This window comes from Gossypium arboreum, chromosome 10, assembly GCF_025698485.1.
Source record: "Gossypium arboreum isolate Shixiya-1 chromosome 10, ASM2569848v2, whole genome shotgun sequence".
NCBI classification, from domain to species: domain Eukaryota; kingdom Viridiplantae; phylum Streptophyta; class Magnoliopsida; order Malvales; family Malvaceae; genus Gossypium; species Gossypium arboreum.
The window spans coordinates 72,299,054-72,371,142 of NC_069079.1; the positions used below are offsets into that span (position 1 = coordinate 72,299,054).

Genomic DNA, 72,089 nt, shown 5'->3' on the forward strand with positions numbered 1-72,089 from the left:
TCTTTGGTGCATGTGCGGCTAGATGCAAGGTTTCTACAAATTCATGCATGTGTCGAATGCATGTATGGACATTAAAGGCTAGTCCATGAATGGATCAAATGCATGGGATGATAGAATGCATGAATGGCTTAAGTGCATGTATGGTGGCTGTCTCCTAACTTTCCAAGGCACTTATTTTGCCAAAAGTAGCTGTTCACACTTTGAATTGACCTATAAGCTACTACACATGCATGGATGGGTTCAAGAACGTCCAAAGGAAGGAATTAACTCAATAATTCAACACATTGATTGAATTAAGTGTATGCACAAAGGGAGAACAATTTACTAGGTTCATGCTGCCATTTATGAACCTACATGCTATTAAAGAGTTTAATTATGAGGATACATGTTCCATACAAGGGCATGAACGTCCCAAGGAGATGAATGCAACCTTTGGTGCACATACAAGTCACTTGAAGCCTTTCTTTATGATTAAGCATTCATGCACACACTCAGGGGGAAGAAAGTGTCCATTCAACTAGTTCATGAATCTGCCAAATTTATGAACTATTTTAATACATTAGTGTGAACATTTTTATTATTGAGTGAACACCTAGATGCCGAATTTGAATGGTCATCTATGTGCCTATAAGTATTTGTTTTCTTTCAATTGTAAGGGACTTTTTGCCAAAATTGTTAATGAACATTTGTTCTTGTGAGGTTGCTTCCTCTCATATCTCGTACAAGTTTTGAAAGACTTATCTGGCTTGTGCTAGTGGCGTCAATCGTCTTGTTTGAACTTATCACCAATCTTGGTGTGGCGTTCACCTATCCATCTATCCATCTTTTCACCTTAACAATATAGGGACCGGGGTGACACTTCTTAGTGTTGAATCATTCCTGACATTGAGTTCATTTTTCCATTCCCCATCTTTCAACTTTTCCTTCTTGTAACCAAACTGACCCATTTATCCATCACCTATCTGATACGAACCGCCTCGGGGAGAGTCGAGTCGTATGTGAGTTTGCCCGATCGTCTACGAGAAAGTATCGTTCGGTTTGTTCAAAAAAGATGTTTCTAAATAAATTATGCGGAAGCTATTCAAGGGGTTCAAATGAAGGGGTTAAAATATGAATATTAAGGTTAGGTTTAAAGTAAATGAAAGAATGGAAAGAAGGAACTCAAAAGCAAGCACGAACCAATATTAGAAAATATCGACCCAAATGCTTATAGGCTTTCAAGGCGAAAATGAAAATGATAGAACCTCGACCCACTACTTAACAAAGTAAGAACCTCGGTATATGGGTGAGCAAACAGGTTGGCGCCACTACTAGGTAGATAAGTCAACAAAGTCTCAAACAAAGTTTAGAGAAGAAAATTCTCACAAGATTAAATTCAATAAAAATTTTGGCAAAAAGTTTCTTACAGTTGAAAGAAAAACAAATATTTATAGGCACATAGATGACCATTCAAATTCGGCATCTAGGTGTTCACACAATAATAAAAGCGTTCACACTAATGTATTAAAATAGTTTATAAATTCGGCAGATTCATGAACTAGTTGAATGGACACTTTCTTCCCTAAGTGTGTACATGAATGCTTAATCATAAAGAAAGGCTTCAAGTGACTTGTATGTGCACCAAAGGTTGCATTCATCTCCTTGGGACGTTCATGCACTTGTATGGAACATGTATCCTCATAATTAAACTCTTTAATAGCATGTAGGTTCATAAATGGCAGCATGAACCTAGTAAATTCGTTCTCCCCTTTGTGCATACACTTAATTCAATCAATGTGTTGAATTATTGAGTTAATTCCTTCATTTGGACGTTCTTGAACCCATCCATGCATGTGTAGTAGCTTATAGGTCAATTCAAAGTGTGAACAGCTACTTCTTGGCAAAATAAGTGCCTTGGAAAGTTAGGAGACAGCCACCATACATGCACTTAAGCCATTCATGCATTCTATCATCCCATGCATTTGATCCATTCATGGACTAGCCTTTAATGTCCATACATGCATTCGACACATGCATGAATTTGTAGAAACCTTGCATCTAGCCGTACATGCACCAAAGATTTAATACTTCTTCATTCATGAGTGTGGAATGCCCAAAAGAGATGTTTCTTCATCCATACATTGTACCGCCCAAAGGGATGTACCTACATGAAATAAACAAGTCATTAAGATATCTCATGAACACTCATAAATTCGCATGATGTGAACACATTAATGTCATGCATTAATTCAGCTATGTGAACATAATCAATTTATGTAATGACTATGGCATATTAATAACAAATATTAATATAAGACAAGTTTAATGCTTAAATAAATATGTGCAAATTTTTATTTAATGCATTAAAGACAAAACCGAAGTTTAAACTAAAATGAGCTAAGCTTTAGCTCGTGAGCTAAAGTTGAGCCGAGGCTAAACTCCTAAGTGAAGTTGAGCTAAGGTTTAGCTCGTGAGTTGAAAGTGAGCTAGGAGTGAGCTCGGTTTAGCTCAGCAAGATGGATTGAGCTCGAATAAGTCGGATTTGAGCTGGACGGAGCTCGTGGAGTCGAAACGAGCTTGGATCAGCTTGCCAACATGTCATTGATCAGCTTGACAGACTTGCTCGTATCATTCCCCCCCTCTTTTAGGAGACTTGTCCTCAAGTCGAGCTGTTTATCCATGGGAGAACTTTGACTCGTGCATGGTTTTCCTCGATCAAATGGGATGGAAGATGTCACACAAACCTGAAAAATTCTTACCATAGCCGGTAAAAAGAAACTCAAAGGAGTCAAATTCAAATGTGTTCGATAGTTCATAAAATATTCATTCAATCAAGATATGCCAAAATCTCAATTGGACAAAGCAAGCATACATAAATTTATCAAAGAGTTTCGTTAGACCATCGTTACAAACATGAAAACTAAGTTGGATCAAGGGATAATTGGTTGAAAATGATGGTAGGCACTTAAACACATTATTCCTCATCCAAAACATTTTAATTTCTTTAATCGAATATAGTAACTCATTTGGTCCCTTGTCTTGCTCATGCAAGGTATGCCATGGCCAAAGGTATGCTAACTCTTCCTTTCGTTTTTGAACAACATGAGGGGAGTCTCCAAATTCCAACGTAATAATCACATCATCACAATGCCAAAAGGAAAAACCCATCACATCAAAGTATAAATAATTTCCAAACAACCAATCAATGGAATTTTCAAATTCAATCGAATTGAGCTAAGATATTTGAAAATTTTCAGATGACTTACCTTGACGAATATGAAGAGAAGACAATTGAGGATTGGGTTTACCTTTCTCGGTCAAAATGAATCTTCTCTCTTTGGATAGATAACGAAAGACAAACCTATTACTCCGATAAATTTGAATAGGTGGTGACGCACCATGACATGTCTTGCTCCTCGATGGGTGGAATTCACAAAAATAAGACTGGTTAGTATTATCGAAAACTATGGACTTAAATGGAAAAGGAAAGTTACCATGAAAATTTGATTCAATTCCAAAAACATAGGTTGGCCTTACCTTCTCGAAATGAAACGAAAATTTCAGATGTGGCCAAACAAGGTGATTAATAAATGAATCAAAATTGAAACCCAAATCATTGAATTTCACCTACTTATCAAAAGTTTAGCAAACATATTTTGATTGCAAATGATGCAAAGTGCTTAATGTTTCCATAAAATGAATTCATCTAGCAAATACCAGGCTTGAACACACGAACTTGTTTAGGAATTCCAACAAGCAACATATTAGAAAAAGATATAATCAACTCACTACACGAATTATATTTCTCTAGTTTAAACACACATGTTGATTTGACAAAACCGAGCATACCAAAATGCAAAGGTTCATACTTCAAGAGTATTAATCGGGAATGCAAATCACTACATGGAAATTTCACACAAAAACTCAAAGAATGTTCATGAAGAACACAATTGCACATATCATGTGAAGATCTTTTAACATGGATGCCAAACAAAGAATTTTTAACGAACATGCAACTTTTCAAACAGGCAGATTTATCACAAATCAATTGAGCAGGCATATTTAAACATGAAGATTTAACACATGAGTTCAAAAGTTTGCGTGGTCAAACACATCAGAATTTTTACGTGATGACTTTGATCAAACATGTTCAAAATTTGCTTAGAGCAAACTAATCCAATGTTGTCAACAAATTTGCCAATGTAGTAATTGTCATAAGAAAAGCTGATATGGCACCTATTAAAACAAATTGTTAACAACAAAGAAGTGAACAAAAATTATCCAAATCAAGTGACTTTGATTCGATAAACAAAGAATCCTTACCTTCCTTACCTTCGATCGCAAGTGGGTGGTAGTCATTCGCGAACTTACCTTTTTCGAACAACCTAAAACACCTCTCGTTTGGAAGGTAATGTAGATGGAATTGATCGCACAAACTTCTAGGAACCTGAAAAGTTAACTCACAAGAAGATCGAACAGGTGGGTTAGTAGAAATAATCCTCACTTGCTCACTTGTTTTCTCACTCGATTCTTTTTCTTTTGAATCACTCATTTCTTTTGTTTCAATTTCTTTTTCATCTTCTTTTTCACTCTCAAATTTCTTTTCATTCTCTTTTTCAATCTCATTTTCTTTTTCATTTTCTTTTTGCTTTTCAAAGGCTTTTTCAAGTTCTCTCAAGATTCGCTCATTTTCTCTCTTACTTGCCTCTTGCCTCTCTTTTCTTTTTATTTCATTTTCTTTTTCTTCTTTTGCTTTTTCTTTTCTTTTCTTTATTTTCTCTTTACAAGAATGTACAAAAGAACGATGAGAATACAAATCTTGTTCGAAAGATGAAGAACTATTTGCCTATGATTCACAATCAAAACTTCGTGAAGAATACTCCGAGTAAGATTTCTTTGAAGATCTAGTAGGAGTATGTCTTTCTCTTCGAACGCCATCTTGGAACGAATCAAAATCGTAATCGGCTTCTCGTCTTCTCGAATTTCTTAATGAAAAGGACTTTCGATCGAAGTCACTTCTCGAATTCGTTGATGAATATGAGTCATAGTATGAATCTCTTTGTCTCGACGTAGATGGCGAAAAGGAGTCACGATTGGAACTTTTTTTCAGGTAGTAGTCGGGGGTATATCTCCGTGGGGTTCTTGGTTCCGTTTTACGACTTTAAGAAACTCGATCACTTTGGTCTTGTTTAGTCACCATTCTTCGCATTTCTTGCACCAAGTATTGGTATTCCGATTCAGTGAACTCTTAGCGTGACATGATTTTTGTTGCTAAAAAGAAAATGTTAGATCACAAAACAAAATAAAAAAAATTAAGTACCTCACCACAAACCTCACAATTTTGCTCGGAAAGAAGAAGAAAAAAAAGGTGTCACTCCCGCTCGTGTTTACACTCGTTTGGTTTTTACCTCCACTCGAATGATCTCACTCGCTCATGCCTTTTTCTTCTGCTTTCTCCTCTTATAACCTTGTAACAAACTTAGTATGACTTGATCTCTTGTATTGTGGGTCGGTTTCAAATGATTTTACAAAGGATAACATATGAGGGGTTACGGGTTGGCTAAAAGAAAAGGAAATTGGGTAACAAAAAAAAAGTGTGGTGTAGATGAGATTAGAATAGAAGATGAATCAGGGCTTTGACATTCGAACAACAATCGAATTGCATTAAACACTTTTTTTTTCAGACTTTTTTTCTTTTCGAAATTTTTTTGAATTTTTTCGAATTTTTTTGACTTGTATAACTTTTTTGTACTATATTGACAAACTAAATACAATAAAACACTTTTGTACACGATTTTTTTTCTTAATTGCGTAGATTTTTGTTTTATAGCAACAACACTAACTAATCAAAATAAGAAAACTTGATATCTGAAATTTTTTCTATACTCTTTTTTGGATCTTACTTACTTGCGTTCACTTGGACTAGCCCGGGATTAATTTCGTCGCACGATCTTCTCATTTTAGTAGCTCTGATACCAAATGATACAAACCGCCTCGGGGAGAGTCGAGTCGTATGCGAGTTTGCTCGATCGTCTACGAGAAAGTATCGTTCGGTTTGTTCAAAAAAGATGTTTCTAAATAAATTATGCGGAAGCTATTCAAGGGGTTCAAATGAAGGGGTTAAAATATGAATATTAAGGTTCGGTTTAAAGTAAATGAAAGAATGGAAAGAAGGAACTCAAAAGCAAGCACGAACCAATATTAGAAAATATCGACCCAAATGCTTATAGGCTTTCAAGGCGAAAATGAAAATGATAGAACCTCGACCCACTACTTAACAAAGTAAGAACCTCGGTATATGGGTGAACGAAACAGGGTTGGCGCCACTACTAGGTAGATAAGTCAACAAAGTCTCAAACAAAGTTTAGAGAAGAAAATTCTCACAAGATTAAATTCAATAAAAATTTTGGCAAAAAGTTTCTTACAGTTGAAAGAAAAACAAATATTTATAGGCACATAGATGACCATTCAAATTCGGCATCTAGGTGTTCACACAATAATAAAAGCGTTCACACTAATGTATTAAAATAGTTTATAAATTCGGCAGATTCATGAACTAGTTGAATGGACACTTTCTTCCCCCTAAGTGTGTACATGAATGCTTAATCATAAAGAAAGGCTTCAAGTGACTTGTATGTGCACCAAAGGTTGCATTCATCTCCTTGGGACGTTCATGCACTTGTATGGAACATGTATCCTCATAATTAAACTCTTTAATAGCATGTAGGTTCATAAATGGCAGCATGAACCTAGTAAATTCGTTCTCCCCTTTGTGCATACACTTAATTCAATCAATGTGTTGAATTATTGAGTTAATTCCTTCCTTTGGACGTTCTTGAACCCATCCATGCATGTGTAGTAGCTTATAGGTCAATTCAAAGTGTGAACAGCTACTTCTTGGCCGAATAAGTGCCTTGGAAAGTTAGGAGATAGCCACCATACATGCACTTAAGCCATTCATGCATTCTATCATCCCATGCATTTGATCCATTCATGGACTAGCCTTTAATGTCCATACATGCATTCGACACATGCATGAATTTGTAGAAACCTTGCATCTAGCCGTACATGCACCAGCATTTAATACTTCTTCATTCATGAGTGTAGAATGCCCAAAAGAGATGTTTCTTCATCCATACATTGTACCGTCCAAAGGGATGTACCTACATGAAATAAACAAGTCATTAAGATATCTTATGGACACTCATAAATTTGGCATGATGTGAACACATTAATGTCATGCATTAATTCAGCTATGTGAACGTAATCAATTTATGTAATGACTATGGCATATTAATAACAAATATTAATATAAGACTAGTTTAATGCTTAAATAAATATGTGCAAATTTTTATTTAATGCATTAAAGACAAAATCGAGTTTAAACTAAAATGAGCTAAGCTTTAGCTCGTGAGCTAAAGTTGAGCTAAGGTTTAGCTCGTGAGTTGAAAGTGAGAGCTAGGAGTGAGCTCGGTTTAGCTCGTGAGTTGAAAGTGAGCTAGGAGTGAGCTCGGTTTAGCTCAGGCAAGATGGATTGAGCTCGAATAAGCTGGATTTGAGCTGGACGGAGCTTGTGGAGTTGGAAACGAGCTTGGATCAGCTTGCCAACATGTCATTGATAGGCTTGACAGACTTGCTCGATAAAGTTCGCGGGGCGTGCTCGTATCACCATCTTTGCTACACATAACCGAACCTATTACTAAACTTACCCTTCTTGAAACCTTTCGCTTATTCTAATCCATTATCTTACTTTTATTACTAAAATTTGAGGCACGAATGACTCTCTCGAACTACGATCGGGAAACTACATGAATTCGACTCATCTACCCGGGCCAGATCACATCAGCATGAGCTGTAGCAAACTTAATTATAAACTGAATTAAAACTTAATTTATTAGAATGAAAAAGAAATGAGCTGAATTGAGATGAATTCTAGCTCAAACGAGCTGAATCGAGCTCAAGTGAGCTGATGGGAGCTGAGTGGCGCATGGGGAGCTGAAAAGGAGCTGAGGTCGGATTGCAAAATGGTGCATGGAGTCTTCAAGGAGTTATTCTTAGCTCCTCCAACGTTATAGAGCTGGTTATCTTCCCAAATGCGCATAACAAAGGCTGATATAGCATCTTGAAGTTGCTTGGTTCGAGCTCGGGTCATGGGATCTTTTGGCAGCTCAATAGATCCTTGGTGTGCATTCGAGGATGCCCCGGGTGTGCTCACATCAGAATCTCATTAAATGTACTCAATACATTCGGCTGAACCTACAAGAAACATGAACACATTAAATCCCAATGCATATTCGGCTGAACATGTTAAGAGCAAGAACTAGACATCATAAATATCATGCTAAGCTATACTAAACACATTAATTAAAGACTAGCTAGTAGCAATAAGTTCGGCTAGCTCAAACTAAGTGAAAACATTTAATGAACTTATTTGAGCTAGGATTTTCGTTAATGAGCTGTAGCAAACTAATTAATATAAAACTAAAACTTAGTTTAATTTATTGAAATAAAGAACGAGTTGAAAGTAAGCTCGGTTGAGCTCAAACAAGTTGAAACGAGCTCAAACAAGCTGAAACGAGCTCAAATGAGCTGAATTGAGCTGGACGGAGCTCTAGGAGATGGAAATGAGCTAGGATCAGCTTGCCAACAATGCATGGGTTCTTTGGATAGTTGCTTTGAGCTGATTTTGTGAGCATTGGCCCTTGTTTCGAACCAAGGATTTGCATTAGAAGCTAAAACAGCTCCTAGGAGATGTTTATATTGCAATCAGCTTATTAGAACTTCAAATAACTTGAGGAAGTCATTGTAGGAGCTTAATGAGCTCCGAGGCGTGCTCGTATCAGTTACAAAGTGATTAATGCAGCTATTCAAGTTGGTATTAGGTTGTTACATCATTTAAAATGGAGCTTTATTCATCATTTAAAGGAGTCGTTTAAGCAATTAAAGGAGAGTATTTATACACCCTTTAAATTCTGTAGCCTTTCCTTCTTCCATAACCGATTACTACTTAATGATGCCACCGTGTGCTTAAAATATCATTAACGGTGTTGGTGACCATTTGGCTGCCAAGAGGCATGGGAACCTAAGCATTCAAGCTCAATAAATCAACTAAATTGGAGCAATAATTCTTATTGATAGTTGCTATTACTTAGGCTTAGAGGAATTGAAGAGTTTTTGACTTATTGATTGAGTTTCATTTCAACTATTAACAGCTCATTTAAGCTAATCTTTGTGACTTTTCAGCTAGGCCTTATCTAGCATTATAAATACTTGTAATCAGCTCATTGTAAGGGACTTTTGCCAAATTATATGAACAAGTGTTCTTTTGTGAGATTTCCAATTCTCATAGTTCTTTTCGGGTCTGACTTGACTTATCAAGCATAGCTTGTGGCGTCAATCTTTCCTTTGTAAACCGAACTTATCACCTTTTGTTGTGGCATTCATTATACCTATGGTTCCTACTGATGCGAGCATGCCCCACGCAACAACTAGCTCGAGAAAGGACTCCATGGTGCTACCTCAAGGTCCTATCACTCGAGCTTGAGCCAAAGTGTTTAAAGAGTCTATCGCAGCTTTTGTGGCTCAACTTTGGGATGAAACATTATTAGGACATTCCGAGAAAGCTTATCCCAGCTCATTGAATTTACCGTACAATTGCCTGCAAGTTCAGTTTAGCTCACCGAGCTCACCACCAGCTCAAGTCAGCTCACATTTAGCTCAAAACCAGCTCACTAGCTTGGAATTCAACTCACTTCCAGTTCCCCAACTCGGGTCTAGCTCACTACTAGCTCACGAGTCCAAGCCCAGCTCAGATTTAGCTCATGAGCTAAACTTCAGCTCATGAAGTCAAACTTTGACTTCATTTTTTTCTATTGACTTAAATTTAATAAGCCTATTAAAAGTTTATTAATATGCTATAAAATAAATAGTGTTCATATTAGTAGTTTAATTATATCTTAAAATGCTTAAATGATGTTAATTAAATTTAGTCACAGCTGAATTTAATTCTTTTGCTTGTGTTCACATTAACCGAAATTATCATATGTCTTGTGTAGGGATACCAATGGATACATAAGGATTGAAGAAACATGACTTTTGGAGGGTGCATGGACGGCTAAGGTGTATGGACACTCAAGATACATGAATCGGTCAAATGCATGAATGGCAAGGTGCAATGATTCCAAAGGTTCATGAATGACCAAGGGCCATGAATGTTGTGCTACCTTTTCATCTACACATGTGACTATTTGGTCAAAGGGACATAGTACATGCATGAGATGGCTGGCTGAATGTCTTCCGCCATGAACCACTACATTTCGTTCACATTATGTTCACACAATAAGTCCTTTTGGTTCACCATGTTCACACCTATGGACTCTTCAGTTTTCGACATTCAAACCTATTTTGGCCCTTGGAGTTACATCATTTAATTCATCACTTTTGGCTAAAGGTTGTCACTTAATTGCTTCATTAAACAAATTGCTTCATTAAACAAGGGAGGCCGAACCTAGCAAGTGTCCCTTGGAGCTTCATTCATTCACTTATTATTTTCTTAAGCATGAAGCATTCATAATTCATGTTCCATAGCCAAATCTAGTCATGCACATTAAGGGTTAATTTTCTAGAATTTTATTTTACTTAATTTGTAAGTATGAAAGGCCATTCAGCTACTTAGACTTTAGGCCTATAAATACTTGTTAATTTTCCATGTAAAAGAACTTTTGGACTCTTTTATGCTGCCAAAATTGTGAGGCAACTTTTTCTCCATTTCGTTCAAAGATTCGATTGGCTTTCCTAGCGATCTAGTTGCGTCAACCATTTTCTTTGTCGAACCCGAACTTATCACTATCCGTAGTGTGGCGTTCGAACATACCAAGGTTCCTATCTTGTTAGATAGTGGGTCGAGGTTTCCTTTACCAATTCCTAAACTGAACTAAAAAGGTTTAAAAACAACGGGTCGATACCATTTCGGTATTGGTTCTTGTAAGCACCTTTATTAGTTCAAACCTGTTCCTTCTTTACCAAATCAAACCTAAACCGACCAATTATTCATACCCCTTCATTCATACCATTCCATTCATACCATTTCGTTCATACAATTTCGACCATTCTTTCATTTCAACTAAACCTAACGTAACTTCTTGTCGACGATCGGGCAATCACTAATACGACTCGACTCACCCGAGGTAGATCGTATCATCTGATATCAGAGCTACTAAAACGAGAAGTTTGTGCGACGAAATCATTCCCTGGCTAGTCCAAGTGTACGAGAGTAAGTAGAAAAAAAAGAGTAAAAAAAGAAAAAAATTACGTCGTGAAATTCAAGTATTATATTGTATTTACCTTTTTAGTAGTTTATAAACAAAAAATATATATAAAAAATTTACTTCGTGAGATTCAAGTATTGTGTTGTACTTATCATTTTAGTAGTAAAAAAGTATATAAAGAAAAAAATAAAAATAAAAAAATTCAAAAAAATAAAATAAATAAATAAAAAGAGAAGTGTTTTATGCAATCCGATTGTTATTTGAACGTCAAGCCTTGAATTGATATGGTTCTTGATCCATCTTCTATTCTAATCTCTCTAATCATATACACGCCACACTTTTAACCCAATTCCCTACTCTTTCAGCCTACCCTAAATCGAATACATCAATCTCTTGTTACCCCTTTTGAACCGACCACCTAGACCAAGGACTAAGCCTTAACGAATTTGCTTACGAAATCACGAGAAAACGTTAAGAGGTAAAAGGCACGAGAGTTGTAAGGGCAATAGAGTGGAGATAAAAGCCTAATCTCAAGTGTAAACACGAGTGTGAGAGAATCATCTTTCTTTTCCTTTTCGAGAGACTGTGAGGTTTTGTGGTGAGGTTTACTTTAACAAAGTTTTAACGTCACAAGAGTCAGATCACAACATGGAAGATCGTCCGGCAAGACAACCCGTTCGCAACGTCCCGACTTAAACATGCAAGCCTTATTACGAGAAATAGAGCGACTCCTAGATCGAAGGCTCAATCCCATCGAAGACCGTTTATTCCAAGTTGAAATGAATGGCCAATGTGAAAGAACACCTGAGGGGGTTAGACCAATACGGGAGAGGCCAAATCAAAATCGGGGAAGACAAAGGGTGATGTGAGCACGCCCGGGGCATCTTCGAATGCAAACCAAGATCTAAACGAGCTGCCTAAAGGACCTATAACTCAAGCTCATGCTAAACATTTCCTAAAAGCTATTTTAGCTTCTAATGCAAAACCTTGGTTCGAAACAAGGGCCAATGCTCACAAAATCAGCTTGAAGCAACTATCCAAAGGACCCGTGCATTGTTGGCAAGCTGATCCTAGCTCATTTCCAGCTCCTCGAGCTCTGTCCAGCTCAACTCAGCTCATTTGAGCTCGTTTTAGCTCGTTTGAGCTCAACCGAGCTTACTTTCAGCTCCTTCTTTCTTCCTTTCAATAAACTAAGTCTTAATTTAGTTTATAATTAAGTTTCCTACAGCTCATGCCGAAACCCCTAGCTCAATTTCAACTCATTAAGTGTTTTGACTATTTTTGAGCTAGCCGAATTTACTTCATAAGTTGACTTATAATTATTATGTCTAAATTTAATTATTGCTTTTAAATTGTTTAGTTATTAATTTAAATTATGATTTTTTATGAATAGTAATCTAAAACGAAATCTTCGTGGAATCTATTGAGTCAACATCGTTAACATTAATATGTGAACAATAATTAGCCAGATCAAAATATGGAAGTTTTTTAGAAGTTATGCCATCAAAATCTGTATGAATAATTTTTAAATCGGGCGGCCTTGATTCGATAAACAAAGATTCCTTACCTTCCTTACCTTCGATTTCCAATGGGTGGCGGTCGTCCACGGACTTACCTTTTTCAAACAACTGAAAAAGCCTCTCGTTTTGAAGGTATCGGAGTTGGATTTGGTCGCACGGACTTTTAGGAACCTGAAAAGAAAGATCACTAAAAGATCGAGCATAAGTGTTAGTAGAAAGAATTCTCGCTTGCTCACTAACATCATTTTCACTCGATTCTATTTCTTCTGAACCACTCGTTTCTTTTATCTCAATTTCTTTTTCCACTCTTTTTTCTTGTTCACATTCTTTTTGTCTCTCAAACTCTTTTTCATTCTCTTTTTCTTTTTCACTCTCAATCTCTTTTTCTTTTTCTTTCATTTCTTTGTTTCTTTTCTCGATTTCATTCAAGATTCTCTCATTTTCTTTGTTTCTTCTCTCGATTTCATTCAAAATCCTCTCATTTTCTCTCATAATCTTTTCTTGCCTCTCTTTTCTTTTGATCTCTTTTTGCTTTTCGTCTTCTTCTTTTCTCGCTTGCTTTTTACAAGAGGTTACAAAAGATTTAGGAGAAAAATCATTTTGTTCAAAAGAAGAAAAATCATTTACATATGATTCACGAACAATCCTTCATGAAGATCTCTCCGTGGCTATTTTCTTTGGAGCTCTTGAAGAGGTGTATCTTTCATCTCGTACGTCTTCTCGGAAGGATTCAAAATCAAAATTGGCTTCTCTTCGTCTTAAATTCCTTGATGAAAAAGAATCTCGATCGTAATCTCTTCTTGAGTAGTCGTTGGATGTGTATCTCCGTGATCCTCTCGAATCCACTTTTTGACTTGATGACATTTGTGCCGGTTGGTCTCTTTTCTCCACACGATCTAATCTCTCATGCAATTTGTCAAACTTAGTTGTCACCATTCTTCGCATTTCTTGCACCAAATATTGATATTCTGATTCGACAAATTCTTCGCGAGACATGATGTTATCGCTGAAAGGAAAATTGTTAAGTAAAATAGACACAAAGTCCTCACTACAACATCCTCACGAGTTCACTCGGAAAGAAAGAATGATGGCACTTACACTCGTGTTTTCGCTCGTTTTTAGCTTTTCAACTCTCAAATGTTCTCACACACTCTAGCCTTTTACCACTCAAGCTTACTCTCGTAACCTCGTATTTTGTTTCTTTCGACTTGTCTTGGTGCCTTGGGGTCAGTTTCAAGATGGTTACAAAGGTTAGAATGTCACGGTGTACGGGTAGGCAAAAAGAAAAATAGTCTTTGGTGTAGTGTGGCGTTTTGTGGGGGTAAAAGTTGCTGGAAAGAAAGATTGAAGGTCGGAACAAAAATGTAAACAAAAGAATAGATATTGATCACACACTTTCCTTCTTTTTTTTTATTTCGTATTTTTTGTCTCTTTTTTTAATACTTCACAATATCACTATTACAAGAGAGAGAACGAAAATTACAACTTGATTTTTTTTTAATTCAAATTTTTTTTAACTACGAACCTATTTCGATCTTGTTACGAACGTCGGTGCCTCTCGATTTACAAGCTCTGATACCAAATGATGTGATTCGGCCCGGGTAGATGAGTCGAATTCACGTAGTTGCCCGATCGTAGTTCGAGAGAGTCGTTCGTGCCTCGAATTTTAGTAATAAAAGTAAAATAATGGATTAGAATAAGCGGAAGGTTTCAAGAAGGGTAAGTTTAGTAATAGGTTCGGTTATGTGTAGCTAAGATGGGTGATGGATAAATGGGTCGGTTTGGTTACAAGAAGGAAAGTTGAAAGATGGGGGTTGGAAAAACGAACTCAACGTTAGGAATGATTCAACACTAAGAAGTGTCACCCCGGTTCCTATATTGTTAAGGTGAAGTATGGATAGATGGATAGGTGAACGCCACACCAAGATTGGTGATAAGTTCAAACAAGACGATTGACGCCACTAGCACAAGCCAGATAAGTCTTTCGAAACTTGTACGAGATATGAGAGGAAGCAACCTCACAAGAACAAATGTTCATTAACAAATTTGGCAAAAGTCCTTTTACAATGAAATGTGCAAACTATTTATAGGCTAACAAGTAGTAGCCAAATGGACAAACTAATAGCTTTAAAGACTAAATAAATTCAGCTATGAATGCACTAGAAATCTAGAACAAGTCTTTAATTAGCTAGGACTAGATTCGGCTGATGGGAACTCCATTGGACAGCTTCATGTGTAAGCAAAGCATCTTGGATGAATGTGATGTCTTGGGAACTCAATAGCTTGCCTAAATTCGGCCATGGGATGAATGAATCATTCAAAAAGTGTCTCTTGGCCGAATAGACACCTAGGGAAGTCAATTGGACAGCAAACAATTCATGTATTTCACCCACATACATTCGGCCATGCATGAACTAGAAGGGAGCTTGAATCTGGCCGTACATGAACATGCAATAAATGCCTTCATTCATGCATGTGTATCGTCCAAAGTGAATGTATCTTCTTAATCCACATGCATGAATCTTCTCATTCGTTGAACTTTCCCGTTCATGCATCTCTTCATGAATGTTCCTTCCACATTCGGCTAACCTACATGAATTAACACACAATTAATTAAAAGATAACTATTCATAAAAAATCATAATTTAAATTAATAACTAAACAATTTAAAAGCAATAATTAAATTTAGACATAATAATTATAAGTCAACTTATGAAGTAAATTCGGCTAGCTCAAAAATAGTCAAAACACTTAATGAGTTGAAATTGAGCTAGGGGTTTCGGCATGAGCTGTAGGAAACTTAATTGTAAACTAAATTAAGACTTAGTTTATTGAAAGGAAGAAAGATGGAGCTGAAAGTAAGCTCGGTTGAGCTCAAACGAGCTGAAACGAGCTCAAATGAGCTGAGTTGAGCTGGACAGAGCTCGAGGAGCTGGAAATGAGCTAGGATCAGCTTGCCAACAATGCACGGGTCCTTTGGATAGTTGCTTCAAGCTGATTTTGTGAGCATTGGCCCTTGTTTCGAACCAAGGTTTTGCATTAGAAGGTAAAATAGCTTCTAGGAAATGTTTAGCATAAGCTTGAGTTATAGGTCCTTTAGGCAGCTCGTTTAGATCTTGGTTTGCACTCGAAGATGCCCCGAGCGTGCTCACATCATTCTCCCCATCTTTATAGCTACTTGTCCTCAAGTCGGGCCATTTTCTTGCGAAAAAGCTTTCGTCGTCACTAGACCCTTGGTCGTCGAATGGGGTAGAATGGCTCACAATAACCTGAAAGTCACACAAGACTCGAAAAGACAAAATATTAGTCATATGTCCTTCCTCTTTTTGGATAGGCCATTTCAAAGTTTCAACAACTGAAGAAGTTTAAGGAAACACCGAAAGAAGAACATACAATCTCGCTCCAGCTTCTTAATCCAAAGTTGGGCAAATAAACTAATGCCGGGATCAAAATTAAAATTTTCAGAATCAAAAACTAGGTTTTGATTTTGTAATCCAGCCACATGCTTAATTTCCAAAAATAAAGATAAGACTCGAAGAAGATGAGAAGGTAAAACAAAGTTACTTACAATAAGATCACAATGCTTACCTTTTCTTGGAAACAACTCGAATTGGCTTACTCCCAACTTAATGACTCGGTTTTGATCACTTATCCCAAATTGCAACAAAAATTTCATTTTTGCAGATAGGTCGCAAAAGTGAATCAAAGAGATTTTAAACTGACAAATACACAAGCATTCATGTTTCACAAATCCTAGTCGACCAAATAGTCCGAAACATGGATATTTTGCATAGAAATTCAAAGATTTCTCTTGAAGAGCATAATCAAACAGATTAAATATTTCATGCAAAAATCTTTTACCACATATATCGAGCAAAGAAGTTGTGTTCATGCGACATTTCAGAAATTCAAATCCATCACAAATCATTTGAATAGGCACGTCTAAACAGAATGATGAATTCAAAGAATTTACATAGCCATGCTTATCAAAATGTGAAAACCTTTTATCACATACATTCACAATTTGCGCAGGATGAACCAGTCCAACAGAATCAACAGAATTACCGTTATAAAACATGTCATAAAATGAAATCTTCGTGGAATCTATTGAGTCAACATCGTTAACATTATTAATATGTGAACAATAATTAGCCAGATCAAAATATGGAAGTTTTTTAGAAGTTATGCCATCAAAATCTTTATGAATAATTTTTAAATCAGGCGACCTTGATTCGATAAACAAAGATTCCTTACCTTCGATTTCCAATGGGTGACGGTCGTCCACGGACTTACCTTTTTCAAACAACTGAAAAAGCCTCTCATTTTGAAGGTATCGGAGTTGGATTTGGTAGCACGGACTTTTAGGAACCTGAAAAGAAAGATCACTAAAAGATCGAGCATAAGTGTTAGTAGAAAGAATTCTCGCTTGCTCACTAACATCATTTTCACTCGATTCTATTTCTTCTGGACCACTCGTTTCTTTTATCTCAATTTCTTTTTCCACTCTTTTTTCTTGTCCACATTCTTTTTGTCTCTCAAACTCTTTTTCGTTCTCTTTTTCTTTTTCACTCTCAATCTCTTTTTATTTTTCTTTCATTTCTTTGTTTCTTTTCTCGATTTCATTCAAGATTCTCTCATTTTCTTTGTTTCTTCTCTCGATTTCATTCAAAATCCTCTCATTTTCTCTCATAATCTTTTCTTGCCTCTCTTTTCTTTTGATCTCTTTTTGCTTTTCGTCTTCTTCTTTTCTCGCTTGCTTTTTACAAGAGGTTACAAAAGATTTAGGAGAAAAATCATTTTGTTCAAAAGAAGAAAAATCATTTACATATGATTCACGAACAATCCTTCGTGAAGATCTCTCCGTGGCTATTTTCTTTGGAGCTCTTGAAGGGGTGTATCTTTCATCTCGCACGTCTTCTCGGAAGGATTCAAAATCAAAATCGGCTTCTCTTCGTCTTGAATTCCTTGATGAAAAAGAATCTCGATCGTAATCTCTTCTTGAGTAGTCGTTGGATGTGTATCTCCGTGATGCTCTCGAATCCACTTTTTGACTTGATGACATTCGTGCCCGTTGGTCTCTTTTCTCCACATGATCTAATCTCTCGTGCAATTTGTCAAACTTAGTTGTCACCATTCTTCGCATTTCTTGCACCAAATATTGATATTCTAATTCGGCAAATTCTTCGCGAGACATGATGTTATCGCTGAAAGGAAAATTGTTAAGTAAAATAGACACAAAGTCCTCACTACAACATCCTCACGAGTTCACTCGGAAAGAAAGAATGATGGCACTCACACTCGTGTTTTCGCTCGTTTTTGGCTTTTCAACTCTTGAATGTTCTCACACACTCTAGCCTTTTACCACTCAACCTTACTCTTGTAACCTCGTATTTTGTTTCTTTAGACTCGTCTAGGTGCCTTGGGGTCGGCTTCAAATTCGGTTACAAGGGATAAGATGTATAGGTTATGGGTAGGCTAAAAGAAAATTTTTCTTTGGTGTAGTGTGGCGTCTTGGAAATGGGGTGCAAAGTTGATGAAAAGAACACTTTGTCGATCGGGTCAAAATATAAACAACAGAAGAACTTGATCACTTCACTTTTTTTTTATAATTTTCGTTTTTTTGTCTTTTTTTAATACTTCACAATATCACTATTACAAGAGAGAGAACGAAAATTACAACTTGAATTTTTTTTAATTCAAATTTTTTTCACAACGAACCTAGTTCGATCTTGTTACGAACGTCGGCACCTCTCGATTTACAAGCTCTGATACCAAATGATGTGATCCGGCTCGGGATGATGAGTCGAATTCACTTAGTTGCCCGATCGTCGTTCGGGTTTTAAAACTAGAAGTAAATGAAAAGATACGGGTAAGCGGAAGGTTTCAAAGTAGGGTGAATTTAGTAATAGGTTCGATTTAGTAGCAAAGATGGATGATGGTTAAATGGCTCGGTTTGGAATAATAAGAAAATAATTCGAAGGATGGGAATGGAAAACGAACTTAACGTCAGGAATGATTCAACACTAAGAAGTGTCACCACGGTTCCTATATTGTTAAGGTGAAAAGATGGATAGATCGATAGGTGAACGCCATACCAAGATTGGTGATAAGTTCAAACAAGACGATTGATGCCACTAGCACAAGCCAGATAAGTCTTTCGAAACTTGTACGAGATATGAGAGGAAGCAACCTCACAAGAACAAATGTTCATTAACAAATTTTGGCAAAAGTCCTTTACAAATGAAATCAACAAACTATTTATACTAGTTTCTTATGCTAACCGAATAGTCCATTCATGAACTTAACGATTAAGTAATGAACCTAATTAAAACATGAACCTTCTAAAAAAAAATGACCAATGGTGTCCTTGTCCATGTTTAGCCGAATGGGAGATGAATGGGCAGCTTCATGTATGAGCAAGCTTTGGAAGCCAATGGGATTGTCTAGGTTCGGCCATGGGATGCATGAAACTCCCAAAGGGTGTTTCTTGGCCGAATAGGTGCTTAGGAAACTCCAAGGGTCCTCCCACATGCATCGGTTGTACATGGAACTTGGAAGGGGCCTTGAACCTAGTCGTACATGCACTTGCATTGATTACCCCCCATTCATGCATGTGTGCCGTCCAAGGGAGATGCACCTTTCAATATGCATTAACCTTCCATGTACATGAATGTATGTCCTCCAAACATTGAATCGGTCCATGCATGTATCCTCCCGTTCAATGAACTTTCCCGTTCATGTACCTTGCATTAAATGCCATGAATGTATCTTCCAAATTCGGCTAACCTACAAAATTAAATAACATAATTAAATAACACAACTATTCATATAATTATAATTTAAAATAATAACTAAATAACTTAATATCACTAACTAAATTTGAACACAATAATTATAAGTCAACTTATAATAAATTCAGCTAGCTCAAATAGTCAAAAACACTTAGTGAGCTAAATTGAGCTAGGGAATTCGGCATGAGCTGTAACAAACTTAGTTATAAGCTAGATTAATACTTAATTTATTGAAATGAAAAAGGAATGAGCTGAAACAAGCTAAATTCGAGCTCAAACGAGCTAAAACGAGCTCAAGTGAGCTGATGGGAACTGAATGGCGTATGGGGGAGCTGAAGAGGAGCTGAGGCCGGTTTGCAAAATGGTGCATGGAGTCTTCAAGGAGTTATTCTTAGCTCCTCCAACGTTATAGAGCTGGTTATCATCCCAAATGCGCATCACAAAGGCTGATATAGCATCTTGAAGTTGCTTGGTTCGAGCTCGGGTCATAGGACCTTTGGGTAGCTCAATAGATCCTTGGTGTGCATTCGAGGATGCCTCGGGTGTGCTCACATCACCTTGACATTCTACCCTTGTAACTATTTTGAAGCTGACCCCAAAGCACCATGACGAGTCAAGAAACAAAATATGAGGTTACGAGAGCAAGAACGAGTAGTAAAAGGCTAGAGAGTGTGAGACCATTCGAGTGTGAAAAAGCCGAAAAGAGTGAAAACACAAGTGGAGTGTTCATCAATTGTTTCTTTTTTTGAGTGAACTAGTAAGGTTTGTGCTGAGGATTTAAATATTTTTGAAAATCAACATGTGATACGAGCATGCCCCACGAACTTCATCGAACAAGTCTGTCAAGCCGAGCATTGACATGTTGGCAAGCTGATCCCAGCTCGTTTCCAACTCCACGAGCTCCGTCCAGCTCAAATCCAGCTTATTTGAGCTCAATCCAACTTGCCTGAGCTAAACCGAGCTCACTCCTAGCTCATATTCAGCTCACGAGCTAAACCTTAGCTCAACTTCAGCTTAGGAGTTTAATCTCAGCTCAACTTTAGCTCACGAGCTAAAGCTTAGCTCATTTTAGTTTAACTCGGTTTTGTCTTTAATGCATTAAATAAAATTTGTACATATCTATTTAAGCATTAAACTTGTCTTATATTAATATTTGTTATTAATATGTCATAGATATCACATAACTTAAATGTGTTCACATTGTGCTGAATTTATGTGTGTTCACATGATGTCTTATGAATTGTTTTATTTCTTGTAGGTACAATGCTCATGGACGGCGCAATGAATGCTTGAAGAAACATCTCTTTTGGACATCCCACATGCATGAATGAACAACATTTAATTAGGTGCATGTATGACCAGATTTAAGGTGTTTACAAGTTCATGTATTTGTCAAATACATGAATGCACAAAATACATGAATGTTTGGGTTCAAATGCACATTCGGTTACATGAATGATGAAGATTCATGCATGAATGTATCTAGAAGATCCAATCCCTTTGGACGGTACACATGCATGCATGGAAGGAAATTAATGCAAGTTCATGTAGGGCTTGGTGCAATGTATGAAGAGGTGCATGTAGAATTGAGGTTCAATGGACGGCATTTAAGGGAGTACATGTACTGGAGACGTTCATGCAAGTAGGGGCTATTTAATGTTCATGTTTTGAAGGTTCATGGACCGAATTTATGGAGGAACATACATTGGGACGTTTCATGCATGATCCATGCATTTTCAAGCTAACCATTCAAGTATTCAAGGTGCATTAAAGCTTCATTCAGCCAAGGGGGATGATGGAACATTAAAGGGCTGCACATTCATTGATATTCATGATTTTTCTTCTAGAATTATCTAGGTGTTTATGGCCGAATTTCTTAGCTTCTAAGCTTGTCCATTCAGCTACTTTTATTTAGGCTATAAATATATGTTATTTCATTTGTAAGAGGTTAGACTTTTCACTTAATGAAACTCTGTTAAACTTTCATGGAATTTGTGAGATTTCTTTCTCTCATATTTTGTTGAGGACTTCGTTGGCTTATCTAGGAAGCCTAGTGGCGTCAACCCTGTTCTTTACTATCCCGAACTTATCACTATCAAATAGTCTGGCGTTCACCCATATACCGAGGTTCCTACTTTGTTAAGTAGTGGGTCGAGGTTCTATCATTTTCATCCTCCACCTTGAAAGCCTATAAGCATTTGGGTCGATATTTTCTAATATTGGTTCGTGCTTGCTTTTAAGAACCCTTTCTTCCATATCCATCATCTATTAACTTCTTTCACTTTTCCCTTCCAATTTAGCCAAACCTATACATATTATTCTTATCCATAAACCATCATAGAACCATTATACATAGCTTCCGTCCTATTTTTCCATCAGCTTCATTTCAAAAGTGAATTGAACAATACTTTCTCGTAGACGATCGGGCAACTCAGCATACGACTCGACTCTCCCCGAGGCGGTTCGTATCAGCATGGAATGAAATGAGGAGGAAAGGCAACCTGTTCGGAATGTGTCAGATTTGAACCTACAAGCCTTACTTATTAAAGTTGAGCGGTTGTTTGATCAGAAGTTGGAACCGATACAAGAACGACTCAACCAAGTGGAAGGAAGAGCCCATCGGGCAAAGACCCCTATAAGTCCACCTAAAGACCGTGGTCAAAGGCAAGTTCAAGATGACGAGATTTTCAAACCAAGTGAAGCCCAAAGTGATGCTGGCTTGAATATTAGTGACTAGCGAAGAGGCCAACGTCGTCATGGCCAACGAGAATGAGAAAGGTTCGATGATGACTTGAAAAGCATTAAGTTATCAATTCCCCCATTCCAAGGCCGTTCGGACCTCGAAGCATATTTAGAGTGGGAGAAAAAGATCGAACTCATTTTTGAATGCCATAACTATTTGGAGGCTAAGGAAGTTAAGTTGGCTGCCATAGAATTCACCGACTACGCTATGATTTGGTGGGACCAACTTACCTCAAGCCGAAGGCAAAATGGTGAGCGACCCATTAACACTTGAGCTAAAATGAAGGCTGTCATGTGACAGAGGTTTATTCCAACACACTACCATCGAGAGCTTTACCGAAAACTCCAAAACCTTACCCAAGGTAGATTACTACAAAGAAATGGAAGTTGCATGATCCGTGCGGACATGGAGGAGGATCGAGAGGCAACCATGGCTAGATTTCTGTCCGAGCTTAATCGCGAGACCGCTAACATTGTGGAGTTGCAACATTATGTGGAGATAGTTGACATGGTCAACATGGCTATCAAGGTTGAGAAGCAACTCAAGAAAAAGGTGCTGGCCAAGGTTATTCGACTACCAATATGTCAAAGTGGAACCAAGGCACATCCAAAGGTGCTTCAAAGAGCTAAACGAAGGAACCTATGGCACCCACTAAAACCACTAAGCCCATGGTTGAAAATAGCAAAGGTAAAGGCTGTTGAAGGATCCCAAAACCGATCGAGGCACATTAAATGTTTTAAGTGTCTTGGTAGAGGGTACATTGTGAGCCAATGTCTGAATCGGAGCGCAATGGTGATTCGACCCAATGGCGCTATTGAATCAGAGAAGGAAGAAGAAGAAAGAAACGAAAACGATGCTGAAAGCCCTTCTTATGCCGAGGAAGAGTTGGAGTACGCAGTTGAAGGTGAGATGCTCGTTGTTAAAAGGAACTTAGGTGCGCAAAATGCCAAAACTAATCTGCAACGAGAGAACCTTTTCCATACCCGTTGTCTCGTTTGAGAAAAGGTATGTAGTTTAGTAATTGATGGAGGAAGTTGTGCAAACGTTGCGAGCACCCTACTAGTCGAAAAGCTTGATTTGCCAACAAGTGTGCATCCGAGCCCTTACAATCCTATAATGGCTCAATGACAGAGTTGAGTTAAAAGTAACCAAGCAAGTCCTTGTTCCATTTTCAATTGGAAAATATCAAGACGAAGTTCTTTGTGATGTGGTGCCCATGCATGCGGGCCATATACTGCTTGGGAGGCCATGGCAATTCAATCAAAGGGTAAAGCACGACAGGTTCACAAATCAATATTCTTTGAAGTTTCACGGCCAAAACTTTACTTTGGCACCCTTAACACCTACACAAGTTTTGAAGGATCAACAATGATTGAAACAATCTTTGGAGCATACAAGAATGGAAAAAGAAAGTGAAAATGAAAAGAAGAAAATGAGAGAGAAAAGAAAGAGAGTTGTGATAAAAATAAGATCAAAGCGAGAGAAAAGGAAAATCAAAGAAAAATGAGTGAAGGAAAGAAAAGTGTCTTGAGTAACTGATGTTTCTTTGTTTCCACCATTTTCCAGGATGACTCAAATCCTACATCGCGATTACATTAAAACTCTGAAGAGAGAAGGTTTGTAATGAACGAAAAAGGAAAAATCGAGTTTTGTTTTCCTACTCCTAAAGTTAAACAAGGTATGGATTCTAAATCTTTAATATATCCTTGTTCAATTTGGTTGATCAAGAAAGCATTACCGATGAAGATATAAATGTTTTGCTTAATGAACAAATGAGTCTTGGTACATGTGATATTGTTGAGTTTGATGAATATTTGCTATCCAAATTGCATTGTTTAAGTAAACAAAACCATGAAATCAATCTATCTTTTCCATTGTTTGTTTATGATGGACATTTGCAATCTTTGAACTGTTGCACAAATTCCTGTTGTAGTCACCATGCTTTGCAAATACCATTTGAGATGCCCAAGCGAACTAAGGACATTATGTTCCTAGCACCATTGTTCGTTAAGTTCTTAAGTTGCAATGGAACATGTTTATTTGATAGTGAGAATGGAATATTGATGCTATCTTGTTGTAATTGTTTTAAACGCAAGTTGATTAGCTTTTATGACTGTTTGAATAAGTTCATGTTCTATAATGATTCTCATTTGGTTGCAAGTTCTGAGACTTCTTTGCAGCAAAGTATGTTGCGAAAATTAATCACATTTGTACAAGACGAACAAGTAGGCATCCCTGTTTCAAAATTAACCGGCAACTCGACTTGAGGACAAGGTACTTTGAAGACAGGGGGAACGATGTATGCACGCTCGGGGCTCCCACAAGTGCGAATCAAGACCCTATCGAGCTTTCGAAAGGCCCCATGACTCGAGCACATACCAAGCGACTTCAAGAAGCTTTAGCAGCTTTGTTGACTCGAATTTGGGATGAAATAAAGCCCCTTGACATTGGTGAAGCTGTGGAAAACCCTTTGAAGACTCATTGCACTCTTTTACAAACCGACTTCAGCTCCTCTCTAGCTCCCCAAGCTCAACTCAGCTCCAATTAGCTCACTTCAGCTTGTTCCAGCTCATTTGAGCTCGATTTAGCTTCTTTCCAGCTCATTTCTTTTTCCATTTCAATAAACTAAGTTTTAACTTTATTTTAATTCAATTTGCTACAGCTCATGCCGAATTCTCTAGCTCAAATCAGTTCACTAAATGTTTTTGTTTTTTGAGATAGCCGAAATTAATAAGCTAGTTAATTTTAATTTATTTTGTCCAAATTAGTTAAGTTGTTATTTAAGTTTTTAGTTGCTGTTTAATTATGTTTAAATGTTATAATTAATTGTGTTCAATTCTTTTGTTGGTTCAGCATAATATGGGAATGCATTTAAGGCTAGGTGCATGTACGGGCTAGTTCAATGCATTAAAAGATTCATGCACAGTACAGTTCAATTCTTGGAGGGAATTATGTTCAAGTACATGGAAGGTTAATTACATGCATTGGATTTTAAAGACACATTCACTTTGGACGGCACATATGCATGAATGGATATCCTTTAATGAATGTTCATGTACGGCCAGATTCAAGTCCCCCTTCTAGTTCCATGCATGGCCGAATGTATGTGGATGAACCATTGGTGTTCCTAAGTACTTATTCAGCCAAGGGGTAGTTGCATAATTAATTTACAAATTCAATTCATGAATGAAGGCTAAGAGAAGATGCATGGGCAGCAAGTTACAACATATGGGAGAATGCATCAAATTTTTGGAACATGAATTGTTTGCTACCCAAATGACTTCCCTAGGTGCTATTTAGCCAAGAGGCACTTATTTAATGCTCCTTTCATCCCAAGGCTGAATCTTGACAAGCTAATAAGCTGCCATTCATTCACCTTCATCCAAGTTACTTTTGCTTAAGCATGAAGCTGTCCAATGAAGTTCCATTCAGCCGAATCAAGACCTTGATACGAGTGCGCCCAGCAAACCCCATTAGTCAGGTCTCTTAGTCAAGCCTTGCATTGCTGGCAAGCTGATCCCAGTTCATTTCTAGCTCCACGAGCTCTGTCCAATTTAAATTTAGCTCATTTGAGCTCGATCCAGCTCAATACTTTAATCTTTAATTATGTCTTGCTTAATTAAATGCATCTTTAGTTAATGTCATGCATTAATGATCTACATATTTTAATTATGACATGCATTATGTGTTCTGCATTTAATAAAGTCATGCATTATGTAACTCCCATGTTAGTATAAGTCTGTATCATTAAATTAAGTCTTGCATTAATTACTCTTTTGTTCATTTAGTTTGCATTTCAAACCATGCATTTAAGCATCTTAGTTTAATAAATAAGTTGCTGGACATTTATTCAACTCATCTTAGTTTAATTAATAAGTGTATTTGTTGAACTTCATTTAATAAGTGTTGCTCTTAATTAATCTAGTTCCTAGGATTATTTATTTATTGATGCATGAGTTAAGTTTATTTAATGATGCTTCTTTAATTAACTAGTTGCTGGAATAATTGTTGCATAGTTCATTTACCTAAGTTAAGTATTAATCTGTGTATGCTTAATTAGTGTTTACATGTGTTTAATAAGCTCATTTTAATGTATTTATTGTAGGAGTCTTTTCAAGTCATAATCGTTACATTACAAGGGCTATTACACATTAAATAAAGTGACTTTTTAAGTCATTTTCGGTTACAAATGAAGTGACTATTACAAGGGATGTTTTATACATCATTTAAAGGAGGTTTAAGGAGCATTTTGTCATCCAAATTAATTTTGGTAGCAACCTTTCCACTACCAGCCGTTTTTTCCATTTCAAAGGTTATTTCAAGCATTCAAACATCACTAAGAAGCTGATTAAGAGGATGGTGTCCATTCGGCTGACCAAGGGCTAACTCAAGAGTCATTTTTCAAGCACTTAAAGTCATTCATTTAGCTGAATTAAAGTGAATTCAAGGATGGAGTTATTTGGCTCAAGAATGTGAAAAGACTTGAATTAAATTTCAATTTTTAATTGGCACATTAAGTTGAATGTTTGTGACCATTCAGCTAGCCTATTTTAGCACTATAAATAGGTGAAATCGACCTTTGCAAAGGGATCTTTTTGCTTAGTTTAAAACATTATTGAACTTATATGAAATTTTTGAGATTTCTTTCTCTCATATTTCATTGAAGAACTCGTTGGCTTATCTAGGTCACTAGTGGTGTTAACCTTCCTTCTTCTTATCCTGAACTTATACTATCAGATAGTGTGGCATTCACCCTTAGACCAAGGTTCCTACTTTGCTAAGTAGTGGGTTGGGGTTCTCCTATTCTCCATCCGACCACCTTGAAAACTTATAAGCATCAGGGTCAATATTTTCTAATATTGGTTCGTGTTTGTTTTTTAGATCATTTTCATTCCATTCCATTCCATCCTTTCGTTTCATCATAATTGAACCATTAATTCACTTCACATCCATTTTTTTGTTATCCAATTACTATATTTATCTCCATCTTTTATTATTTTTCTATAACCGAATCTACATAAACTTCATATCCATAAACCCATCTTTGAACCCTTTTTACACAGCTTCCGCCATTATTCACTTAAAACATCCTTTGAACATACCGAATGATACTTCTTCGTAAACGATCGGGCAAACTCGCATACGACTTGACTCACCCCGAGGCGGATTGTATTAGACCTAGCTAATTAATGTCTTTGTTCTAGATTATTCTAGTGCATTCTTAGCCGAAAATACTTAGCCTTTAAGCTAGTTAATTTGTCCATTCGGTTACTACATGCTAGACTATAAATAGTTTACTCATTTCTTTGTAAAATGACTTTTGACATTTTGATTAATGAAACTCTATTTTTTTTAGGTTGCTTTCTCTCATATCTCGTACAATTTTTGAAGACTTATCTAGTTGTGCTAGTGGCGCCTACTGAGCTTGTTTGAACTTATCACCATCTTTGGTATGGCGTTCACCTATCCTACTATTCATCTTTTCACCTTAACAATATAGGAACCGGGGTGACACTTTTTAGTGTTGAATCGCTCTTGATGTTAAGTTCACTAATCCATTTCCATCTTTCATTATTTCTTCCTTATTCTCTCAAAAACTGAACCACCTATTCAACATCCATCTTTGTTTCTTTAGTCGAACCTATCACCACCCTTTTACTTTTTTTGTACCCCATTCGCTTAACCAAGCCTATCCATCCAACTTCTACTACCAAGACTACATCACGAACGACTCTTCTAGTCCATGATTAGGCATATCGTGAATTTGACTCCATCACCCGAGCCGAATCACATCACCCTTTCAAGGCAAGTTTGATCCCGAAGCCTATTTAAAGTGGGAGAAGAAATTTGAATTCGTATTCGACTGCCACAATTACTCTGAGAACAAGAAGGTTAAGTTGGCCGCAATCGAGTTTTCGGGCTATGCAATGATCTGGTGGGATCAATTAACCACTAGCCATAGATGCAACAGAGAGCGACCCATCACAACTTGGGCCGAGATGAAAGCGGTTATGCGATGGTGATTTATCCCTTCCTACTACCCCCGAGAGCTTCATCAGAAACTTCAAAATCTTACTCAAGGGACGAAGAGTGTTGAAGATTATTACAAGGAAATGGAAATCGCATTGATTCACATGGATATGGAGGAAGACCGTGAAGCGATGATGGCCCATTTCCTAGTTGGTCTCAATCGAGACATAGCTCATGTGGTAGAACTACAACACTACATTGAGGTGGTGGACATGGTACACATGGCCATCAAGGTGGAGAAACAATTAAAATGAAAAGGAGCTGCTCGAGACTATTCCATCGCAAACACCTCAAAGTGGGGCCAAGGCGTTGGCAAGAATACTCCAACCAACCACGCCAAGGAACTGTCGATGCCAGCCAAGGCAAATAAACCTATAGCTGAATCAAGTAAAGGCAAGGCCATCGAGAGTAATTCCAGCTGCACAAGGGATATTAAGTGCTTCAAATGTCTCGGAAGAGGACATATCGCAAGTCATTGTCCCAACCTGATACGAACCTCCTCGGGGAGAGTCGAGTCGTATGCTGAGTTGCCTGATCGTCTACGAGAAACTATCGTTCAATTCACTTTTGAAATGAAGTTGATGGAAAAATAGGACAGATGGTTTATGGATAAATACAAGTTCGGCTAAATTGGAAGGGAAAGTGAAAGAAGTGAATAGAGGATGGATATGGAAGAAAAGGGTTCTTAAAAAGCAAGCACGAACCAATATTAGAAAATATCGGCCCAAAATGCTTATAGGCTTTCAAGGTGGAGGATGAAAATGATAAACCTCGACCCGCTACTTAGCAAAGTAGGAACCTCGGTATATGGGTGAACACCACACTATTTGATAGTGATAAGTTCGGGATAGTGAAGAACAGGGTTGACTCCACTAGGCTTCCTAGATAAGCCAACGAAGTCCTCAACGAAATATGAGAGAAAGAAATCTCATAAATTCCATAAAATTTTAACAAAGTTTCATTAAGTGAAAAGTCTAACCTCTTACAAATGAAATAACATATATTTATAGCCTAAATAAAAGTAGCTGAATGGACAAGCTTAGAAGCTAAGAAATTCGGCCATAAACACCTAGATAATTCTAGAAGAAAAATCATGAATATCAATGAATGTGCAGCCCTTTAATGTTCCATCATCCCCCTTGGCCAAATGAAGCTTTAATGCACCTTGAATACTTGAATGGTTAGCTTGAAAATGAATGGATCATGCATGAAACGTCCCAATGTATGTTCCTCCATAAATTCGGTCCATGAACCTTCAAAACATGAACATTAAATAGCCCCTACTTGCATGAACGTCTCCAGTACATGTACTCCCTTAAATGCCGTCCATTGAACCTCAATTCTACATGCACCTCTTCATACATTGCACCAAGCCCTACATGAACTTGCATTAATTTCCTTCCATGCATGCATGTGTACCGTCCAAAGGGATTGGATCTTCTAGATACATTCATGCATGAATCTTCATCATTCATGTAACCGAATGTGCATTTGAACCCAAGCATTCATGTATTTTGTGCATTCATGTATTTGGCAAATACATGAACTTGTAAACACCTTGAATCTGGTCATACATGCACCTAATTAAATGTTGTTCATTCATGCATGTGGGATGTCCAAAAGAGATGTTTCTTCAAGCATTCATTGCATCGTCCATGAGCATTGTACCTACAAGAAATAAAACAATTCATAAGACATCATGTGAACACACATAAATTCAGCACAATGTGAACACATTTAAGTTATGTGATATCTATGACATATTAATAACAAATATTAATATAAGACAAGTTTAATGCTTAAATAAATATGTGCAAATTTTATTTAATGCATTAAAGAAAAAATCGAGTTAAACTAAAATGAGCTAAGCTTTAGCTCGTGAGATATAGTTGAGCTGAGATTAAACTCCTAAGCTGAAGCTGAGCTAAGGTTTAGCTCGTGAGCTGAATATGAGCTAGGAGTGAGCTCGGTTTAGCTCAGGCAAGTTGGATTGAGCTCGAATAAGCTAGATTCGAGCTGGACGGAGCTAGTGGAGCTGGAAACGAGCTTGGATCAGCTTGCCAACATGTCAATGCTCGGCTTGACAGGCTTGTTCGATGAAGTTCGCGGGGCGTGCTCGTATCATCACCAAAGCACTATGGTGTTGCGTGTAGATGGTGAGATTGAATCGGAGTCTGAAGTGGAAAATGTGCCTGAAGTGACATCCGATAAAGAGGAGGAGTTGGAGCACGTCGGTGATGGAGAGTTGCTTGTTGTCAAATGGAGTTTAAGTCTTCAAGGTGTGGAGAACGAGCAACAACGCGAAAACATCTTCCATACTTGATTCCAAGTCCAAGAGAAAGTCTGTAGTGTCATCATTAATGGCGGTAGTTGTACAAACGTGGCCTGCACACTTATGGAGGAGAAGCTCGGCTTACCCACTACAAAGCACTTGAGCCCCTATAAGCTGCAATGGCTCAATGACGGGGTGAACTAAAGGTAACAAAGCAAGTGCTTTTTTTTCCATTGGAAAATATGTGGATGAGGTGCTTTGTGATGTTGTGCCTATGCACGCGGGGCACTTATTGCTAGAAAGATCGTGTCAGTTTGACCGAAGAGTTATCCACGACGGGTATACCAATAGTATACATTCAAGCATTTGGGAAGAATGTCACCCTAGCCCCATTGATGCCTAAGCAAGTTTACGACGATCAAATGAAGCTAAAAACCTTTGTGGAACAAGAAAAAGAAAGAAAAAATAGCAAAAGAGAGTGAAAAAAAAGTGAGAAAATGAGCGTATTTGCAAAAGCAAACAAAATTCAGAAGGCTTTAGTGATGAAACGTTCTGTTCTTGTACTCATGTACAAGGAAACTTTACTTAACACTAACGAGTTGCCTGAGGACCTACCCTCTTTTGTTTTGTGTCTTTTGTAGGATTTTCAAAATGTGTTCTTGAATAAAACTCTGAGCGGGTTACCACCTCTTCACGGAATCGAGCACCAAATTGATTTCGTGCCCAAAGCTGTTATTCCAAACCGACCCGCCTATAGAACCAATCCCGAAGAGACTAAAGAATTGTAATGTCAAGTTAACAAGTTAATGGAGAAAGACTATATTCGTGAGAGCCTTAGTCCTTGCATCGTACCCGTTTTGTTGGTACTGAAGAAAGACGGGAAGTGGCTGATACGAACCGTCTCGGGAAGAGTCGAGTCGTATGTAGATTGCCCGATCGTCTACGAGAAGTTACGTTAGGTTTAGTTGAGTTGAAGGTATGGTCAAAGTAGAAAGAGGGGTACGAATAGAATGGTAGGAACGAAAGGGTAGGAACAAAAGGATATGAACAAATTGGTCGGTTTAGGTTCGACTAAGTAAAGAAGAGAACAGGTTTGGAACTACTAAAGGTACTTTCAAGAACCAATACCGAAATGGTATCGACCCGTTGATTAAGCCTTTTGAGTTCGGTTATAGGTTTGGTAAGGGAAACCTCGACCCACTATCTAACAAGATAGGAACCTCGATATGTTGAACACCACACTACGAATAGTGATAAGTTTGGGTACGACAAAGAACACGGTTGACACAACTAGAATGCTAGGAATGCCAAACGAATCTTTGAACGAATATAAGAAAAGTTTGCCTCACAATTTCGGCAGCATAACATTAACAAAAGTTTCAAAAGTCCTTTACATGGAAATTGATCAAGTATTTATAGGCCTAAGTCTAGGTAGCCGATTGGCCTTTCATGCTTACACATTAATTAAAGAAAATTCTAGAAAAATTCGGCTATGGTAATAGAAAATGAATGAATCTTCATGCTTAAGAAAACACTAAGTGAATGAATGATGTCCAATGGTCACTTGTGACGTTCGGCCAACCTTGTTAAATGAAGCAATGTTTGGCCAAAAAGTATGAATTAATTGTGGACACTCCAAGGGCCATCATGTGTGTGAAACCGAATGTTGAAGAGTCTTCTAGTGTGAACAAGGTGAACCGAATAGTCTTGCCATGTGAACATAGGTGTGAGCGAATTAAGGAGAGTCATGGGGAAGCTAATTGGCCAAGCTATCTTCATGCATGTGTGAGTGTCCTTTGGCCGAATGGTCACCTTGGAGAATGAAGAGATAGCACACCATACATGAATGGAAACATTCATGAACCTTAAAGACATTGAATATGGTCATACATGCACTTGGCCGAACATGCACCTAAGAGATTCAAGTCCCCCAACCGTCCATGCACCTTCAAAATTCATGCTTGCTTTTAATCTCCATATGTCCATTGCGTTTCTACAAGAAATGTGAACAGAATTAATTCAAACTAATGTGAACACAAATATCAACATTAAATTCGGTTATGACAAATTTAATTATCATCAATAAACACTTTTTAAGACATACTTAATATAACTAATGTGAACTAAATTTAGTATGTAGGATATTAATTAACTAATTATTGAACTTATTAATTTAAAAAGTCAATAGTAGTCAAATGAATTCAAAGTGAACTCCACGAGCTGATGGTTAATTCATGAGCTAAACCCCGAGCTGGGCTTAAACTCGTGAGCTAATAATGAGCTGGTCTCGAGCTAATGAGCTGGTGTGGAGCTACATGGGAGCTAACTTGAACTGAAGGTGAGCTTGGTGAGCTGAACTGAACTTGTAGAAAAGTTCGGCATGGATTTCCAAAATGGTGGTTCGATAGGTCTAGCATTGACATCATCCTACACATGCTGAACTAAAGCTATAACAGCTTCTTTAAATTATTTTGCACGTGCCCTTGTGATCGGCCCTTGAGGTAGCACCATCGGATCTCGGCTTGGACTTGACTTATGGGAAGCCGTGATCGTATCAGTGGCGAATGCGTGCAGACTACCGAGCCGTGAATAAGATCACTATTAAGTACTGGCATCCCATACCTCATTTGCACGATATGCTTGATGAGCTAAGTGGTGCCAAACTTTTCTCAAAGATTGACTTGAAGAGTGGCTACCATCAAATTTGAATGCGAGAAGGCGATGAGTGGAAGACAACCTTCAAAACTAAACATGGTTTGTATGAATGGTTGGTCATGCCGTTTGGCCTAACCAACGCACCTAGCACATTCATGAGATTAAAGAATTATGTCTTAAGGTCTTTTATCGATAAGTTTAGCATCGTTTTACTTTGATGATGTCCTTATATATAGCAAAATTTTGGAAGAACATGTGATGCATCTTAAGTCTGTCTTGGAAGTTTTACAAAAGGAAACCCTTTACGCTAACCTCAAGAAATGTTCCTTTTGTTCTGATAAAGTTGTCTTTTTAGGCTTCGTAGTTAGCTTGGAAGGTCTAGAAGTGGACTAAGAAAAGATCAAGGCCATACAAGATTGGCCAAGGCCTACGAGTGTCAGCCAAGTACGGAGCTTCCATGGCTTGGCAAGTTTCTATTGATGATTTGTGCCAAACTTTGGCACAATTGTTGCACCATTGATGAGTGTCATAAAAAATAACTCAGCTTTTCAATGGACCGACGAGTAAGAGAAGTCCTTTATTTAAATTAAAAATTGCCTTACTAACGCCCTTTTGATTACACTACCCGATTTCACTAAAACATTTAAAATTGAATGCGATGCTTCAGGTGTTGGGATCGGGGCTGTTCTAACTCAAGACGGAAGGCCTGTGGCATACTTTATGATGTGATCCGGCCTGGGTAGATGAGTCGAATTCACGTAGTTGCCTGATCGTAGCTCGAGAGAGTCGTTCGTGCCTCGGATTTTAGTAATAAAAGTAAAATAATAGATTAGAATAAGCAGAAGGTTTCAAGAAGGGTAAGTTTAGTAATAGGTTCGGTTATGTGTGGCTAAGATGGGTGATGGATAAATGGGTCGGTTTGGTTACAAGAAGGAAAGTTGAAAGATGGGGGATGGAAAAACAAACTCAACGTTAGGAATGATTCAACACTAAGAAGTGTCACCCCGGTTCCTATATTGTTAAGGTGAAGTATGGATAGATGGATAGGTGAATGCCACACCAAGATTGGTGATAAGTTCAAACAAGACGATTGACACCACTAGCACAAGCCAGATAAGTCTTTCGAAACTTGTACGAGATATGAGAGGAAGCAACCTCACAAGAACAAATGTTCATTAATAATTTTGGCAAAAGTCCCTTTATAATGAAATGTGCAAACTATTTATAGGCTAATAAGTAGTAGCCGAATGGTCAAACTAATAACTCAAAGACTAATTAAATTCAGCTATGAATGCACAAGAATAATCTAGAACAAGTCTTTAATGTGCTAGGACTAAATTCGGCTGATGGGAACTCCATTGGACAGCTTCATGTGGAAGCAAAGCATCTTGGAGGAATGTGTAGTCTTGGGAACTCAATAGCTTGTCTAGTTTCGGCCATGGAAGGAATGAATCAATCAAAAAGTGTCTCTTACCCGAATAGGTGCTTAGGGAAGTCATTTGGATAGCAAACAATTCATGTATTTCACCCACATACATTCGGCCATGCATGAACTAGAAAGGAGCTTGAATATGGCCGTACATGAACATGCAATAAATGCCTTCATTCATGCATGTGTACCGTCCAAAGTGAATGTATCTTCTTAATCCACATGCATGTAATTAACCTCCCATGTACATGAACTTAATTCCCTCCAAGCATTGAACCAGGCCGTGCATGAATCTTCTCATTCGTTGAACTTTCCCGTTCATGCATCTCTTCATGAATGTACCTTCCACATTCGACTAACCTACATGAATTAACACACAATTAATTAAAATATAACTATTCATAAAAATCATAATAATTAATAATTAAACAATTTAATGAAATTAACTAAATTCAAACATAATAATTATAAGTCAACTTATGAAGTAAATTCGGCTAGCTCAAAAATAGTCAAAACACTTAATGAGCTGAAATTGAGCTAGGAGTTTCGGCATGAGCTGTAGCAAACTTAATTATAAACTAAATTAAGACTTAGTTTATTGAAAGGAAGAAAGAAGGAGTTGAAAGTAAGCTCGGTTGAGCTCAAACGAGCTGAAACGAGCTCAAATGAGCTGAGTTGAGTTGGACGGAGCTCGAGGAGCTGGAAATGAGCTAGGATCAGCTTGCCAACAATGCACGGGTCCTTTGGATAGTTGCTTCAAGCTGATTTTGTGAGCATTGGCCCTTGTTTCGAACCAAGGTTTTGCATTAGAAGCTAAAATAGCTTTTAGGAAATGTTTAGCATGAGCTTGAGTTATAGGTCCTTTAGGCAGCTCGTTTAGATCTTGGTTTGCACTCGAAGATGCCCCGGGCGTGCTCACATCATTGCCCCCATCTTCAAAGCGACTTGTCCTCAAGTCGGGCCATTTGCTTGTGAAAAAGCTTTCGTCGTCACTAGACACTTGGTCGTCGAATGGGGTAGAATGGCTCACAATAACCTAAAAGTCACATAAGACTCGAAAAGACAAACTATTAGTCATATGTCCTTCCTCTTTTTGGATAGGCCATTTCAAAGTTTCAACAACAAAATAATGAAGAAGTTTAAGGAAACACCGAAAGAAGAACATACAATCCCGCTCCAGCTTCTTAATCCAAAGTTGGGCAAATAAACTAATGCCAGGATCAAAATTAAAATTTTCAGAATCAAAAACTAGGTTTTGATTTTGTAATCCAGCCACATGCTTAATTTCCAAAAATAAAGATAAGACTCGAAGAAGATGAGAAGGCAAAACAAAGTTACTTACAATAAGATCACAATGCTTACCTTTTCTTGGAAACAACTCGAATTGGCTTACTCCCAGCTTAACGACTCGGTTTTGATCACTTATCCCAAATTGCAACAAAAATTTCATTTTCACAGATAGGTCGCAAAAGTGAATCAAAGAGACTTTAAACTGACAAATACACAAGCATTCATGTTTCACAAATCCTAGTCGAACAAACAGTCCGAAACATGGATATTTTGCATAGAAATTCAAAGATTTCTCTTGAAGAGCATAATCAAACAGATTAAATATTTCATGCAAAAATCTTTTACCACATATATCGAGCAAAGAAGTTGTGTTCATGCGACCTTTCAGAAATTCAAATCCATCACAAATCATTTGAATAGGCACGTCTAAACAGAATGATGAATTCAAAGAATTTACATAGCCATGCTTATCAAAATGTGAAAACCTTTTATCACATACATTCACAATTTGCGCAGGATGAACCAGTCCAACAGAATCAACAAAATTGTCGTTATAAAACATGTCATAAAATGAAATCTTCGTGGCATCTATTGAATCAACATTGTTAACATTAATATGTGAACAATAATTAGCCAGATCAAAAGATGGAAGTTTTTCAAAAGTTATGCCATCAAAATCTTTATGAATAATTTTTAAATCAGGCGGCCTTGATTCGATAAACAAAGATTCCTTACCTTCCTTACCTTCGATTTCCAATGGGTGGCGGTCGTCCATGGACTTACCTTTTTCAAACAACTGAAAAAGCCTCTCACTTTGAAGGTATCAGAGTTGGATTTGGTCGCACGGACTTTTAGGAACCTGAAAAGAAAGATCACTAAAAGATTGAGCATAAGTGTTAGTAGAAAGAATTCTCGCTTGCTCACTAACATCATTTTCACTCGATTCTATTTCTTCTGAACCACTCGTTTCTTTTATCTTAATTTCTTTTTCCACTCTTTTTTCTTGTTCACATTCTTTTTCTCTCTCAAACTTTTTCATTCTCTTTTTCAATCTCATTTTCTTTTTCACTCCCAATCTCTTTTTCTTTTTCTTTCATTTCTTTGTTTCTTTTCTCGATTTCATTCAAGATTCTCTCATTTTCTTTGTTTCTTCTCTCGATTTCATTGAAAATCGTCTCATTTTCTCTCATAATCTTTTCTTGCCTCTCTTTTCTTTTGATCTCTCTTTGCTTTTTGTCTTCTTCTTTTCTCGTTTGCTTTTTACAAGAGGTTACAAAAGATTTAGGAGAAAAATCATTTTGTTCAAAATAAGAAAAATCATTTACATATGATTCACGAACAATCCTTCGTGAAGATCTCTCCGTGGCTATTTTCTTTGGAGCTCTTGAAGAGGTGTATCTTTCATCTCGCACGTCTTCTCGGAAGGATTCAAAATCAAAATCGGCTTCTCTTCGTCTTGAATTCCTTGATGAAAAAGAATCTCGATCGTAATCTCTTCTTGAGTAGTCGTTGGATGTGTATCTCCATGATGCTCTCGAATCCACTTTTTGACTTGATGACATTCGTGCCAGTTGGTCTCTTTTCTCCACACGATCTAATCTCTCGTGCAATTTGTCAGACTTAGTTGTCACCATTCTTCGCATTTCTTACACCAAATATTGATATTCTGATTCGGCAAATTCTTCGCGAGACATGATGTTATCGCTGAAAGGAAAATTGTTAAGTAAAATAGACACAAAGTCCTCACTACAACATCCTCACGAGTTCACTCGGAAAGAAAGAATGATGGCACTTACACTCGTGTTTTCGCTCGTTTTTGGCTTTTCAACTCTCGAGTGTTCTCACACACTCTAGCCTTTGCCCACTCAAGCTTACTCTCGTAACCTCATATTTTGTTTCTTTCAACTTGTCTTGGTGCCTTGGGGTCGGTTTCAAGATGGTTACAAAGGTTAGAATGTCACGGTGTACGGGTAGGCTAAAAGAAAAATAGTCTTTGGTGTAGTGTGGCGTTTTGGGGGGGGTAAAAGTTGCTGGAAAGAAAGATTGAAGGTCGGAACAAAAATGTAAACAAAAGAATAGATCTTGATCACACACTTTTTTTTTTATAATTTCGTTTTTTTTGTCTTTTTTTAATACTTCAATATATCACTATTACAAGAGAGAGAACGAAAATTACAACTTGAATTTTTTTTTAATTCAAAATTTTTTTAACTACGAACCTATTTCGATCTTGTTACTAACGTCGGCGCCTCTCAATTTACAAGCTCTGATACCAAATGATGTGATCCGGCCCGAGTAGATGATTCGAATTCACGTAGTTGCCCGATCGTAGTTCGAGAGAGTCGTTCGTGCCTCGGATTTTAGTAATAAAAGTAAAATAATGGATTAGAATAAGCGGAAGGTTTCAAGAAGGGTAAGTTTAGTAATAGGTTTGGTTATATGTAGCTAAGATGGGTGATGGATAAATGGGTCGGTTTGGTTACAAGAAGGAAAGTTGAAAGATGGGGGATGGAAAAACGAACTCAACGTCAGGAATGATTCAACACTAAAAAGTGTCACCCCGGTTCCTATATTGTTAAGGTAAAGTATGGATAGATGGATAGGTGAACGCCACACCAAGATTGGTGATAAGTTCAAACAAGACAATTGACGCCACTAGCACAAGCCAGATAAGTCTTTCGAAACTTGTACGAGATATGAGAGGAAGCAACCTCACAAGAACAAATGTTCATTAACAATTTTGGCAAAAGTCCCATTACAATGAAATGTGCAAACTATTTATAGGCTAATAAGTAGTAGCCGAATGGTCAAACTAATAACTTAAAGACTAATTAAATTCAGCTATGAATGAACCAGAATAATCTAGAACAAGTCTTTAATGTGCTAGGACTAAATTCAGCTGATGGGAACTCTATTGGACAGCTTCATGTGTAAGCAAAGCATCTTGGATGAATGTGTAGTCTTGGGAACTCAATAGCTTGTCTAGATTCGGCCATGGAAGGAATGAATCAATCAAAAAGTGTCTCTTGCCCCAATAGGTGCTTAGGGAAGTCATTTGGACAGCAAACAATTCATGTATTTGACCCACATACATTCGGCCATGCATGAACTAGAAGGGAGCTTGAATCTGGCCGTACATGAACATGCAATAAATGCCTTCATTCATGCATGTGTACCGTCCAAAGTGAATGTATCTTCTTAATCCACATGCATGTAATTAACCTCCCATGTACATGAACTTAATTCCCTCCAAGCATTGAACCAGGCCGTGCATGAATCTTCTCATTCGTTGAACTTTCCCGTTCATGCATCTCTTCATGAATGTACCTTCCACATTCGACTAACCTACATGACTTAACACACAATTAATTAAAATATAACTATTCATAAAAATCATAATAATTAATAATTAAACAATTTAATGAAATTAACTAAATTCAAACATAATAATTATAAGTCAACTTATGAAGTAAATTCGGCTAGCTCAAAAATAGTCAAAACACTTAATGAGCTGAAATTGAGCTAGGGGTTTCGGCATAAGCTGTAGCAAACTTAATTGTAAACTAAATTAAGACTTAGTTTATTGAAAGGAAGAAAGAAGGAGCTGAAAGTAAGCTCGGTTGAGCTCAAACAAGCTAAAACGAGCTCAAATGAGCTGAGTTGAGCTGGATGGAGCTCGAGGAGCTGGAAATGAGCTAGGATCAGCTTGCCAACAATGCACGGGTCCTTTGGATAGTTGCTTCAAGCTGATTTTGTGAGCATTGGCCCTTGTTTCGAACCAAGGTTTTGCATTAGAAGCTAAAATAGCTTCTAGGAAATGTTTAGCATGAGCTTGAGTTATAGGTCCTTTAGGCAGCTCGTTTAGATCTTAGTTTGCACTCGAAGATGCCCCGGGCGTGCTCACATCACTTTAGCAAGAAACTTAATGGAGTCGCACTTAATTACCTTGTCAACGACAAAGAGATGTACGCACTAATCTGAGCCCTAGAGACGTGGTAACATTACTTATGGCCAAAGGAGTTCGTTATTCACTCCGATCACGAAGCATTGAAACACATAAAGGGCCAGCACATGTTAAATAAAAGTCATGCCAAGTGGGTTGAGTACCTCGAGTCATTTCCTTACGTAATAAAGTAAAAAAACGGTAAAGATAATATCATAGCCGATGCTCTTTTGAGACGGTACACTTTGCTATCATACATTGATTCAAAATTGCTTGGTTTTTCTTTATTGAAAGATGCATATGTTAACGATGCTGATTTTGGTGATATCTTTACTACTTCTGAGAATGGTGATTTTGAGAATTTTTCAAGGAAGTAAAGCTATGCATTCCTTAAGGTTCTATTCGGGACTTACTCGTGCACGAGGTACACAACGGAGGCCTCATGGGACATTTTGGAGTAAGCAAGACTTTGGCAATACTCCAAGAACACTTTTATTGGCCCACAATGAGGAAATATGTTGAGTGAATTTGTGAGCAGTACATAATGTGTAAAAAGGCTAAGTCCAAGGTTCAACCTCATGGACTATACACCCCTTTGCCCATTCTCGAAGCGCCCTAGATGGACATCTCCATGGACTTTGTCCTTGGATTGCCGCGAACGAAAATGGGGAAGGATTCTATATTTATCGTTGTTGATCGATTTCTGAAAATGTCTCATTTTATTGCATGTACAAAAACTGACGACATTGTCATGTTGCTAACCTTTTCTTTAGGGATATTGTTCGGTTGCACGGCATCCCGCGAACCATCGTGTCTGATCGAGATGCGAAGTTCTTAAGTCATTTTTGGAGATCATTGTGGGGGAAATTAGGAACTAAGTTGCTGTTTTCAAGCATCTGCCACCCCCAAATAAATGGCTAAATATAAGTGGTCAACCACGTACTATCTACACTACTTCGAGCCATCATCTAGATACGACCACACCTCCCGAGTTTCCAGTTGCCAAAGTAGATCCTTTCAAGTTGCCCGTAGGACCGATCACCTGAGCCCCAGCCAAGAGGTTCAAAGACGCAATTTCAACTTTAGTTGATCGAGCTTAGGCCGAGTCTATCACTAGTTTACTCGAGAGTTTGTGGAATAACTCAATGAGTCATCCTTGTATTTTCTTCCTAGCTCGTCTAGCTCATAATTAGCTCAGCAAGCTCGGTTCCAGCTCAACATGTTCACATCCAGCTCAACTTGAGCTCATGAGCTTGTTCTCAGCTCAACTTCAGCTCTCGAGCTTGGACTCAGCTCACTTCCAGCTCACGAGCTCAAACTTAGCTCGATTAGCTCTCACGAACTTAATCACTGCTCATGAAGTTATTTATAACTTATTATAATAGTGTTGACTTTTACTTGAATAAGTTCATTAATTAGCTATCTTTAATTAACTATGTTTTAATTAAGTTCACATTAGTAATTAATTATGTTTTATGTTTATTAATATTACATGTTTTTAATATGTAATAATCGAATTAATGTTTGGGATATTTGTTCACATTTGTGCCAAAATTAAAGTATTCATATGGGATTTAATGAATTGATTTTTTTCATGTAGGTGCATTACTTGGGACGCATGGTGCATGAAAGAAGTAATTTTGGTGTGCTGCCCCTTTGAGTTCCTTATGTGACTATTCGATCATGCCTCTCCAAATAACCAAGGTGGTCATTAAGTGCTCCTTAAAGCTTTCACACTTGGCCGAACTTGTGTTCACATTCCATGGACCATTCAGCTAGCTTGGTTCACGTTTGATGGCTTTTCAATGGTTGGTGTCCACACCTAAAAAGGGCTAATGAGCTCTCCACATTAACTCCAACACTTTTGGCCAAGCATCACCAATTTATAGCTCACTAATTAGCCTTGGCCGAATCTACCCTTAGCTCCAAGAGTCTTGTTCACACCTTGTTCATTCATCTTCCATTCTTTAGCCATATGAAGGTGACTTTTTGGAAGAAGGTGCAGTTCAAGAATATTCAAGGCTTATCTTATTTAATTCATAAGTTTATGAATGTGCCTATTCGGCTGGACTTGTAAGGCCTATAATTTAGCCATTTGCATTGTGTAAAGGACTTTTTGCCAAAAAAGATAGTCGAACCTTTGTTCTTGTGAGAATTTTCTTCTCTAAATCTCGTTTAAGATTTCATTGGCTTATCTACCTAGTAGTGGCATCATCCGACTTCTTTTATGAAACCGAACTTATCACTAATTCTAGTATGGCATTAAAAAAAACTCAATACCGAGGTCTTATCTGCCTAGATAGTGGGTCGAGGTCCAACTTAAGAACCAATAAGTCTCGGGTCGATATTTGCTAATATCGGTTCAACTTGTTCTTAAGGCAACCATTTACCATATTTCTTCCCATTACCAAAATATTTCAACCAACCATATTTTGTTTACTTGTCGAACCAAAACAAAACTACTATCTTTATTAAACCTACTCATACACTAGAATGAACCACATTGAACCAAATATCCTAACTCTTCTCCTTCTTGAACCTAAACTTCTTAACCAAATTTTGAACCCAAACTTAGACAACCAAATCTTCCTAAACCGAAATTGCTTTCTTCCTTCAACTTCCAACAACACTTCTTCATAGACGATCGGGCATCTTACATACGACTCACATCAAACCGAAGTGAGCATGTATCATTTGGTATCAGAGCTACCCAAAATAAGAAGTTCAAACATTCAGAGCAACCCCGGAGTACGTTCGTAAAAAAAGAGTAGAAAAAAGTTATTTCGTGAAATTCAAGTATTACATTGAAATTATTTTTCTATAGTTAAAAAAATTTGAAATTGAAAAAAAAGGGTATAGTTCCCGATCAACCTTTCTGTTCTAATATTCCTATCCATATAAATGCCACACTTTCTGCCCAGTCCCAGTTCTTTCAGCCAACCCTAAACCTATACGTATATCCATTGTTTACCCTTTTTGAAACTAACTCCCAAACTAGAGATCAAGCTTTAGTAAATCCTTTACGAGCTTATAAGAGAAGAGAGTGGAAAAAGGCACGAGTGAGTAAGCACAATTGAGTGGAGGTAAAAGCCAAACGAGCGTAAACACGAGTGTGAGTGCCATCATTCTTTCTTTCTGACAGATATTGTGAGGATTGTGGTGAGGTTACAACATGTCGCGAAGTCCGGAACTAACATAAACAAGGGTTTACCAAGCCAACCTGTAAGGAACGTAGCTCTCATAGTCCGAAACATAACATAAACGAGGGATTACCAAGACAACTTATAAGGAACGTAGCTCTCATAGGCAAAGTCCTTAATTTAGGCCAACAAGCCTCCTAAGGGAAATCCAATGGATGTTCTGCAATGAACTCGAGTCCATAAACGAAAGACTAGATCGAGTCAAAGAGAGAGGGCAATGAGAAAGGACACCTCAAGGCCCTAGACATGAAAGAGGTCAAGCAAGGTAGCCCGAAGACGACTTGTATGACCCAAGTGACTTAGAAAGTGACCAAGGATTAAATCAAAGTGAGCATTGCCGAGGCCAACAAAATCAGGGTCAAAGGGATCGAGGCCGAGTCGATGACGATTTGAAGAATATTAAGCTCTCCATACCACCCTTCCAAGGCATTTCTAATCTAGAGGCATATTTCGAGTGGGAAAAAAAATTGAGTCGGTGTTCGACTGCCACAACTACTCGGAAGCCAAGAAAGTCAAGTTGGCAGCGATCGAAATCTCTGACTACGCCATGGTGTGGTGGGACCAAATAACAACAAATTGAAGATGTAATGGAGAGAGGCCGATTTCTACATGGCCAGATGATACGATCCGCCTTAGGGTGAGTCGAGTCGTATGTGAGTTTGCCTGATCGTCTACGAAGAAGTAGCGTTAGATTTGTTCAAAAGGATGTTTTAACAAAGTTTTTGTAGGTTTGGTTATAATGAAACGAAAAGATGGATTGGAATGGAAATGAAAATGATCTCAAAAACAGAGACGAACCAATATTAGAAAATATTGACCCAAATGTTTATAAGTTTTCAAGGTGGTCGAATGGAGAATATGAGAACCTCGACCCGCTACTTAGCAAAGTAGTAACCTTGGTATGTTTGAACACCACACTACGAGTAGTGATAAGTTCAGTTTTCAACAAAGAAAATGGATGACACAACTAGAACACTAGGTAGCCAACAAATCTTTGAACGAAAACAGAGAAAAGTTTGCCTCACAAATTTGGCAGAATATCATTCAAAAATGTCCAAAAAGTAGTGTCTCCAAAAGGCTTGGTTACAGGAATTTATAAGGCTAAAATGAGCTAGCCGAATGGTCACATAGTAAAGTGTTATTAAAGGGCTAATTATAAATCAAAGACTTTTGAAATTCTAGAGTCAATAACTCCTCTCTTTAACTAGCTGAATTAATGTCCTTAAAGGCTTGAAAAATGACTCTTGATTTTCCCTTTGGCTAGTTGAATAGACTCCAGCCACTTTAATGAAATTTGCAATGCATAAATTGTCCATTAAGTAGCAAAAAAAAAAACGTTGGGGTATTTGAACAAGCTGCTACCAGATTTTAAAGGACATGAAATGCTCCTTTAAACTCTCTTTTAATGATGTTAATGCTTCCTTTATAACAGCCCCCTCTTTTGTAACCAAAATAACTTGAAAAGTCTCCTTTATTGAACCGTAACAGCCTTTGTGAATTGAAAAGTCACCTGCAATTAAAACATATGTAACCGTCACATTTATTCAATTATTAAACTTTAAACAAATTAACAACTACGTAAATAAATGAACACACACTTATGCATCATTTATTCCAACAACTAGTTAATTAAAAGAAGTATTTAATGAACTTTAACTCATGCACCAATAAATTAACCTAGTAACTAGATTAATTAAAGAAGCAACTCATTAAATTAAATTCATTAAATAAACTCATTTAATTAAACTAAGATGAGTTGTATTAATGACCAGCAACTCATTTATTAAACTAAGATGAGTTGTATTAATGACCAGCAACTCATTTATTAAATTAAGAGGCTTAAATGCAAGTATTAAAATGCAAACTAAATGCAAAGCTAAAAGAAATAAATAAAAGTTCAATTTAGTTGGAACGGGTTCAAGGAGCAGAAATTGAGCTGAAATTAGTTTGCAAAATGTTGCAAGGACACTTTATTAAGCTGGTCCCAACTCGATCTATTTCTCCAACCAAAGCCTCGCCCCACACTTGATTAACTAAGGCCGAAACGGCCTCCTTGAATTGCTTAGCTCGAGCTCGTGTAATTGGTCCTTGAGGCAGCACCATTGAGTCCTTGCTCGAACTTGATGCACTCCAGGTCGCGATCGTATCATTCCCCCCCTCTTTGAAATGACTTGTCCTCAAGTCAAAATCTGTATCAAAAGGGGTTAAATCTGACACATTAAAAGTTGCACTAACGTTAAATTCACCAGGCAAATCGAGTTTGTAAGAGTTTTCATTTATGCGCTCAAGAATTTGGAAAGGACCGTCTCCTCTAGGTAATAATTTTGATTTTCGTTGAGCTGAAAACGCTCCTTGCATGTGAACCCAAACCCACTCTCGGGTTCAAGACCACTCGCTTTCGTCCCTTGTTAGCATTACGCACGTAAGACTCGGTTCTTGCCTCAATATTAGCTTGTACCTTTTGATGTAATTCCTTGACAAAATCAACCTTTTTCTTTGCATCTGCATGAACCAGTCGATCAGTAGGCAAAGGTAATAAATCTAAAGGTGTCAATGGATTGACACCATATACAATTTCAAAAGGCGAATATTTCGTAGCAGAATGGACGGAGCGGTTGTAAGCAAACTCGATATGTGGTAAGCAATCTTCCCAAGACTTCAAATTTTTACGGATGATGGCCCGTAGTAATGTAGACAATACTCTATTGATGACTTCCGTTTGACCATCGGTCTGGGGGTGGCTGGTGGTAGAGAATAATAATTTGGTTCCTAATTTTCCCCACAAAGACCTCCAAAAGTGGCTCAAAAATTTTGCATCACGATCCGACACAATAGTACGAGGAATACCATGAAGTCATACAATGTCTCTGAAAAACAAATTTGCAACATGAACAGCGTCATCAGTTTTAGTGCAAGCAATAAAATGAGACATTTTTGAAAAATGATCAACAACCACAAAGATAGAATCCTTCCCCGTTTTTGTGCGCGGTAGTCCAAGAACAAAGTCCATGGAGATATCAACCCACGGGGCTTCAGGAATAGGTAATGGCGTATATAAACCATGGGGTTGAACCTTTGATTTAGCCTTTTTACAAGCTATACACCTCTTGCAAACTTGTTCCACATATTTGCGCATTCATGCTAATAGAAATGTTCTTGAAGTGTTGCAAGCGTCTTGTTGACTCCAAAGTGTCCCATAAGTCCGCCACTATGGGCTTTGTGCACTAATAAATCTCGAACAGAGTCAAGAAGAACACGAGTTTACTTTCTTTGAAAAGAAAGCCTTCATACCTATAAAAGTTTTCAAACACACCATTCTCAGACGCTACAAAGATCTCACCAAAATCAGAATCGTTAGCATAAGAGTCTTTTATCAAAGCAAAACCAAGAATTTTGGAGTCCAAATATGTCAAAAGAGTATACTTTCTCGAAAGTGTATCAGCCACTATGTTATCTTTACCTTTTTTGTATTTTATAACATAAGAAAATGATTCAAGAAACTCCACCCATTTTGCATGACGTCGGTTTAATTTGTGCTGGCCTTTGATGTGCTTTAAAGCTTCATGATCGGAGTGTATAACAAACTCCTTTGGCCATAAATAATGTTGCCATGTCTCAAAAGCTCGTATGAGCGCGTACATCTCTTTATCATATACAGGATAGTTGAGTACAACTCCACTAATCTTTTCGCTAAAATAAGCCACAAGTCGTCCTTCTTGTGTTAAAACAGCACCTATTCCAACACCTGAGGCATCACACTCAATCTCGAAAATCTTCGAAAAATCTGGAAGAGCAAGTAAAGGAGCGTTAGTAAGAAAATTCTTAATTTTGACAAACGACTTTTCTTGCTCATCATTCCAAAAGAAAGTAGAGTTCTTCTTAATGATGTTCGTAAGAGGAGCAGCAATGGTGCTGAAATTAGGAACAAATCGTCGGTAGAAACTTGCTAGGCCATGAAAACTCCGGACTTGCGTAATACTTGTTGGCCTTGTTCAATCTTGAATGGCCTTGATCTTTTCTTGGTCTACTTCGAGACCTTCTGCGCTAACCACAAAGCCTAAAAAGACAACTTTATCAGAACAGAAAGAACACTTTTTAAGGTTAGCATATAATGTTTCTTTACGTAAAACTTCTAAAATAGATTTAAGATGCCTTACATGATCTTCGATGGATTTGCTATATATCAAATGTCGTCAAAATACACAACACAAAACTTACCGATAAAAGACCTTAACACGTAATTCATTAGCCTCATAAATGTGCTAGGGGCATTGCTTAGTCCAAAAGGCATGACCAACCATTCGTACAGCCCATGCTTGGTCTTAAATGCCGTTTTCCACTCATCACCTTCTCGCATCCGAAGCTCGTGGTAGCCACTTTTTAGGTCAATTTTCGAAAATACCTTAGCTCCACTGAGTTCATCAAGCATATTATCAAGGCAAGGAATTGGATGACAGTATTTGATGGTGATCTTATTTACGACTCGACAATCTACGCACATTCGCCATGTTCCATCTTTTTTCGGTACTAGTAAAACAGGTATAGCACAAGGACTAAGACTCTCTCTAATGTAACCTTTTTGCAACAGATCATTGACTTGCCGTTGCAATTCTTTAGTCTCTTCTGGATTGGCTCGATAAGCGGGACGGTTTGGGATAGTAGCTCCCGGTATAAAATCTATTTGATGTCCAATTCCACGAAGCGGTGGTAAACCATTTGGGACTTCCTCCGGGAAAACATCTTTAAAATCCTGCAACAAAGACAAAACAGAAGAAGGTAGAGTGTCGGGTAATTCGTTAGTAGAAAACAAGGTTTCTTTGTACATGAGTACAAGAACGGGATGATTCATTACTAACGCTTTTCGAATATCACTAACTTTTGCAAAGACACTCATTTTTTCAATTTCCTTCTCTTTTTTTTCTTTTTCTTTACTGATTTTCTTTTCACTCTCTTTTGTTTTCTTTTCTGATTTTTTCCTCTTTTATTTTTTACAATCTTCTTTTCTTTCTCTCTCATTTGTTCGATGGATGCTTTCAACTTCAATTGATCATCGTAAACTTGTTTGGGAGTTAACGGTGCCAATGTAACATTCTTTCCCATAAACTTGAAAATATACCGATTGGTATACCCGTCATGATACAACCACACCTCCCGAGTTGTCGGCTGCCAATGAAGATCCTCTCGAATTGCCCGTAGGACCGATCACCCGAGCTCGAGCAAAGAGATTCAAAGATGCAACAACAACCTTAGTTGATAGAGTTTGGGGTGAAACCGTTGCTGGACTTCTTGAAAGCTCTTGGACCAGCAAGCCAAGCAAACCATGCATACTCCTTCAAGCTCAAATCAGCTCAATTTCAACTTAACTTAGCTCAACGAGCTCGTTTCAGCTATTATTGCGTTTATTATGCTGGAATAAATCATTTAAGTTGCTATTAGTTTTATTAGTTATTTGTTTTAATAATTAATTTGTCATAATCTGGATATGTTTTAATTATGTTCTAAATTAAGTACTTAATTAATTAGGACCAATTAAATATGTCTTAACTATTACAAAGATTAATTATGTCTAGCCTAATTTATGGTGCAAGATTTATTTATGTTGCCGAATTTAATGTGTCTAAAAGGGATTTAATTTGCTGAATTAAATGTTGTAGGTACATTACCCCTTGGACGGCATAGGTGCATGGATGATTTAAAATTGGTGTGCTGATCTTTGGTGTTCCCTAAGTGACCATTCAGCCAAACCTTACCACTCTTCAAGAAGACCGATTGGCTGCTCAAGACAAATTAAGGCTGTTCACACCCACCCGATTATTCCTTTCACACCAAGGGCTGTTCGATTTTGTTTGTTCACACATGTGTGGCTGTTAAAATCGGTTTGTTCACATTCTAAGACTATTGAAGTGCTCTAGACAGCTCCTTAATCACATGAACATTCGGCTGAATCAAGCAGCAGATATTAATTCCAAATTCAAGCATTTGGTAGAACCTATTGATGGCATTTCAGCTCCCAAACAATTCATTCAATTTTTCTATTGAATCAAGGCATCTAGAAGCTGCCCTTACCGTTCTCCATGCACAAGAAACTTCAAGGAAGCTTCATCAAAATTCTGGAATTTTCGAAACCATTTAGCTACCTCAAGAGCCTATTCGGCTATCCCTTGCATTCACTATAAATTGTGGCTTGTGTTACTTTGTAAAGAACTTTTTGGACTTTTGTTAATGTTATGCTGCCAAATTTGTTAGGCAAAAACTTTTCTCAAATTTCGTTCAAAGATTCGATTGGCTTCCTAGCGTTCTAGTGTGTCAGCTGTTGCTCTTTGTCGAAACCGAACTTATCACTACTCGTAGTGTGGCGTTCAAACATACCGAGGTTCCTATCTTGTTAGATAGTGGGTCGAGGTTTTTCCTTTACCAATTCCAAACAGAACTAAAAGAGCTTATAAACAACGGGTCGATACCAAATCGGTATTGGTTCTTGTTTGCACTTTTTGTTCAACCCCATTTCTCCATTTACCTAATTGAACCAATTCCTTCATCCATACCTATTCGGACTCCAAACCCGAATTTTCAAACTCTTCTTACCTATTCTAATCCGAACCCAAAACCAATACCCTTCTTTCCTTCATCTGACCTTTTCAATTAAACCTAACGTAATTTCTTGTTGACGATCGGGCACACTAATACGACTCGACTCATCTGAGGTGGATCGTATCACGTCGTGTAGCACTCGCCGATCAAACTGCCACGGACCTCCAAGGAGTAGATGGCCCGCATGCATTGGAACAACGTCACATAACACTTCGTCCGAGTACTTTCCAATGGTGAAAGAAACTAGTACTTGCTTGGTCACTTTAAGTTCTCCACCGTCATTAAGCCATTGAAGTTTGTAGGGACTCGGATGCTTAGTAGTTGGCAAACTGAGGTTTTCAACCATCATCGTACTTGCTACGTTTGTACAACTACCACCGTCGATGATGACACAACAGACTTTTCCTCCAACCAAGCATCGGGTATGAAATATGTTCTCCCGTTGTAGCTCATTATCCATGCCTTGGAGACTAAGACTCCTTTTGACAATGAGTAGTTCACCTTCCACAGGTTGTTCTAAGTCCTCCTCAGTTTCAGAAACCGATTCAGACTCCTTTTCTTCTTCATCCTCCGTCTCAATTTCACCATCGGCACGAATCACCATAGTTCTTCAATTTGGGCACTGACTGGCTATGTGTCCCCCCTTCCTAGACATTTGAAACATTTAACGTCGCGATTACGATTGATAGAAACCTCGAGTGCCTTACCTTTGTTTGTTTCGATATTAGGCTTGTTTGGTTTCGAAAGTGCCATAGAATCCTTTCCTTGAGATGTTGAAAAACCTCTACTTGAACTTTGGCCCCACTTGGATGTGTTAGAAGTGGAAAAACCTCGATTTGAGCCTTTATGCTTAAGTTGCTTTTCTACCTTGATAGCCATATGAACCATGTCCACCACTTCAAGATAGTGTTGAAGCTCGACGACATTCGCAATGTCTCGGTTTAATCCAGCCAAAAATCGTGCCATCGTTGCTTCAGAATCCTCTTGAACATCTGCCTGAATCATTACAATTTCCATCTCCTTGTAGTAGTCTTCGACGCTTTTGGTCCCTTGTGTAAGATTTTGAAGTTTTTGGTGCAACTCCCGGTGGTAGTAAGAAGGGATAAAACGTCGCCTCAGGACTGCCTTCATCTCGGTCCATGTAGAGATCGGTTGTTCTCCATTACGTCTCCGGCTAGTAGTTAGTTGATCCCACCAAATCATGGCATAATTCGAAAATTCAATTGCTGCTAACTTCACCTTTTTGTTTTTAGAATAGTTATGACAATCAAACACCAACTCGATCTTCTTTTCCCACTCAAGATAGGCCTCCGGATCTGATCTACCTTGGAACGGTGGTATACAAAGTTTGATGTTCTTAAGATCATCATCTTCACGTCTCCGATCTTGGTGTCGTGGTTCCCTCCGGCGATTACTTGCATTCGAATCTTGACCACTTTCAAGATCACTATGATCATTTACAGCATCATCTTGATCTCTTCGTCTTTCCCGTTGTTGGTTTGGCCTCTCCCGTCTAGGTCGGACAACTTCAGGAGTTCTTTCGCGTTGCTCTCTTGCTTCGACTTGGAATAGACGATCTTCAAGGGGATTTAATCTTCTATCTAAAAGTCTTTCCATCTCTCGTAATAATGCTTGCATGTTCAAATCTAGGACATTGCGAATAGGTTGTCTGTACGGATGATCTTCCATGTTAGGATCAGATTCTTGTGACATTGAGTTTAGTAAAGAACCTCACAACAAAAACCTCACTAGTCACTCACAAGAAAATTTTATTGGAACTCACACTCGTGTTTTACGCTCGAGAATAAGCTTTTATCTCCACTCTATTGCGCTTACAACTCTCGTGCCTTTTATCTTTCTTTACCTTTCTCGTGATTTCGTAAGCAGATTCGCCAAGGCTTAACCTTAGTCTAGGTGGTCGGTTTCAAATGGGTAACAAAGGATGATGTGATTTAAAACTGGGTAGGCTTACAAGAAATAAATTAATTTGGGTATAGTGTGGCGAAAAGGTCAAGGATGGAAGTGGATGAGAGGGTAAAAGTTTCAGGATTAAAAAATGGAGAAGGAGTAAAACTATGTTCAAATTTTCAGATTTTGTTTTTTTTTTCAATTTTTTTTTAATTTGAATTTTTTTTTGATTTTTTTTTAAAACTTACTTGATGAGTCACAGACTATTCCTGGAGTAATTTTGAATGCTCGTACTCCTTGTTTTTGTAGCTCTGATACCAAATGATACGATCCGCCTCAGGGTGAGTCGAGTCGTATGTGAGTTTGCCCGATCGTCTACGAAGAAGTAGCGTTAGATTTGTTCAAAAGGATGTTTTAACAAAGTTTTTGTAGGTTTGGTTATAATGAAACGAAAAGATGGATTGGAATGAAAATGAAAATGATCTCGAAAACAGACACGAACTAATATTAGAAAATATTGACCCAAATGTTTATAAGTTTTCAAGGTGGTCGAATGGAGAATATGAGAACCTCGACCCGCTACTTAGCAAAGTAGGAACCTTGGTATGTTTGAACGCGACACTACGAGTAGTGATAAGTTCAGTTTTCAACAAAGAAAATGGATGACACAACTAGAACACTAGGTAGCCAACAAATCTTTGAACGAAAATAGAGAAAAGTTTGCCTCACAAATTTGGCAGAATATCATTCAAAAATGTTCAAAAAGTAGTGTCTCCAAAAGGCTTGGTTGCAAGAATTTATAAGGCTAAAATGAGCTAGCCGAATGGTCACATAGTAAAGTGCTATTAAAGGGCTAATTATAAATCAAAGACTTTTGAAATTCTAGAGTCAATAACTCCTCTCTTTAACTAGCTGAATTAATGTCCTTAAAGGGTTGAAAAATGACTCTTGATTTTCCCTTTGGCTAGTTGAATAGACTCCAGCCACTTTAATGAAATTTGCAATGCATAAATTGTCCATTAAGTAGCAAAAAAAAACGTTGGGGTATTTGAACAAGCTGCTACCAGATTTTAAAGGACATGAAATGCTCCTTTAAACTCTCTTTTAATGATGCTTAATGCTAACTTTATAACAGCCCCCTCTTTTGTAACCAAAATAACTTGAAAAATCTCCTTTATTGAATGCATAACAGCCTTTGTGAATTGAAAAGTCACCTGCAATTAAAACATACGTAACCGTCACATTTATTCAATTATTAAACTTTAAACAAATTAACAACTACGTAAATAAATGAACAGACACTTATGCATCATTTATTCCAACAACTAGTTAATTAAAAGAAGTATTTAATGAACTTTAACTCATGCACCAATAAATTAACCTAGTAACTAGATTAATTAAAGAAGTAACTCATTAAATTAAATTCATTAAATAAACTCATTTAATTAAACTAAGATGAGTTGTATTAATGACCAGCAACTCATTTATTAAACTAAGAGGCTTAAATGCAATTATTAAAATGCAAACTAAATGCAAAGCTAAAAGAAATAAATAAAAGTTCAATTTAGTTGGAACGGGTTCAAGGAGCGGAAATTGAGCTGAAATTAGTTTGCAAAATGTTGCAAGGACACTTTATTAAGCTGGTCCCAACTCGATCTATTTCTCCAACCAAAGCCTCGCCCACACTTGATTAACTAAGGCGAAATGGCCTCCTTGAATTGCTTAGCTTGAGCTCGCGTAATTGGTCCTTGAGGCAGCACCATTGAGTCCTTGCTCGAACTTGATGCACTCCAGGTCGCAATCGTATCATTCCCCCCCTCTTTTAGGCGACTTGTCCTCAAGTCGAGCCGTTTGTCCATGGGAGAACTTTGACTCATGCATGGTTTTCCTCGGTCAAATGGGATGGAAGATGTCACACAAACTGAAAAATTCTTACCTGACCAATAAAAAGAAACTCAAAGGAGTCAGATTCAAATGTGTTCGATAGTTCATAAAAAAGTCATTCAATTGAACATATGCCAAAAATCTCAATTGGTTAAAGCAAGCATACGTAAATTTATCAAAGAGTTTCGCTAGACCAACGTTGCAAACATGAAGACTAAGTTGGATCAAGGTATAATTGGTTGTGAACGATAGCATGCACTTAAACACATTATTCCTCATCCAAAACATTTCAATATGTTTATTCAAAAATAACAATTCATGGGAATGTACACGCAAAGTGTACCATGGCCAATTGGAAACTAAATCACTCTTTCGCTTATTAACAACATGATTTGTGTAATCACTTTCCAACACAAACGGATCACTACTAGGCCAAAGACAACAATCAATCACAACGAGGTACAAACAATTTCCAAACATCAAACCATCAAAAAGATTTTCAACAACATTCGAATAGAGTAAAGGTATTTGAAAATTTTCATAAACTTTACCTTGTCGATCTTGAAGAGAAGAAAATTTAGGATCGGTTTTACCTTTTTCAAACAAGATAAATCTTCTCTCTTCGGGCAGATAATGTAAAACAAAGCTTTTACCTCGATCAACTTGGGTTGGTGACGAAGCACCATGACAGCTTGTGCTTTTTAAAGGGTTACATTCACAAAAATGTAAAAGGTTAGTTTCAATAGGAGGTATGGACTGAAAAGAAAAAAATAAATCATCGTTGAAATTTGATTCAAGTCCCAAAGCATAAGTCGATCTTACCTTCTCAGAATGGAACGAAAATTTTAGATGTGGCCAAACAAGGTGATTAGTAAATGAATCAAAATTGAAACCCAAATCATTGAATTTCACCTTTGATATGATCCGCCTCAGGGTGAGTCGAGTCGTATGTGAGTTTGCCCGATCGTCTACGAAGAAGTAGCGTTCGATTTGTTCAAAAGGATGTTTTAACGTAAATAATGGCGGAAGCTATGTAAAAGGATTCAAAGATGGGTTTATGGATATGAAGTTTATGTAGATGGGTTTATGGGTATAAAGTTTTTGTAGGTTTGGTTATAATGAAACGAAAAGATTGAATGGAATGGAAATGAAAATGATCTCAAAAACAAACACGAACCAATATTAGAAAATATTGACCCAAATGTTTATAAGTTTTCAAGGTGGTCGGATGGAGAATATGAGAACCTCGACCCGCTACTTAGCAAAGTAGGAACCTTGGTATGTTTGAACGCCACACTACGAGAAGTGATAAGTTCGGTTTTCAACAAAGAAAATGGATGACACAACTAGAACACTAGGTAGCCAACAAATCTTTGAACGAAAACAGAGAAAAGTTTGCCTTACAAATTTGGCAGAATATCATTAACAAAAATATTCCAAAAACTATTCTTCCAAAAGGCTTGGTTACAAGAATTTATAAGGCTAAAATGAGCTAGCCGAATGGTCACATAGTAAAGTGCTATTAAAGGGCTAATTATAAATTAAAGACTTTTGAAATTCTAGAGTCAATAACTCCTCTCTTCAACTAGCTGAATTAATGTCCTTAAAGGCTTGAAAAATGACTCTTGATTTTCCCTTTGGCTAGTTGAATAGACTCCAGCCACTTTAATGAAATTTGCAATGCATAAATTGTCCATTAAGTAGCAAAAAAAACGTTGGGGTATTTGAACAAGCTGCTACCAGATTTTAAAGGACATGAAATGCTCCTTTAAACTCTCTTTTAATGATGCTTAATGCTTCCTTTATAACAGCCCCCTCTTTTGTAACCAAAATAACTTGAAAAGTCTCCTTTATTGAATGCGTAACAGCCTTTGTGAATTGAAAAGTCACCTGCAATTAAAACATATGTAACCGTCACATTTATTCAATTATTAAGCTTTAAACAAATTAACAACTACGTAAATAAATGAACACACCCTTATGCATCATTTATTCCAACAACTAGTAATTAAAAGAAGTATTTAATGAACTTTAACTCATGCACCAATAAATTAACCTAGTAACTAGATTAATTAAAGAAGCAACTCATTAAATTAAATTCATCAAATAAACTCATTTAATTAAACTAAGATGAGTTGTATTAATGACCAGCAACTCATTTATTAAACTAAGAGGCTTAAATGCAAGTATTAAAATGCAAACTAAATTCAAAACTAAAAGAAATAAATAAAAGTTCAATTTAGTTGGAACGGGTTCAAGGAGCGGAAATTGAGCTGAAATTAGTTTGCAAAATGTTGCAAGGACACTTTATTAAGCTGGTCCCAACTCGATCTATTTCTCCAACCAAAGCCTCGCCCCACACTTGATTAACTAAGGCCGAAATGGCCTCCTTGAATTGCTTAGCTCGAGCTCGCGTAATTGGTCCTTGAGGCAGCACCATTGAGTCCTTGCTCGAACTTGATGCACTCTAGGTCGCGATCGTATCATTCCCCCCCTCTTTTAGGCGGCTTGTCCTCAAGTCGTGCCGTTTGTCCATGGGAGAACTTTGACTCATGCATGGTTTTCCTCGGTCAAATGGGATGGAAGATGTCACACAAACCTGAAAAATTCTTACCACAACCAATAAAAAGAAACTCAAAGGAGTCAGATTCAAATGTGTTCGATAGTTCATAAAAAATTCATTCAATCGAACATATGCCAAAAATCTCAATTGGTCAAAGCAAGCATACGTAAATTTATCAAAGAGTTTCGCTAGACCAACGTTGCAAACATGAAGACTAAGTTGGATCAAGGTATAATTGGTTGTAAACGATGGCAGGCAATTAAACACATTATTCCTCATCCAAAACATTTCAATATGTTTATTCAAAAATAACAATTCATGGGAATGTACACGCAAAGTGTACCATGGCCAATTGGAAACTAAATCACTCTTTCGCTTATTAACAACATGATTTGTGTAATCACTTTCCAACACAAACGGATCACTACTAGGCCAAAGACAACAATCAATCACAACGAGGTACAAACAATTTCCAAACATCAAACCATCAAAAAGATTTTCAACAACATTCGAATAGAGTAAAGGTATTTGAAAATTTTCATAAACTTTACCTTGTCGATCTTGAAGAGAAGAAAATTTATGTTCGGTTTTACCTTTTTCAAACAAGATGAATCTTCTCTCTTCAGACAGATGATGGCAAAAGCTATGTAAAAGGATTCAAAGATAGGTTTATGGATATGAAGTTTATGTAGATGGGTTTATGAATATAAAGTTTTTGTAGGTTTGGTTATAATGAAACGAAAAGATGGAATGGAATGGAAATGAAAATGATCTCAAAAACAAACACGAACCAATATTAGATAATATTGACCCAAATGTTTATAAGTTTTCAAGGTAGTCAGATGGAGAATATGAGAACCTCGACCTGCTACTTAGCAAAGTAGGAACCTTAGTATGTTTGAACGCCACACTACGAGTAGTGATAAGTTCAGTTTTCAACAAAGAAAATGGATGACACAACTAGAACACTAGGTAGCCAACAAATCTTTGAACGAAAATTTTAGATGTGGCCAAACAAGGTAATTAGTAAACGAATCAAAATTGAAACCCAAATCATTGAATTTCACCTTCTTATCAAAAGTTTGAATATCAAGCAAACATAATTTGAATGCAAATGATGCAAAGTGCTTAATGTTTCCATAAAATGAATTCATGTAGCAAATACCAGGCTTGAACACACGAACTTGGTCATTTGATTTAGCAGGCAACATGTTAAATAAGGAAAATATAATCAACTCATCGCATGACTCAAATTTCACTCGTTCAATTAGACTTGAAAAATTGGCACAACCAAGCATATTCATTTTATCATCAAAGAAACGATGCAACATGTTATCATGGAAGTAAATCAAAGGAAACTTAAACATGCAAATACTCGAACAATCTTGCATCGTAATTTCTACTCGAACAGATAGATCAAAGCATGGAAATCTCGCACAAAATTTTAGAGATTTATCTTGAAGAACAAAGTCAAACAGATCAATTATTTCATGCAAAAAACTTTAACGCATATATCGAGCAAAGAAGTTGTGATCATGCGACCTTTCAAAAATTCAAATCCATCACAAATCATTTGAATAGGCACGTTTAAACAGAAAGATGAATTCAAAGAATTTTTATACTCAAACAAATCAAAACGTGAAAAACTACTATCACACACATTCACAATTTGCACAGGATGAACCAATCCAACAGAATCAACAGAATTGTCGTTATAAAACATGTCATAAAATGGAATCTTCATGGCATCTTTTGAATCGACGTTGTTAACATTAATATATGAACAACAATTAGCCAAATCAAAAGATAGAAATTTTTCAAAAGTTATGCCATCAAAACCTTTATGAGTAATTTTTAAATCAGGCGGCCTTGACTCGATAAACAAAGATTCCTTACCTTCCTTACCTTTGATTTCCAATGGGTGGCGGTCGTCCACGAACTTACCTTTTTCAAACAACTGAAAACGCCTCTCATTTTGAAGGTATCGGAGTTGGATTTGGTCGCACGGACTTTTAGGAACCTAAAAAGAAAGATCACAAAAAGATCGAGCAGAAGTGTTAGTAGAAAGAATCCTCGCTTGCTCACTAACATCGTTTTCACTTGATTCTATTTCTTCTGAATCACTCGTTTCTTTTATCTCAATTTCTTTTTCCACTCTTTTTTCTTGTTCACATTCTTTCTCTCTCTCAAACTCTTTTTCATTCTCTTTTTCAATCTCATTTTCTTTTTCACTCTCAATCTCTTTTTCTTTTTCTTTCATTTCTTTGTTTCTTTTCTCGATTTCATTCAAGATTCTCTCATTTTCTCTCATAATCTTTTCTTGCCTCTCTTTTCTTTTGATCTCTTTTTGCTTTTCGTCTTCTTCTTTTCTCGCTTGCTTTTTACAAGAGGTTACAAAAGATTTAGGAGAAAAATCATTTTGTTCAAAAGAAGAAAAATCATTTACATAGGATTCACGAACAATCCTTCGTGAAGATCTATCCATGGCTATTTTCTTTGGAGCTCTTGAAGAGGTGTATCTTTCATCTCGCACGTCTTCTCGGAAGGATTCAAAATTGAAATCAGCTTCTCTTCGTCTTGGTCGGACAACTTCAGGAGTTCTTTCGCGTTGCTTTCTTGCTTCGACTTGGAATAGACGATCTTCAAGGGGATTTTAATCTTCTATCTAAAAGTCTTTCCATCTCTCGTAATAATGCTTGCATGTTCAAATCTGGGACATTGTGAACAGGTTGTCGTACAGGATGATCTTCCATGTTAGGATCAGATTCTTGTGACATTGAGTTTAGTAAAGAACCTCACAACAAAAACCTCACTAGTCACTCACAAGAAAATTTTATTGGCACTCACACTCGTGTTTTTTACTCGAGAATAGGCTTTATCTCCACTCTATTGCGCTCACAACTCTCGTGCCTTTTACCTTTCTTTACCTTTCTCGTGATTTCGTAAGCAGATTCGCCAAGGCTTAACCTTAGTCTAGGTGGTCAGTTTCAAATGAATAACAAAGGATGATGTGATTTACAACTGGATAGGCTTACAAGAAAGAAATTAATTCGAGTATAGTGTGGCGAAAAGGTCAAGGATGGAAGTGGATGAGAGGGTAAAAGTTTGCGGATTGAAAAATGGAGAAGGAGTAAAACTATGTTCAAATTTTCAGATTTTGTTTTTTTTTCAAATTTTTTTTTGAAAATTACTTGATGAGTCACAGACTATTCCTGGAGTAATTTTGAATGCTCGTACTCCTTGTTTTTGTAGCTCTGATACCAAATGATATGATCTGCCTCAGGGTGAGTCGAGTCGTATGTGAGTTTGCCCGATCGTCTACGAAGAAGTAGCGTTCGATTTGTTCAAAAGGATGTTTTAACGTAAATAATGGCAGAAGCTATGTAAAAGGATTCAAAGATGGGTTTATGGATATGAAGTTTATGTAGATGGGTTTATGGGTATAAAGTTTTTGTAGGTTTGGTTATAATGAAACGAAAAGATGGAATGGAACGGAAATGAAAATGATCTCAAAAACAAACACGAACCAATATTAGAAAATATTGACCCAAATGTTTATAAGTTTTCAAGGTGGTCGGATGGAGAATATGAGAACCTCAACCCGCTACTTAGCAAAGTAGGAACCTTGGTATGTTTGAACGCCACACTACGAGTAGTGATAAGTTCGGTTTTCAACAAAGAAAATGGATGGCACAACTAGAACACTAGGTAGCCAACAAATCTTTGAACGAAAACAGAGAAAAGTTTGCCTTACAAATTTGGCAGAATATCATTAACAAAAATATTCCAAAAACTATTCTTCCAAAAGGCTTGGTTACAAGAATTTTTATAAGGCTAAAATGAGCTAGCCGAATGGTCACATAGTAAAGTGCTATTAAAGGGCTAATTATAAATTAAAGACTTTTGAAATTCTAGAGTCAATAACTCCTCTCTTCAACTAGCTGAATTAATGTCCTTAAAGGCTTGAAAAATGACTCTTGATTTTCCCTTTGGCTAGTTGAATAGACTCCATCCACTTTAATGAAATTTGCAATGCATAAATTGTCCATTAAGTAGCAAAAAAAACGTTGGGGTATTTGAACAAGCTGCTACCAGATTTTAAAGGACATGAAATGCTCTTTTAAACTCTCTTTTAATGATGCTTAATGCTTCCTTTATAACAGCCCCCTCTTTTGTAACCAAAATAACTTGAAAAGTCTCCTTTATTGAAGCGTAACAGCCTTTGTGAATTGAAAAGTCACCTGCAATTAAAACATATGTAACCGTCACATTTATTCAATTATTAAACTTTAAACAAATTAACAACTACGTAAATAAATGAACACACACTTATGCATCATTTATTCCAACAACTAGTTAATTAAAAGAAGTATTTAATGAACTTTAACTCATGCACCAATAAATTAACCTAGTAACTAGATTAATTAAAGAAGCAACTCATTAAATTAAATTCATTAAATAAACTCATTTAATTAAACTAAGATGAGTTGTATTAATGACCAGCAACTCATTTATTAAACTAAGATGAGTTGTATTAATGACCAGCAACTCATTTATTAAACTAAGAGGCTTAAATGCAAGTATTAAAATGCAAACTAAATGCAAAGCTAAAAGAAATAAATAAAAGTTCAATTTAGTTGGAACGGGTTCAAGGAGCAGAAATTGAGCTGAAATTAGTTTGCAAAATGTTGCAAGGACACTTTATTAAGCTGGTCCCAACTCGATCTATTTCTCTAACCAAAGCCTCGCCCCACACTTGATTAACTAAGGCCGAAACGGCCTCCTTGAATTGTTTAGCTCGAGCTCGCGTAATTGGTCCTTGAGGCAGCACCATTGAGTCCTTGCTCGAACTTGATGCATTCAGTCGCGATCGATCATTCCCCCTCTTTGAAATGACTTGTCCTCAAGTCAAAATCTGTATCAAAAGGGTTAAATCGACACATTAAAAGTTGCACTAACGTTAAATTCACCGAGCAAATCGAGTTTGTAAGAGTTTTCATTTATGCGCTCAAGAATTTGGAAAGGACCGCCTCTAGGTAATAATTTTGATTTTGTTGAGCTGGAACGCGCCTCCATGCATGTGAACCCAAACCCACTCTCCGGGTTCAAGACCACTCGCTTTCGTCCCTTGTTAGCATTACGCACGTAAGACTCGGTTCTTGCCTCAATATTAGCTTGTACCTTTTGATGTAATTCCTTGACAAAATCAACCTTTTCTTTGCATCTGCATGAACCAATGATCAAGAGGGCAAAGGTAATAAATCTAAAGGTGTCAATGGATTGACACCATATACAATTCAAAAGGCGAATATTTCAGAGCGAGAATGGACGGAGCGGTTGTAAGCAAACTCGATATGTGGTAAGCAATCTTCCCAAGACTTCAAATTTTTACGGATGATGGCCCGTAGTAATGTAGACAATACTCTATTGATGACTTCCGTTTGACCATCGGTGCAGGGGTGGTGGTGGTAGAGAATAATAATTTGGTTCCTAATTTTCCCACAAAGACCTCCAAAAGTGGCTCAAAATTTTGCATCACGATCCGACACAATAGTACGAGGAATACCATGAAGTCATACAATGTCTCCGAAAAACAAATTTGCAACATGAACAGCGTCATCAGTTTTAGTGCAAGCAATAAAATGAGACATTTTTGAAAAATGATCAACAACCACAAAGATAGAATCCTTCCCCGTTTTTGTGCGCGGTAGTCCAAGAACAAAGTCCATGGAGATATCAACCCACCGGGCTTCGTGAATAGGTAATGGCGTATATAAACCATGGGGTTGAACCTTTGATTTAGCCTTTTACAAGCTATACACCTCTTGCAAACTTGTTCCACATATTTAGCATTCATGCCAATAGAAGTGTTCTTGAAGTGTTGCAAGCATCTTGTTGACTCCAAAGTGTCCCATAAGTCCGCCACTATGGGCTTCGTGCACTAATAAATCTCGAACAGAGCCGCAAGGAACACAGAGTTTACTTTCTTTGAAAAGAAAGCCTTCATACCTATAAAAGTTTTCAAACACACCATTCTCGTACGCTACAAAGATCTCACCAAAATCAGAATCGTTAGCATAAGAGTCTTTTATCAAAGCAAAACCAAGAATTTTGGAGTCCAAATATGTCAAAAGAGTATACTTTCTCGAAAGTGTATCAGCCACTATGTTATCTTTACCTTTTTTGTATTTTATAACATAAGAAAATGATTCAAGAAACTCCACCCATTTTGCATGACGTCGGTTTAATTTGTGCTGGCCTTTGATGTGCTTTAAAGCTTCATGATCGGAGTGTATAACAAACTCCTTTGGCCATAAATAATGTTGCCATGTCTCAAAAGCTCGTATGAGCGTACATCTCTTTATCATATACAGATAGTTGAGTACAGCTCCACTAATCTTTTCGCTAAAATAAGCCACAAGTCGTCCTTCTTGTGTTAAAACAAGACCTATTCCAACACCGAGGCATCACACTCAATCTCGAAAATCTTGAAAAATCGGAAGAGCAAGTAAAGGAGCGTTAGTAAGAAAATTCTTAATTTTGACAAACGACTTTTCTTGCTCATCATTCCAAAAGAAAGTAGAGTTCTTCTTAATGATGTTCGTAAGAGGAGCAGCAATGGTGCTGAAATTAGGAACAAATCGTCGGTAGAAACTTGCTAGGCCATGAAAACTCCGGACTTGCGTAATACTAGTTGGCCTTGTTCAATCTTGAATGGCCTTGATCTTTTCTTGGTCTACTTCGAGACCTTCTGCGCTAACCACAAAGCCTAAAAAGACAACTTTATCAGAACAGAAAGAACACTTTTTAAGGTTAGCATATAATGTTTCTTTACGTAAAACTTCTAAAATAGATTTAAGATGCCTTACATGATCTTCGATGGATTTGCTATATATCAATATGTCGTCAAAATACACAACACAAAACTTACCGATAAAAGACCTTAACACGTAATTCATTAGCCTCATAAATGTGCTAGGGGCATTGCTTAGTCCAAAAGGCATGACCAACCATTCGTACAGCCCATGCTTGGTCTTAAATGTCGTTTTCCACTCATCACCTTCTCGCATCCGAAGCTCGTGGTAGCCACTTTTTAGGTCAATTTTCAAAAAAATACCTTAGCTCCACTGAGTTCATCAAGCATATTATCAAGGCGAGGAATTGGATGACAGTATTTGATGGTGACCTTATTTACGACTCGACAATCTACGCACATTCGCCATGTTCCATCTTTTTTCGGTACTAGTAAAACAGGTACAACACAAGGACTAAGACTCTCTCTAATGTAACCTTTTTGCAACAGATCATTGACTTGCCGTTGCAATTCTTTAGTCTCTTCTGGATTGGCTCGATAAGCGGGACGGTTTGGGATAGCAGCTCCCGGTATAAAATCTATTTGATGTCCAATTCCACGAAGCGGTGGTAAACCATTTGGGACTTCCTCCGGGAAAACATCTTTAAAATCCTGCAACAAAGACAAAACAGAAGAAGGTAGAGTGTCGGGTAATTCGTTAGTAGAAAACAAGGTTTCTTTGTACATGAGTACAAGAACGGGATGATTCATTACTAACGCTTTTCGAATATCACTAACTTTTGCAAAGACACTCATTTTTTCAATTTCCTTCTCTTTTTTTTCTTTTTCTTTACTGATTTTCTTTTCACTCTCTTTTGTTTTCTTTTTCTGATTTTTTTCCTCTTTTATTTTTTTACAATCTTCTTTTTCTTTCTCTCTCATTTGTTCGATGGATGCTTTCAACTTCAATTGATCATCGTAAACTTGTTTGGGAGTTAACGGTGCCAATGTAACATTCTTTCCCATAAACTTGAAAATATACCGATTGGTATACTCGTCGTGATACAACCACACCTCCCGAGTTGTCGGCTGCCAATGAAGATCCTCTCGAATTGCCCGTAGGACCGATCACCCAAGCTCGAGCAAAGAGATTCAAAGATGCAACAACAACCTTAGTTGATAGAGTTTGGGGTGAAACCGTTGCTGGACTTCTTGAAAGCTCTTGGACCAGCAAGCCAAGCAAACCATTTCATTATTGCGTTTATTATGCTGGAATAAATCATTTAAGTTGCTGTTAGTTTTATTAGTTATTTGTTTTAATAATTAATTTGTCATAATCTGGATATGTTTTAATTATGTTCTAAATTAAGTACTTAATTAATTAGGACCAGCCTAATTTATGGTGCAAGATTTATTTATGTTGCCGAATTTAATGTGTCTAAAAGGGTAATTTGCTGAATTAAATGTTGTAGGTACATTACCCCTTGGACGGCATAGGTGCATGGATGATTTAAAATTGGTGTGCTGATCTTTGGTGTTCCCTAAGTGACCATTCAGCCAAACCTTACAACTCTTCAAGAAGACCGATTGGCTGCCCAAGACAAATTAAGGTCATTCACACCCACCGATTATTCCTTTCACACCAAGGGCTGTTCGATTTTGTTTGTTCACACATGTGTGGCTGTTCAAATCGGTTTGTTCACATTCTAAGACTATTGAAGTGCTCTAGACAGCTCCTTAATCACATGAACATTCGGCTGAATCAAGCAGCAGATTAATTCCAAATTCAAGCATTTGGCGAACCTATTGATGGCATTTCAGCTCCCAAACAATTCATTCAATTTTTCTATTGAATCAAGGCATCTAGAAGCTGCCCTTACCGTTCTCCATGCACAAGAAACTTCAAGGAAGCTTCATCAAAATTCTGGAATTTTCGAAACCATTTAGCTACCTCAAGAGCCTATTCGGCTATCCCTTGCATTCACTATAAATTGTGGCTTGTGTTACTTTGTAAAGAACTTTTTGGACTTTTGTTAATGTTATGCTTCCAAATTTGTTAGGCAAAAACTTTTCTCAAATTTCGTTCAAAGATTCGATTGGCTTCCTAGCGTTCTAGTGTGTCACCGTTGCTCTTTGTCGAAACCGAACTTATCACTACTCGTAGTGTGGCGCTCAAACATACCGAGGTTCCTATCTTGTTAGATAGTGGGTCGAGGTTTTCCTTTACCAATTCCAAACCGAACTAAAGAGCTTATAAACAACGGTCGATACCAAATCGGTATTGGTTCTTGTTTGCACTTTTTGTTCAACCCCATTTCTCCATTTACCTAATTGAACCAATTCCTTCATCCATACCTATTTGGACTCCAAACCCGAATTTTCAAACTCTTCTTACCTATTCTAATCCGAACCCAAAACCAATACCCTTCTTTCCTTCATCTGACCTTTTCAATTAAACCTAACGTAACTTCTTGTTGACGATCGGGCACACTAATACGACTCGACTCATCCGAGGTGGATCGTATCACGTCGTGTAGCACTCGCCGATCAAACTGCCACGGACGTCCAAGGAGTAGATGGCCCGCATGCATTGGAACAACGTCACATAACACTTCGTCTGAGTACTTTCCAATGGTGAAAGAAACTAGTACTTGCTTGGTCACTTTAAGTTCTCCACCGTCATTAAGCCACTGAAGTTTGTAGGGACTCGGATGCTTAGTAGTTGGCAAACTGAGGTTTTCAACCATCATCGTACTTGCTACGTTTGTACAACTACCACCGTCGATGATGACACAACAGACTTTTCCTCCAACCAAGCATCGGGTATGAAATATGTTCTCCCGTTGTAGCTCATTATCCATGCCTTGGAGACTAAGACTCCTTTTGACAACGAGTAGTTCACCTTCCACAGGTTGTTCTAAGTCCTCCTCAGTTTCAGAAACCAATTCAGACTCCTTTTCTTCTTCATCCTCCGTCTCAATTTCACCATCGGCACGAATCACCATAGTTCTTCAATTTGGGCACTGACTGGCTATGTGTCCCCTTCCTAGACATTTGAAACATTTAACGTCACGATTACGATTGATAGAAACCTCGGGTGCCTTACCTTTGTTTGTTTCGATATTAGGCTTGTTTGGTTTCGAAAGTGCCATAGAATCCTTTCCTTGAGATGTTGAAAAACCTCTACTTGAACTTTGGCCCCACTTGGATGTGTTAGAAGTGGAAAAACCTCGATTTGAGCCTTTATGCTTAAGTTGCTTTTCTACCTTGATAGCCATATGAACCATGTCCACCACTTCAAGATAGTGTTGAAGCTCGACGACATTCGCAATGTCTCGGTTTAATCCGGCCAAAAATCGTGCCATCGTTGCTTCAGAATCCTCTTGAACATCTGCCCGAATCATTGCAATTTCCATCTCCTTGTAGTAGTCTTCGACGCTTTTGGTCCCTTGTGTAAGATTTTGAAGTTTTTGGTGCAACTCCCGGTGGTAGTAAGAAGGGATAAAACGTCGCCTCAGGACTGCCTTCATCTCGGTCCATGTAGAGATCGGTTGTTCTCCATTACGTCTCCGGCTAGTAGTTAGTTGATCCCACCAAATCATGGCATAATTCGAAAATTCAATCGCTGCTAACTTCACCTTTTTGTTTTCAGAATAGTTATGACAATCAAACACCAACTCGATCTTCTTTTCCCACTCAAGATAGGCCTCCGGATCTGATCTACCTTGGAACGGTGGTATAGAAAGTTTGATGTTCTTAAGATCATCATCTTCACGTCTCCGATCTCGGTGTCGTGGTTCCCTCCGGCGATTACTTGCATTCGAATCTTGACCACTTTCAAGATCACTATGATCATTTACAGCATCATCTTGATCTCTTCGTCTTTCCCGTTGTTGGTTTGGCCTCTCCCGTCTAGGTCGGACAACTTCAGGAGTTCTTTCGCGTTGCTCTCTTACTTCGACTTGGAATAGACGATCTTCAAGGGGATTTAATCTTCTATCTAAAAGTCTTTCCATCTCTCGTAATAATGCTTACATGTTCAAATCTGCGACATTGCGAACAGGTTGTCGTACAGGATGATCTTCCATGTTAGGATCAGATTCTTGTGACATTGAGTTTAGTAAAGAACCTCACAACAAAAACCTCACTAGTCACTCACAAGAAAATTTTATTGGAACTCACACTCGTGTTTTATGCTCAAGAATAAGCTTTTATCTCCACTCTATTGCGCTTACAACTCTCGTGCCTTTTATCTTTCTTTACCTTTCTCGTGATTTCGTAAGTAGATTCGCCAAGGCTTAACCTTAGTCTAGGTGGTCGGTTTCAAATGGGTAACAAAGGATGATGTGATTTAAAACTGGGTAGGCTTACAAGAAATAAATTAATTTGGGTATAGTGTGGCGAAAAGGTCAAGGATGGAAGTGGATGAGAGGGTAAAAGTTTCAGGATTGAAAAATGGAGAAGGAGTAAAACTATGTTCAAATTTTCAGATTTTGTTTTTTTTTTCAATTTTTTTTAATTTGAATTTTTTTTTTGATTTTTTTTGAAACTTACTTGATGAGTCACAGACTATTCCTGGAGTAATTTTGAATGCTCGTACTCCTTGTTTTTGTAGCTCTGATACCAAATGATACGATCCGCCTCAGGGTGAGTCGAGTCGTATGTGAGTTTGCCCGATCGTCTACGAAGAAGTAGCGTTAGATTTGTTCAAAAGGATGTTTTAACAAAGTTTTTGTAGGTTTGGTTATAATGAAACGAAAAGATGGATTGGAATGAAAATGAAAATGATCTCAAAAACAGACACGAACTAATATTAGAAAATATTGACCCAAATGTTTATAAGTTTTCAAGGTGGTCGAATGGAGAATATGAGAACCTCGACCCGCTACTTAGCAAAGTAGGAACCTTGGTATCTTTGAACGCGACACTACGAGTAGTGATAAGTTCAGTTTTCAACAAAGAAAATGGATGACACAACTAGAACACTAGGTAGCCAACAAATCTTTCAACGAAAATAGAGAAAAGTTTGCCTCACAAATTTGGCAGAATATCATTCAAAAATGTTCAAAAAGTAGTGTCTCCAAAAGGCTTGGTTACAAGAATTTATAAGGCTAAAATGAGCTAGCCGAATGGTCACATAGTAAAGTGCTATTAAAGGGCTAATTATAAATCAAAGACTTTTGAAATTCTAGAGTCAATAACTCCTCTCTTTAACTAGCTGAATTAATGTCCTTAAAGGCTTGAAAAATGACTCTTGATTTTCCCTTTGGCTAGTTGAATAGACTCCAGCCACTTTAATGAAATTTGCAATGCATAAATTGTCCATTAAGTAGCAAAAAAAAACGTTGGGGTATTTGAACAAGCTGCTACCAGATTTTAAAGGACATGAAATGCTCCTTTAAACTCTCTTTTAATGATGCTTAATGCTAACTTTATAACAGCCCCCTCTTTTGTAACCAAAATAACTTGAAAAATCTCCTTTATTGAATGCATAACAGCCTTTGTGAATTGAAAAGTCACCTGCAATTAAAACATATGTAACCGTCACATTTATTCAATTATTAAACTTTAAACAAATTAACAACTACGTAAATAAATGAACACACACTTATGCATCATTTATTCCAACAACTAGTTAATTAAAAGAAGTATTTAATGAACTTTAACTCATGCACCAATAAATTAACCTAGTAACTAGATTAATTAAAGAAGCAACTCATTAAATTAAATTCATTAAATAAACTCATTTAATTAAACTAAGATGAGTTGTATTAATGACCAGCAACTCATTTATTAAACTAAGAGGCTTAAATGCAAGTATTAAAATGCAAACTAAATGCAAAGCTAAAAGAAATAAATAAAAGTTCAATTTAGTTGGAACAGGTTCAAGGAGCGGAAATTGAGCTGAAATTAGTTTGCAAAATGTTGCAAGGACACTTTATTAAGCTGGTCCCAACTCGATCTATTTCTCCAACCAAAGCCTCGCCCACACTTGATTAACTAAGGCGAAATGGCCTCCTTGAATTGCTTAGCTCGAGCTCGCGTAATTGGTCCTTGAGGCAGCACCATTGAGTCCTTGCTCGAACTTGATGCACTCCAGGTCGCAATCGTATCATTCCCCCCCTCTTTTAGGCGACTTGTCCTCAAGTCGAGCCGTTTGTCCATGGGAGAACTTTGACTCATGCATGGTTTTCCTCGGTCAAATGGGATGGAAGATGTCACACAAACATGAAAAATTCTTACCACAGCCAATAAAAAGAAACTCAAAGGAGTCAAATTCAAATGTGTTCGATAGTTCATAAAAAAGTCATTCAATCAAACATATGCCAAAAATCTCAATTGGTTAAAGCAAGCATACGTAAATTTATCAAAGAGTTTTGCTAGACCAACGTTGCAAACATGAAGACTAAGTTGGATCAAGGTATAATTGGTTGTGAACGATAGCAGGCACTTAAACACATTATTCCTCATCCAAAACATTTCAATATGTTTATTCAAAATAACAATTCATGGGAATGTACACATAAAGTGTACCATGGCCAATTGGAAACTAAATCACTCTTTTCGCTTATTAACAACATGATTTGTGTAATCACTTTCCAACACAAGCGGATCACTACTAGGCCAAAGACAACAATCAATCACAACAAGGTACAAACAATTTCCAAACATCAAACCGTCAAAAAGATTTTCAACAACATTCGAATAGAGTAAAGGTATTTGAAAATTTTCATAAACTTTACCTTGTCGATCTTGAAGAGAAGAAAATTTAGGATCGGTTTTACCTTTTTCAAACAAGATAAATCTTCTCTCTTGAACGGATGATAATGTAAAACAAAGCTAGGTTTACCTCGATCAACTTGGGTTTATGAATATAAAGTTTTTGTAGGTTTGGTTATAATGCGAAAAGATGGAATTTGAAAAGGTTTACATTCACATTAAATGTGACCCAAAGGTTTGTTTTCAATAGGAGAGTATGGACTCGAAAAGAAAAAATAGGAAATCATCGTTGAAATTTGATTCAAGTCCCAAAGCATAAGTCGATCTTACCTTCTCAAATGGAGCGAAAATTTTAGATGTGGCCAAACAAGGTGATTAGTAAATGAATCAAAATTGAAACCCAAATCATTGAATTTCACCTTGATCAAAGCATGGAAATCTCGCACAAAATTTCAGATATTTATCTTGAAGAACAAAGTCAAGCAGATCAATTATTTCATGCAAAAACTTTTACGCATATATCGAGCAAAGAAGTTGTGATCATGCGACCTTTCAAAAATTCAAATCCATCACAAATCATTTGAATAGGCACGTTTAAACAGAAAGATGAATTCAAAGAATTTTTATGATCAAACAAATCAAAACGTGAAAAACTACTATCACATACATTCACAATTTGCACAGGATGAACCAATCCAACAGAATCAACAGAATTGTCGTTATAAAACATGTCATAAAATGGAATCTTCATGGCATCTTTTGAATCGACATCGTTAACATTAATATATGAACAACAATTAGCCAAATCAAAAGATGGAAATTTTTCAAAAGTTATGCCATCAAAACCTTTATGAGTAATTTTTAAATCAGGCAGCCTTGACTCGATAAACAAAGATTCCTTACCTTCCTTACCTTTGATTTCCAATGGGTGGCGGTCGTCCACGAACTTACCTTTTTCAAACAACTGAAAACGCCTCTCATTTTGAAGGTATCGGAGTTGGATTTGGTCGCACGGACTTTTAGGAACCTAAAAAGAAAGATCACAAAAGATCGGCAGAAGTGTTAGTAGAAAGAATCCTCGCTTGCTCACTAACATCGTTTTCACTCGATTCTATTTCTTCGAATCTTGGTTTCTTTTATCTCAATTTCTTTTTCCATTCTTTTTCTTGTTCACATTCTTTCTCTCTCTCAAACTCTTTTCATTCTCTTTTCAATCTCATTTTCTTTTCACTCTCAATCTCTTTTCTTTTCTTTCATTTCTTTGTTTCTTTTCTCGATTTCATTCAAGATTCTCTCATTTTCTCTCATAATCTTTTCTTGCCTCTCTTTTCTTTTGATCTCTTTTTGCTTTTCGTCTTCTTCTTTTCTCGCTTGCTTTTTACAAGAGGTTACAAAGATTTAGGAGAAAAATCATTTTGTTCAAAGAAGAAAAATCATTTACATAGGATTCACGAACAATCCTTCGTAAAGATCTATCCATGGCTATTTTCTTTGGAGCTCTTGAAGAGGTGTATCTTTCATCTCGCACGTCTTCTCGGAAGGATTCAAAATTGAAATCGGCTTCTCTTCGTCTTGGTCGGACAACCGGGAGTTCTTTCGCGTTGCTTTCTTGCTTCGACTTGGAATAGAGCGATCTTCAAGGGATTTTAATCTTCTATCTAAAAGTCTTTCCATCTCTCGTAATAATGCTTGCATGTTCAAATCTGGGACATTGTGAACAGGTTGTAAATGCAGGATGATCTTCCATGTTAGGATCGATTCTTGTGACATTGAGTTTAGTAAAGAACCTCACAACAAAAACCTCACTAGTCACTCACAAGAAAATTTTATTGGCACTCACACTCGTGTTTTTACTCGAGAATAGGCTTTTATCTCCACTCTATTAAGCTCACAACTCTCGTGCCTTTTACCTTTCTTTACCTTTCTCGTGATTTACGTAAGCAGTTAAGCCAAGGCTTAACCTTAGTCTAGGTGGTCGGTTTCAAATGAATAACAAAGGATGATGTGATTTACAAGCTGGATAGGCTTACAAGAAAGAAATTAATTCGGGTATAGTGTGGCGAAAAGGTCAAGGATGGAAGTGGATGAGAGGGTAAAAGTTTCAGGATTGAAAAACGGAGAAGGAGTAAAACTATGTTCACATTTTCAGATTTTATTTTTTTTTCCATTTTTTTTTAAAAATTACTTCATGAGTCACAGACTATTCCTAGAGTAATTTTGAATGCTCGTACTCCTTGTTTTTGTAGCTCTGATACCAAATGATACGATCCGCCTCAGGGTGAGTCGAGTCGTATGTGAGTTTGCCCGATCGTCTACGAAGAAGTAGCGTTCGATTTGTTCAAAAGGATGTTTTAACGTAAATAATGGCGGAAGCTATGTAAAAGGATTCAAAGATGGGTTGATGGATATGAAGTTTATGTAGATGGGTTTATGGGTATAAAGTTTTTATAGGTTTGGTTATAATGAAACGAAAAGATGGAATGGAACGGAAATGAAAATGATCTCAAAAAC

The 72,089-nt window shown here is 37.3% G+C and overlaps 1 pseudogene; it reads right to left on the reverse strand.

Annotated features, from left to right (window-relative positions):
* Nucleotides 1-40,883: 40,883 nt before the first annotated feature.
* Nucleotides 40,884-51,423, reverse strand: LOC128282077 (uncharacterized; annotated as a pseudogene).
* Between the last annotated feature and the right edge of the window lie 20,666 nt (nucleotides 51,424-72,089).